Source organism: Antechinus flavipes, chromosome 3 (assembly GCF_016432865.1).
Source record: "Antechinus flavipes isolate AdamAnt ecotype Samford, QLD, Australia chromosome 3, AdamAnt_v2, whole genome shotgun sequence".
In the NCBI taxonomy this organism is placed as follows: domain Eukaryota; kingdom Metazoa; phylum Chordata; class Mammalia; order Dasyuromorphia; family Dasyuridae; genus Antechinus; species Antechinus flavipes.
In genome coordinates, this window is record NC_067400.1 from 62,101,505 (window position 1) to 62,173,593 (window position 72,089).

The following is a 72,089-nucleotide window of genomic DNA, read 5'->3' on the forward strand; positions in this document are numbered from 1 at the left end:
GTCAAGTAGCTTATTCGGCTATCCTGACCTTATTCTTGAATTACTCTTTACTATGAGGCATGCTTAGCTTCACCAGTCTTATTCTTGAAGTCTTTACTTTGAGCCCAATGGATCTTGCAGTGCCATTAATAACATAAGATACCCATCACTCATAGCAAAGAAGAGGTTCTTTATGAAGAAAATAAAGTGTAGAAATTCCATTTTATGTTCACATATTTATATAGTTTTGGTATCTCATTCAAAATTTCATGTCCCCTGCCACACTAGGGTTTACCAAATATACATACATATATACATATATTTATACACACACATGCACATATGGCTACAGGCAGTGTTTGGTATCAAGATACCCATATTCAAATCCTGGCTCTGCTTTTTATTAGCTTTGTAACCATCTTAAATTACTCACTGAAATTCTGCAAATATAACTTTTCTCATCTAAAAAAATGGGAATAATGAGGATTATAGAATTATAAGACTAAAACATACAATGGAAATCTATGTCAATCTTATAAATTCCCTGCCATCAAAAAGTTTATGCTTTTACTTTAGCTATCATAAAAATATAACTATCCTTAAAAAGGAATTCCATCAATTATTTTATTTTTAGAACAATGAAACCTTTCCTTCTGTTTTCAGTCATAATTTCTTTTCCTCTTCAATATTCCACTATCTCTTCATCGGGCTACAATGGACTCCCTATTTCACCTTCAGAGTGAGTATTTGGTCTAATTTTTGGTTTGATAAAACAAATTTAGTTTTTGGAATATTTTACTCAGTTTTACTCTTTAAAAGAGAAGCTATTCCACTACTCAGAAGGAATTCAGAGATCGCTTTAAAAATACTATGGCTTGAGTGTACCTGACAAAGGGCTTATTGCTGACATCATAAAATCAAAGAAGGTGAAAGCTGAAAGAGACTTTACAGATATAATTCAAGTCATCATTTTATGGTAAGGCAACAAATTCAGGTCAAAAGTGGCTTTCCCAATGCCCCATAGCTGGCAATTGACAGAACCAGCACATGATCTCAAATTTTTGATGCCAAATCTAGAGTACTTCCCACTCTCTATCAACAATGCAGACCAAACCTAGCTGTGAATTTATTGCTCCAAACATCTAAAGAACAGTTAAGCGAAAGGGGAAAACTAGAGCTATTCCCATTTCCATATCTCTATTTCTGGGCTTATTGCAAACTTTCAAAGAGAGAACTAAATATATTTTACAGCAGGGAGTAAGAAAATTTTTTTAATTCAAAAAAGAGCATTATCCAGAGAGAGGACTATGGAGACTGAATGTAGAGCATACGATAGTATTTTCCCTATTTTTTTCTTGTTATCTGCTTGCTTGTTTTTTTCTCATTTTTTCCTTTGGATCTGATTTTTCTTGGTTAATGTGATAAATATGAAAATAGGAGAACTGCATATATTTAACCTATATGGCATTAATTGCTGTCCAGCAGAGGGGCATGGAGGGAGGGAAGGAGAAAAATTTGGAATTCAAGGTTTTGCAAGACTGAATGTTGAATTGAGATGATTCAAAACAATTCCACTTGTGCAGTGATGAAAAGAGACATATACACTCAAAGAGAGAGCCATGGGAACAGAGTGTGGAACACAACATAGCATCCTCACTTTTTCTGTTGTTATTTGCTTTAATTTTGTTTTCTTTCTCAGTTTTTCTTTTTCTTCCTTCTTGATCTAATTTTTCTTGTGCAAGAAGATAATTGTATAAATATGTATACATATATTGGATTTAACATATATTTAATCATTTTTAGTGTGTATTGGACTACCTGCCAGCCAGGGGAATGGGTGGGGAGAAGAAGGGAAAAAAATTGAAACAAGAGGTTTTGCAAAGGTCAATGTTGGAAAAATTACCCATGCGTATGCTTTGTAAATAAAAAGCTTTAATAACAACAACAACAAAAAAAAATTCCTGCATAAAAAAGACTGAATGTTGAAGCATGACCAAGTAAATACAAGGCTGGTTCAATATTAGGAAAACTATTTTCCTATATTAATACTATATTAATAACCAAACTAACAGAAATCATATGATTATCTCAATAGATGCAGAAAAGGCATTTGACAAAATCCAACACCTATTCCTATTAAAAACTCAAGTATAGGAAAAATGAAGTTTTCTTTAAAATGATCAATAGCAGCTATTTAAAACCATCAGCAAGCATCATAAATAATGGAGAGAAACTAAAATAATTCTCAATAAAATCAGGGGTGAAACAATGTTGCCCATTTTAAGCATTACTATTCAATATTGTATTTAAAATGTTAGCTTTAGCAACAAGACAGGAAAAATTAAAGGAACTAATGTAGGTAATGAGGAAACCAAGTTATCACTCTTTGCAGAAGATATGATGCTAGAGAATCAACTAAAAAAACTATTAGAAATAATTCACAACTTTAGTATGTTGCAGGTTACAAAATAAATCCACATAAATCGTCAGAATTTCCATGTTATCAATAAAGTCCAGCAGCAAGAGATACAAAGAGAAATTCCATATAAAATAACTATAGATAATATAAAATATTTGGGAGTCTACCTACCAAAGCAAAGTCAGGAACTATGTAAATACAATTATAAAACACTTTCCACACAGATAAAGTCAGATTTAATCAATTGGAAGCTTACCAAATGCTGGTGGGTAGGCTTAGCTAACATAATAAAAATGACAATACCACCTAAATTAATCTACTTATTCAGTGCAATACCAATCAAAGTGACAAGAAATTATTATGGAGAGCTAGAAAAAAATAATAACAAAGCCCATATGGAAGAAAAAAAGGTCAAGAATTTCAAGAGAATTAATGAAAAAAAAATGTAAATGAAGATGGCCTAGGTATACTAGACCTCAAACTATATTACAAAGCAGCAGTCATCAAACCATTTGGTGCTAGATAAGAAATAGTGTAGTCAATCAATGGAATGGATTAGGTTCACAAGACAAAACAGTCAGTGACTATAGTAATCTAGGGTTTGATAAACCCAAAGACCTGAACTTCTGAGATGAAAATCTGCATTTACCAAAAATTGTTGGGAAAATTGAAAATTAGCATAGCAGAAACTGTCAGAATAGCTAAGATGATGATGATAAGATAATGATGAATGTTGGAGAGGATATGGGAAAACTGGAACACTAATACATTGTTGGTGGAATTATGAATGGATCCAACCATTCTAGAGAACTGTCCCCAAATATGGAACTGTCCCCAAAAGGTTATCAACCTATGCATATTCTTTGATCCAGTAGTGTCTCTACTAGGCCTGTATCACAAAGTGATCATAAAAAAGGGAAAATGACTTTTTTTATATTGACAAGGACCAAGAAACTGAGTGGATATCCATCAGTTGGAGTTTGGCTGAATAAATTATTGTATGCGAATGTTATGGAATATTGTTATTCTACAAGAAATAATCAGTAGGATGATTTCAGCAAGGCCTGGAGAGACTTGCATGAATTGACATTGAGTGATGTGAGTGGAACCAAGAGAAAATTGAACCCAGAAGCAATAAAATTAAGCAATAGTCAATTCTGATGGACATGGCTGTTTTCAACAGTGAGGTGTTTTAGATCAATTCCAATGGTCCCAAAGATGGGACTGTGGAGACCAAGCGTGGATCACAGCATAGTATTTTTCACTTTTTTGTTGCTGTTATAAGCTTGCATTTTGTTTTTTTTCTCTTTTTTTTTCTTTTTGATTTGTTTTTTTTCTTGTGCATATGATAACTGTAGAAATATGGATTATTTACTGCCTGGGGGAGGGAGTGGGGGAAAGGAAGAGAAAACATTTGGAATGCAATGTTTTACAAAGGATAAAATTTGGGAATTATCTATGCATGTGATTTGAAAATAAAAAAAAAAGCTTTTTTTTAAAGTGAGTGTTAAAAACTATCTTTGCATGTATTTGCAAAAATAAAAGCTATAATTATTAAAATAAAATATCAAAAAATAAAGAAAGAGCATTGGAGAGACCTTGTGGAATAGGCTCTCCCTCTGACTCACTCTTTTAATAAATCAATTTTCCTTTTTGGGATTGAGTTCTTCAATATCACAGAAATACTTTAATGACAGAAACTATTCAGTTTTTTTCTATGTATCTCCAGGGCCTGTCATAGCATCTTCAATTTAGCAGGCACTTAATAAATCTTTATTGAAATTGAATTGAGCAGATTGGATAAGATGCTAAGGACTCTTATGGCTCTCAAAAAGTCTTTTTTAAATTTATCCATAAATTTGCCTAAGACATGATGTTTCCTCTCCTGTGAAAACTTGCAGCATTGCTCCTGCAGTTCACTAAAATGAATCTACAGTTATAGCAAAGAAATGTTTACGGCTTCCTACTACCCATCATGTTATTGGTATATTAATATTGCTCTAAAGGAAAAAAAAATCCACTATTTCTTTGTTGAACTCAAAAGAGAATTTTTGTTCAACATGACTGTCTCCTCTAGTGAAGCTTCCCAGAAATAATCTTTCTAGTTCTTTCTGTTCAAATATTCTGTTTTCTATGTGCATGCTATTAGTTCAACAGTACAATTTAATAAACTTTTATTAAGCAACAGTTCCTAGTGAGGTATCATGGTCTTTGCTAGGTCTTGTAAATGAAGTAAAAATGAATCTGTCCTTGTCTTTAAGATGCCCACAAATTTTTGAGGATACAACTTGTATAAAAGATAAATGAATAGAATTATAATCCAATAAATGCAAAGTAATAAAAGCCAATGGTAGCATTAAAAACAGGAAAGGTCAAGAAAAGTCTCTGGTAATATATCACCTGAGCTAAGCCTTAAAGAAAACTAGGTATAGAGGAAGAACATTTTAAGCATCAGAATGGGAGTAACCCTGTGTAAAGATGTTGAGGCAGGGTTTCTTATGAAAAGGCCAATTAAATTTGGTATATAAGGAAGTAAGGAATAAGGAAAAATAAAGCTGACATAATAGGTAACTGGAGCTTGATTTTGAAAGACTTTAAATGCCAAGTGTAGCAATTTGTATTTTATCCTAGAGCTACAGGGAGCCACCAAAGATACTTGAGTAAAGGAATTTATGTGGTAAGCTGTCTGATTTATGATGATTTTATTTGCAGCTCTGTGCAGCATGCATCATTAGCCAGAAATGTCTCCCTTTCCTCATTCCCCCTCCCTTTTCCTTTCACAATTCCTTCTCTTGGCCCCTCCCTCTTTTATCTCCCTTTCCTTTTCCTTTTGCCTTCCATTCTTCACCCCAAGGCTCAAGAATACCATTGCTGTTACAGCCATTTCTCTAGAGCTATTTTCCCCTACATACATGATTATACACAATTTCCATGCTACTGAGCCTGAAGTCCCATATGTCACCTGATACCCATAATGAATGGAGATGCCAGAAATCACCAGACTTAGCATATCTTGGGGACCTTATCTCATGCTTTTTATTATCATCACCACCACCATCCTCACCCCCATCAATCCCTATATCTACATCAAATGATTGTTGCTAGGTATCATAATTCCTAGTTATAGCTCTGGGTTAAAAAAAATCTCCTAGGAGACAAACTAGTGTACATAAATTAGAGGAGATGAATCTCTGTATATTTCACAATTCTTTTGGCTTCAGCCTTAACCCATGAACATAGACCAGTAGGCATTTATTTAATGTCTTAACATTTGCAAAACCCTTTCTATACTTTATCTCATTCAATTTTCACAATCACCCTATGAAATTTGCATTGTACATATTATTATTTCCATGTTAAAATGAAGAGCCATTGAATTAGAAATTATGTGACTTGGACATGATCATGCAGCTCTTAAGTCAAAGACAGGATTTGACCTTTTCTCTCTCCTAACTTAAAATTCTGTGCTCTTCTAACAAACAACATTGCCTCTGATTTCATAAACTCTCAACTTCAAGCATATTGTGAGTTCATAAGACTCACAAACAACCTAGCCTATATTGGAAGCAGAATTCAAATGCTAGGTTTACTCAGTTCCATCATTGTCCATACTCCATACAGTCTGTCTCAGCTTTAAGCTTGAAGAAATGAAAGTATTACTAAAAATTTTCATCAGTTTGATAGATTAGGAAGAGGTAAGTGTAAGAAAATAACTTTAGGGGCAGCGTTTTTTTGGAGTACATGCTGCCAAGAAGAAAAATCACCCATCCTTTCATAGATAAAATTTAGCTCTATTGAGAAGGAAAGTGCATATAGCTTCAGAAATGTGATAAGAACAAAAATTGCCTTTTCTTAATAACCTACTGTTTAACCCAAGCTCCATTAACTATAACACAATCCTTCAATTTAAGAAATCATTTCAATGATTATTCCTAATGAGTACAAAGATATTTATATGAAAAGTAGGTGTGTGCCTCTGTTCCCCCTCCTTCACCCCCACAACTGGAATTCAAGAAGTCTAGCACACTTTAATTAGAATATCCTTCAAGAAGAAATTTCATGAATAATAATGTTACTGCTCTGCTGTTCATTAAGTAAATACAGTTTTGTCTGAGATTCTCACATTTTTTCCTTTCAGATCCTGATATAGTTTTTAATAAATATTATTTGTTAAAAACAAAACAAAACAAAACAAAACATGCACAACTAAGTGACTTGTTTACTTCGGATTATCACAAACATCACTTTTAACCTAATATCCCTTCCTCAATGAATAAAATATTTTATTCTCTGTAAATAAATAAAGTTCATCTCATTAAAAAGACATGCAACTCTAGCTACCCTAGAATAACACAAGTGGAAATAACCTAAAAGATGCAGATCCTTTGCGGATTTAAGACAAAGGAGTTGCTATTTGGTCATTTTTAGTCCTGTCCGATTGTTCATGACCCCAATTGGAGTTTTCTTGTCAAAGATACTGGAGTGGTTTGCCATTTCCTTTTCCATCTTATTTTACAGATGAGGAGACCGAGGTAAAAAGAGTTAAGTGATTTGCCCAGTCCCAAAGGTAGAAGTTGTTTAAGGACAGATTTGAACTCAGGGCTTTCTAACACCAGGCTGAGTATTCTATCCATCTCACTATCTATCTACCCCCTAAAGCAACGGAGAGCCCTATTCAAAACAGGCATCCTCCCCTCTCATTGTAAATATCTTGAGATTGCTTATATTTATTTTAAAACATTTCAAAAACTATCTCTCCCTTCATTTCAATTTTATTATTTTAAACCTCATTTTATCCAGAATGCTTGGAAATTTTTAAAATAAAATTAATTTCCCTCAGTTTCTGGCCATATTACATAGATGCTATGATACATTTTATTTTATTTTATGAGGAAGAAGGCATGGTATGGGAGGTGGCAGGAAAGCAGGTGGAGGAAAGAGTGAAATTGAAGTCACATATTAAGAAGCAAAAAAAAAGACCTCTTTTTTCCATAGGAAAATTATGAACAATGTTCAAGTCAGAATGTTGATCTCTATTGATATATGTATGTATATGTACATACATAAATAAATCATACATATTATACATGTATATAGATAGATGTTTTCCTCTGTACATGTGTGTATATCTATACACGCACACATCTATAATTATAAAATGGCCTAGACCCATGATTTCAATATTATAGGAAACTCCAAATATAGTTACTCCCTCTGATCCCAGCCATCAAAACCCAAACAGTGACCAAGTGAGACTTGGGCTGAAATATATTGTTGGCCAATCAATGAGAGCCAGGGCATTTGGATTTAAAGTATGATGGTTAAAAAAAAAAAAAACTAGCCCTAAACACCAAGATATTTTGTGAGGTTTCAGCAATCAAAATAGATATTTATATTCCTTTGAGCAGGGTATCCTCAGGTAAGGATACGATTCCCTATGTGTATCCAGAAGGTTCCAAAGGATAGAATGAAGCTGGTGACCTTGAACAGACCTACTTGACTTAAATCTAATTCACTTGTAAAATAGGACATCATCTTCTTTAAAAAAAAAAATGCTTTTTTAGTTTCAAAACACATGCATAGTTAATTATCAACATTCACCCTTGAAAATGTTATTCCAAAGTTTTTTTTTCCTCCCTTCCTTCCCCAACACCTTCTCTAGACAACAAGCAATCCAATATAGATTAAACATGAAATTCTTCTGCATATATTTCCACAATCATGCTGCACATGAAAAATCAGATCAGAAAGGAAAAGAAATGAGAAAGAAAACAAAATGCCAGCAAACAACAACAAAACAGTGAAAATACTATGTTGTGATCCATACTCTCTCTCCAGGTGCAGATGGCTCTCCATCACAAGACCATTGGAAGTGGCCTGTGTCATCTCATTGTTGAAAAGAGCCACGTCCATCAGAACTAATCATCATATAATCTTGCTGTTGCTATGTACAATGTTATCTTAGTTCTTTTCACTTCACTTAGTATCAGTTCATGTACGTTTCTCTGAAATCATCCTGCTAATTGTTTCTTATAGAAAGATAATGGACATTGCCTTCTTGACAATATTAACCTTCTTTGAGAATGAAGGACAATGGTATATGAATGTTATGGAATATTATTGTTCTGTAAGAAATGGCCAGCTCTGAATACAGAGAGGCTTGGAAAGGCTTACATGAACTGATGCTAAGTGAAATGAGCAGAACCAGGAGATCATTATATACCTCAATAACGATACTGTATGAGGATGTATTCTGATGGAAGGGGATCTCTTTGACAAAGAGATCTAACTCAGTTTCAATTGATCAAGGATGGACAGAAGCAACTACACCCAAAGAAAGAATACTGGGAAATTAATATAAACTGCTTGCGTTTTTGTTTTTCTTCCTGGGTTATTTATACCTTCTGAATCCAATTCTCCCTATGCAAAAAGAGAATTGTTTGGTTTTGCACACATATATTGTATCTAGGATATACTGTAACCTATTTAACATGTATAGGACTGCTTGCCTTCTGGGGGAGGGAGGGAAGGGAAAAATTGGAACAGAAGTGAGTACAAGGGATAATGTTGTAAAAAATTACCCTGGCATGGGTTCTGTCAATAAAAAGTTATTTAAATAAAAATAAATAAATAAATAAAATACAAAATAAATAATGTTTTAAAAAAGAGAGAGAGAAAGAGAATGAAGGACAAAAAACAATTTTTGAGTAATGGTAGCTGTTCCAATAGAGATCCCAATAGAGATTCTAATAGGGATCAGTTCCAGCTGGGTAGTGCTATTCCTTCCTCCCTACTTCATTTCCCTCCCTCCCTCCTTTTCTTCTGCTCCTCCCTCCTTCCTTCCTTCCTTTCTTCCTTCCTTCCTTCCTTCCTTCTATTCTTTCTTCCTTCTTTCCTTCTCGTAGTGTTCTGGTGTGCTTTCTGAAGGTCTTGGCACCAGTCTTCATTTCAGTAGAGTAATCACCATGAGAATAGTCAGGAATAAAGTCCAAAATCTTTGTTATCACCTTCACAGTCTGTCTCCTTCATCTGGGTCCCAGCTAGCTTCCTGGAGACCCTCCAGAATAGGTTTTAGTTTCAGTGCAGGAGGCAGGAGAGCCACCAGGATGGTCTCTATGTTGAAATCTCTCTCTGGCTGAGTTTGCCCCACTCTATTACAATTACATCATTACAGTATTGTAATATTCTTGTTTGGTTTTCTAGAGGTCTTAAAGTAGCCTTCTTTTCAGTAATCACCATGAGAACAGCCAGGTGTTAAAGTCCAAATCCTTTATTATCTCCTTCACATTCTATTTCTTTTTCTGGGGCTGGGCAGCTTTCTGGAGAGTCTTTCAGACAGGCTTCAGTTTCAGGGGGAGAAATGCAGGAGGCCAGCCATCAGGAACCTGACTGAAGATGGAATGCATCTGTCTCTCTTTGGCTGTGAGAGCTTGAGTTCCAGCCTCTAGTTCCCTTGTCTTCTCTGGCTCGGAGGCCCAGCTTATATGCTCTACACTGAGTATAAACCAATCATTATATTGCTAGGAAACCATTATTTATTGTAAGATTAAATCATCATACTGAATTTAGAGAACTATTAATCACCATGCTAAACTAGATTACCATTGTCTCATCAACTTCACTGAATTAGCAGCTTGTAAGAATTCTTGTTCCAGAGTTCTGGCCCATAACAAATTATACTGAGTATAAACCAACTAGGGAATATCACTAGGGAACTATTATTTGTTGTAAGATTAAATCAATCATACTGAACTGGAGAACTCACCTGCTAAACTAGATAGCCATTGACTTATCAATTCCACTTAATTAGCATCTTGTTGTAGATTTAAATCAATCATACTGAGTTCCTGCCCTTTACACTTCCTTCCTCCTTCCTTCCTTCCTTCCTACAAAGACTCATGTATGTTGATCTGAAAGGAATTCAATAGGTTACCTTCATTTGACAGATAACCAGAGACTAAAATGCTATTTTCTTTACTTAGCTTTCAAAATATTTTCTTTTAAACTATTGTACTACATATCTCATAGATACCTGAAATTTCTTTCTTCTTTTCCTCCTTCCTTCGATCCTTCCTTCCTTCCCTCCTGCCTTCCTTCCTTCTTTCTTTCCTCCCTTTATGTCTCCTCTCTCCTCTTCTTCCCTGTCTCCCTCCCTCCCTCTCCCATTCTCTTTCCCTGCCTCTTTCTCTCTCTTACCTTCCCTCCCTCCCTCTCCTTCTCTAACTAACAATGAAACTGAGGAAAATGGGGTAATTTTTTTTTTCAATATGGTCTAAAAGCATAAGAGACTGCTATAAAATAGTAAAATAAATAAATAAATTTGCAAGAAAATGCTTCTGGTGAAGAAGAAATCAATTTCATTCTCCAACCTGTAACATCGTCTAAATATTGTCTTTTGTAATAAAAGTACCTCATGAAAAGACATAAAATGTCAAAACAGGAGGAGTGTGACCTTTCTTTTTACTCCTTTTTTTATGATAGATGTGATAGTAAATCATTTGTTCCTTTTTTTTTTTTTTAGAAGACCCAATTCCCCTAATTCAGACTTCATGATGTTATTTAATTTAGAATTTTGCAATGTATAACACATGACTTTCCCAAGCCATAGAGAAAATTGTGTTCACTTTGGAGAAAATATATATTACTTTCTCATTTCCTTAATCTGATCTTGTAGGTGATCAAGTCCAATTGCTGAGTCTGGCCCAGGGAATTTGTTTAATTTAGAGTTAAAGGAAACAAGAGTATTGGTAAATTTGGGGTGACGAAGGAAATTCACTAAAAATGGTCAGTTTTTATAACTCATTGTTTCCAAAAATTAGGTAGGATAGTTGCATTGTTCTTTGAGAAAGACTAATAGCAATTAAGGATTTGTGTAGGGCAAAGAGAAGCATAGATCATTTCTCCAGAAACAAGGCACTAAAACCCATTAACATGTAATTTGGGAATAGAAGATGCTCAAGCAAATATGTTAATGCATCTGGTGTCAAATCTGAATTTTCCTTTTGGCATCATTGACTGTTTAGCTAGTTAAAATTCTGTAATGGTTGAAAATATCTCCTAGGTTTAAACTTACCCATCTAAGGCAGATGGGATAACTTTAATATGAAAGAGAAAGCAGAATAAAATTCATGGAGGGGGAGGGGAAGAATGAGAAATGAAAGGAAGCTTTTTTTTTTTTTTTTGTATCTTCTAAACTTGTTTTATCCAGCAAATACAAAAATTTTGCCCAGGTGGGTAGCATTACTTCAAATGAGAGTCTGTGATCTGCTTTACCCAATTTGGCTCAACTCGTTTCATAATAGACTTCTGAGTAAAAAGTCAGAATTAGCAGTCTATTGTGCCACGGGACATTTCAGTGTTCTGCTCATAATTGAAATGGTAGGCCCAATTCAAATGAGATTTAGAGTCAATAAGATACAAGTTCAAGTCTTGCTGTGCGACTAGGCAAACATTTTATCCTCTCTGTGAATCAGAGAAAAATGTGTAAAATCAGAGAAATGAACTTGATTGCTTGCTTCTAAGGTCACTTCCACCTATAAATATATAGTGCAATAATCCTGTGTTACTTTTAGTTCTCAATTTGACTGATTTTGTACAGATACTTCCTGACATTATGCATTTGGAGTAGATGGTAATACAAATAGATTACTTATGGAAAAGAACTGTTAAGATAATTGAAATTAAAAATTTACCTATTGGAGAAAAAAGTTAATTTCATTTTTTCTTCTTTTTTTCTTTTTTTTTTAATCTTCTTACACTCAACTTGACACCTTTATGAAGTGAAAACACTAGTCAAATTTGTGTGGCAGGGCATTTTATGAAGGAAATCATGAAGGGGGTAGATTTCATGTGTCTTAGCCTCTGTCTTTCTAGCTATAATCAGGTCTATAAAACTTTCTGTGTGTTTTGATTCAAGCAACATTAAATACCTATCTGGAAAAAAAAAAGCTCAGCCTGGTGATTTCATTTTTATTTCATTTACTTTAATTATAATCTCCAGACTTTTTATTTCAATGATTCTCTTCCTTTTTGATGCTTCAGCAAAGGAGACAAAAGGGCATGTTTGCCTTTCTAAAAATTATATTTTATTATTGAAAGGGCACCTATCAGTGACAAAAGCTTTGGGAAATATTGGGAATAATGCCAATAGGAGTTCATATTCTAAAGAAGGATCTATTTTCTGAATTGAGAATTCAATTCAACAAAGATCTGAAACACCTACTATGTGCAACGTGCCATGTAGAATCTGGGTGAGAGACCAAGATACAAATATGTTTTCTTTTCTTCCATTAACAACCAGAAGCTTCTGGATTGAAAAATTTGAACAAAGTGATCTCTGAATTTCCATTTAACTATACAATTTTGTGATTTGTATGATTATTAAATTTCCAAATAATTCTGAGAAACTCCTTCTTTCCCTGTGTGGGTGTCCACATGACATTTCCATGGGCATCCATGGGTAGGCTTTTATCTTTTGTGTAGGCAGATGCCCGATGTGTGGCAAGCACAGGATAAGATGTTCCTTGACATGAGTTCATCCTCTATTCCTGAAAATCTCACCTTATAACTTCATAGTTATTTTGGCAAATTGAAGAGTTTTCCATGAATTGAGTCTTCAGTGATCATTCAACTAACCATCTATTGTGTGCAAGAGAACCTAATAAATATTGGATTATATACCTGAGTTTTGCCAAAAAAAAAAAAATAGCTTACTCAATACAATTCAATTAGATTTGTATTCTTAGGAAGTAAAACTTGGTAGTAAGGGGACACATTATGTCACTACATAATTTATTGATAACTGTATTTTCATATTGGTCTAATTAACTCATACAGTGATTGACAGTAATTCTACCATATTACAAATCTGGCCTCAGATACTGTGTAATTCTGGGGAAATCATTTAATTTTGTTTGCTTCAGTTTCCCCATCTATAAAATGAACTAGCGAAGGAAATGAAAACTGCTCCAGTATCTTTGCCAAAAAACAAACAAACAAACAAACAAACAAAAAAAAAAAACCCATAAATGACAAAGAGTCAAACATGACTGAAAAACAACAAGAAAACATGACTAGCTAATGGAGACCACATCCTCTAAGTTGTAGATCAAAACCCAACCAAGCCTTCCAATTCAGTAAAGTCCTAGTTCATTATCTCACAGTGGGCAAACTCAGCACATATTCTTCCAGTCATAGTCTCAAGAGTGTTGCATAAGATACTGAGTGTTTTGTCCAAGATCACAGTAAACAGTTTGTGTTGGTGTGAGATTTGAATCTAGGAGTCCCTGATTATAAGGCCAGCATGCTAGCTACTATTTTATTCTTCTGTCAAATTATTATTTAAAACAAATACCTCAATCATAAAAAGTAACAATAAAAACACAAGTGGGATTTAAATAAATTCAAAATTATTAGGCACCTACCTTGTACAAAGCACTAGGAATCAAAAAGAGAAGGACAAATTGACATTTAAGTTGTGCACAGTGCTTTATGTCCATTATTATATTCAGGGATTTCCTAGAGTCCAGCCTCTACAAGTGTTTTAATTTTTTTCTGTGTTAGGATTTAAAGTTTTCTGTGTTCAAGGAAAAAAAAAAAAAGGAGGAGATAAGCTAGGTGGCACAGTGGATAGAGCACCAGCCCTGGAGTCAGGAGGATTTGAATGCAGATACTTACTAGCTGTGTGACTCTGGGCAAGTCACTTAACCCTAAGTGCCTTGAAAGAAAGTAAAAAGTAAAATTCAAAATTAGCAATACTACTATCCAAATTAATTTATTGCTTTGTAGATTGTCTAAAGAAAGTAAAGAAAATGTTAATAATACAATTCAAATTCCCCTCCCCCTGCCAGGAGACCCTATTGTTAAATATTTAACAATACACCTATGTTTATATCATGTAATCTTTAAAATATTCTCATGAAATCTGGATTCTTTATCATTCCCATTTCAGAATAGGAAACTGAGACACAGAGAGATTAAGTGATATATACATATACATATACATATATATATATATATATATATATATATATATATATATATATGTATCCTATATATATTCCTATATAAAAGCAAATTGAAACCTAATTCTTTTGGGTCCATATCCATCACTCATCACTACTTCTCATGGATTCTTTGATTTATTTGGTTAAACACAACCATAAACTATAATCAACATGACTTCAGTGTCTCCTGATTTCTGGGCCACATTAGATCTGTTCTGTGGTTAAATTATGTAAATTCAATTTTCTTAGAAAGGTGTCAAATATCTCCCACCTGTTAAATTCCTGCCCTTTTTACCCAACTAGCAAATCTAGGTTACAACTATTTGGTTCCCATTTCTTTCAAGTGATGGTGAACAATTCATTTTCGTATTGAACACAAACACAATCATCAGGTAATGGTTGTCTTTGTTAATGAATAGTTCCCTTGGACCCCTCACTGCCTGAACTAAATAAATGACTTCACAGGTCCACAAGCTCATTATTGACCTGATTTAGATGCAGCCCCAGGCATTCAGATCATTAAAGCATCTATCTCTCTTCTCTTAAGCATGAAGAAAAATCATATACCTTTTTAAAGCCTCTCTCTTTTTCTGTTCTTGGATTTTTCTTCTTCACCTATATGTTTTACTATGAGCACCCACATTAAATTAAGTCTCTCTCACCGGTGACCCCACATCTGAGGTTCACTAGTCAACATGTACACAGCTGGGGACCTGCCCTTTTTATTGTCTCACCAAACCCACCACAGAGGGTCACAACCTCATCAGGAATTTTCTTCTTTCAAGTCTTAAGCACCCACAAGCTCAACTTCAGTTTAATAAGGAAATGGAGAGCTGAGCTAGGATTTTTCAGAATGCCTTGAGGGGCTCATTTAATGTACTTCATATATCTGGCTCACACATATGTTAAGTGAATAAGTTTATTAGAAAGCACCAAAGAAAAAAGAAAAAACAACAAACTGAACCAAAACAAAACTTTGATTTGTATTGTAGCATATGTGAAGGCTAATGTCTATAAAATTATGTTATAGATATCATCTTTTATGTGTGATGAGCAATTCGAGCTTTAATAAAATAAATCTGTTATTGATGCTTTTTAGATGACAGTAACTTCTCAATCCCCCCAATCTAGCCCTAGTATATTCTCTTACAAAAAAAGAAAGCAGAGTAAAAAAGATAAGCAAAATAAACCCATATATTGATCAAAATGACAACTAATGCCTCTCTTGCCCATGACTTCTCTGCTAAGGGGAGAGAGGTTGACTTTTCCACCGGGCTTATGAAGTCAAGATTATTCACCATGAGCAGATATGTTATATCTTTTAGTATCATTTTCCTGCTATATTACTTATGTTTTTTATAAATTGTTCTCTGTTTGAGTTCTTAATATCCTAAAAACATATTTTTTTCAGAATTTTAATGGTAAAAAGAAATAATCAATAAAAATTCATTAAGGACCTACTATGTTCGTCACTGTTGTAGATGCTAAAAAAAATAGAAAAGTAGAAATTCTTTTGAAAATTTTCAAATAAGTTAACTAACCTTAGGATCCAAAAAAGAACAAAAAGATTTTGTTGTTTTCTGATTCATAAGCTAATGGCACAATGAAAAATAAAATCCCAAATTATGCCTAACCTCAAATATCAAATATTATCTGCAGATCACAAATATAAAACAAAGTTATCCATTTACTCCTATTTCCTGCTAAAAATAAAAACACCTTGTGTTAGAAAAAGGTAGAAAAAGATAATTTGTAGTGAAGTTAGGGAACAGAGAAAGCAGGTGTGAAATAAGAAGCCATTATGCATTTTTTCTCCTTTTTCTTCAATTTTTCTTCCAAAGCTGATTTATAATGAAGAAAAAAAATGCTTTTGATAAGTTGTTAGTAATTGATTACCTAATACAAAATGCCATCTTAAAGTACTGAAACTGAAAAAAATCAGCTTATAAAATAGTGAAATATATTGTAAATTTAATTCATAATTTAGAGATTTTTCTATTTTTTTTTTGGTGGAAATACTGAACTATGCCTGCCTTATCCAAGCTTCTTTTTGGCAGAGCTCAAACTTGCTTTACACAAGGAATCGTCTTCAAAATAAATACGTGTGTGTGTGTGTGTGTGTGTGTGTGTGTGTGTGTGTGTGTGTGTGTTTTTACTGAGTCTCATTCTAGTATAAGCTTTGAAATGATTCTTCCATCTTTCAATAAAATCACTGTCAAAAGAGATCATAGTTGATTAATAGAAATGTTGTACCAATATTATATATGCCAGTAGATTTTCCCTCCACATCATACCTCTATTATCTTCAATCAATAAATATTTGTTAAGCACCTACTACATGTAGTATTATGGTACAGTAGTACTATGATCATCATTGAGGATACAAAGACAAAAATAAAGCAATTTTTTATCTCAATGAACTTATACCTATACAAAAAGAGAGTCACATACAATAAGAGGTATATACAGAATACATCAACAAAAATTTTGATGCAGAGGATACAGTGCCAGGTGGGGTCAGGAAGACTCATCTACTGAATTCAAATCTGGCTTCAGACAGTTGTGCGATCCTGGGCAAGTCACTTAATCCTATTTGCCTTAGTTCCCTCAACTGTAAAAGTGAACTGGAGAAGAAAATGACAAACCACTTCAGTGTCTCTGCTAAGAAAACCCCAAATGGGATCACAATATATCAAACATGACTGAAAAATGACTAAACAACAAATGTGCCAGACCCTATTCTAAAAAAGACTAAAAATAGTATTTATCTTCAATAAAATCCCATTCTAATGGGGACACGATATGTAAATAAATAAATACATAGAAGGAAAAGATTTTTCAAGAGATTATGGTTGGAGCTGAGTCTCAAGGAAATCTAGGGAAACTTAAAGACAGAGGTGAAAAGATATAAATACAGATTGATGGATATATGTATACATATATATACAGCATGCTCAGAATTATTTTTACAAGCAAACATAAATATGGAAATCACTAACTTAAAGAATAGAATTCTGGACTGGCAGTCAGGAAGACATAAAAGTATTGTCCCTGACAAAAATTCACTGTGTTACTATTAGCAAGTCATTTAATCGTTTTGCACTCGCGAGTAATTTTTAAAATTCTAAGTTACAGAAGAAAGACTACTCTGCACTGCTGAAGAGAATTCAATGAAACATTAGCAGGTCTAAACTCAGACCTCACTTTCCCTCCTCCATTTCTCCTAAAAAATCTATAAGTTCTAAAGACTCTTTGTCCCTTTAAGCTCAGATAATAAAACAGTCTCCATGTGTCCATTCTGTCCATGAAGAATTTAAAATGATTTAAAAATAAATAAATAAACTGAATTAGGATGAAAAGTCAAATTCAAACAATATTGTGATGTCTTGAATGCCAGATTAAGGAATTAATTTTTCATTTGACAAGCAAATAGAAATCTTTGAAATGAAGTGCCATGATCATTCAGACCTATGTATCAAGATTATTCTGTGAGTGCTATGAAAGCTTGATTGGAAAGTGAAAAGCCTGGAAGCACATAGAGAGACCAGTTAGAAAGCTCTTATGCTGTCCAGAAACAAAGAAATTAGAACACAAATTGAGGTCATCATAATTCAAAGAAATACATTTCTTGAAGAAGAATTTTAGTCACTATAGTAGGCAGGTGGAGAATATTTTATCCAAAGTGGCTTTTAGAATTCCTCAAATAATTCTATGTAGGTAGTCACTTACTCTGTCTATGTATAAGGCTAGATTATGTTGAACTACAAATCTATTTTGTTTCATTAACATGCCAATTAACATGCCAATTCTATTTTCCAACCATCAGTGGCAAAATGGAATTTCCAAAGAAAATTGACTGTTAATAAGCTGGACAGGTCTATCTATCAGTTTGTAAAGGAAGCTACCAATTGGCTACTCTGAATAAAATTACTTGCTACCTACTAAAGAAGATTCCAACAATATCTACTATATTATGTATATGTTCTATGCAAAGTGATGTTAAAATATGAAAATGACAATGTTATAATAAGTGCTGAAATGTATGTCTTTAGCAACAGGTTTTAAATGTGTTGGAATCATCTCTATTTTCTCTCAAAATGAGTTTTGGTACCTTTTACCCTTCAGTGATTATTTTTCCCATGGAAAACAATTTCAAAACTATACAAAATTGAGCATTGTTTTACATTCCAATATATCCTTAGGATTATTAGTTGCTTGTATAGTTGAAATCTGGAAACTCAGCTACAAGTTGTAAACAAACTATTCTGTTAAATCTTCTTGGAATCAAGTTAGTCAGATTTTATTTTGGAAACTTTCATGTTTCAAATATTTCAATAATATGATCTATGTTTCTTCTTCTTTAATAGTTTTGGTAGATTTTTAACCTGAAATGATATCAGAAGTCCACTACTCCAATTATCTATTTATTGATGAAGTAAGATAGAGCAAGGCTAAATGGCTTGCTAAGATTATTATAATAGCAGAATTGGATTTTGAATCCTTTTAAGACTTTTTAAAGCAGGCTGCAACTAAGCTTAATCTTGAAGTACCCTAAAGATTCTATGAGTCAGGAGGGAAGAGGGAGTCCATTCGAGGAATTGAAGACCAACCTTTACAAAGGCACAGGAATGGAAAATGGAAAGTTCAAATAAGGGAAATTATAATTAGGAGTTTAGTTTGGGCAGCACATAGATTATATCAGGGAAGTAAAAGAAAATGACTCTGAAGAAGTATATGGGACCTGAATTTTTAAGAACTTTAAATACCAGCTTGAAGAAATTATTCTTTATCAATCATGGATTTTTGATTAGGGCTCTAGAGTGTTTGGATGCCCTATTTCCATTTTGATTTTCTTTCTTATCTCCTGCTCCTACTCTCTTATTCAGGAGTAAATATTTTAGTATGACTATTATTTCTATAAGAGTATGTCATAAATAAATATCCACACTAATTGATTAAGTTATTCTGTCAAATCTTGGTCACAAGTTCTAAACCACCAATTTTCTCTAGACTTAATGCCTTTCTTTGAATTGACACTTAAGATACTGCTGAGATTTAGCCTAGAAATGAGAAGACTCAGGGCACATGATAGAGATGTTCAAGTATTTAAAGGAGTGTCATGGAGGAGAAATTAGACTTGCTCAATTTGACTCCAAAGAATACAACCAAGAACAAAGGGCAAGAATTAGAAAAGAAATAAATTTAAATTTGACATCAAGAAAGGATTAGAGCAGTCCAAAAAGAAATCAACTGATGAGAAGAAGTAGATTCCTTCTCTCCTCATAGAAGGATTCAAATGGAAGACCACATACCAATTGATTTTTTTTTTTTTTTTTTAATGAGGGTTTCTTAGTATATGAATTAAATTAGTTGGCGGCTGAGAACTCTTCAGATTCTCAAATTTTGTGATTCTATTTAGGAGAAAGAACACTGAACTGGCCAAGAGATCTTGTTTTCAACTAGGTATATGAACTGTGGAAGTTACTTTTCTTTTCTTTTTGTCTTCTTTTAATAGTATGAAAGGGATGAACTAAGTACTATCTCTAATGATCTTTCCAACTACAAAATTGCATAAGTTGCTGCTTTTCCTAGCTGTTCTCATTCATAGAATCTTCTAATTATCTAGCATTAACTATTTACATTTTACATTTACATTGTATACATTTACATTGTATTCTTGATTATCTAATTTTTGGTTTTGTTATACTATACCTAGTACAATGATTGTACTAGAACATTTTTTGATTTAGAACATTTTTTCAGATGTGTTTAGAGAGCTTTCATTCTCTCATCTAAAAATTGCCTGTTCATATCCTTTGGCCATTTATGGAATCCTTTGTATCCTTACAAATTTGACTCAGTTCTCTATATATTTGAAAAAATGTGTCCTTTAACAGAGACACATGAAGTAAAGATTGTTTCCTTTTTTCCTGCTTTCCTTCTAATTTTATTGCATTGATTTTGTTTGTGCAAAATATTTTTTAATATAATCGAATTATTTATTTTTCATTTTATATTGCTATCTCTTGCTCATGAATTCTTTCCTTCCCTATAAATCTAACAGGAAGTCAATTTTTTTTTGCTTTTTCTAATTTGCACATTCACAGTTATGATTGCTATCTGTGTATTTTCTTCCATCATAGTCTTTGTGTTTGTCCTCTCTCTCTCACTTTCCTCTTACCTTTTTCTTCTCAACAGAGTTTTGTTTTGTCTACCACTTCTAGTCAGTCTCCATCACTCCTTTTTTACTTAATATCTTCTCTTCTAACTTCCCTGTCAAATAAGATAGTTATCTATATTCAATCAATATTCAACTGATAGTGCACATTACTCCCTCTTCAAGCCAGTGCTGAGGACAGTATGATTCAAGTGATGCTCATGACCTACCCTTTCATCTTGCATTCCATTGTAATAGGGTTTTCATGACTCTTCAAGTGAAACAATTTACTACATTCCACCCCATCCTTCCTTTTGCACTCAGGATACTTCTCTTTTTTATCCCTTATTTTTTTTATTGTATCATTCCTTCATATTTACCTTATACCTATACACTCTGTCTATGAATATTCCTTTTAGCTATACTATTAGTGATCCAAATTTTTAATAATTACAAGGAAATCTTTCTGTGTAGTGATGTAAACAGTTAAGCTTTTTTGAATCCCTTTTGCTTTCCTCTCCCTTTTTACTTGTTTAGAGTTCTCTTGGGTCCTGATATTAGACCTGATATTGGTTATCTAGGGGTTCTATATATTGGTGATCAGTTTTTTTTTTGTTGTTTTTTTTTTTTTTTTTTTTTTTTGGTTTGTTTGTTTGTTTAGTTCTGTTTTTCTCCTTTTGAAATCCTGAAATCCTTTTATTTCTTTGAATGATCATTCCCTCCCTTCCCCTAAAATATGCTTAATTTCACTGGGTAGGCAATTCCTGGATGTAGTCCTTGCTCTGTTACATTCCAGAATATTGTATTTCATGACTTTCAGTACTTTAATGCTGCAGCTGCCAAATCCTGTGTAAATCTGATTTGGACTCCTCGATATTTGAATTGTTTTGTGCTGGTCACTTGTATTATCTTTTCCTTAATCTGATAGATCTGAAATTTGGTTATAAGTCTTTTTGGAGTTTTTATTTTGGGATATTTTCCTAATGTATTTGGTGGATTCTTTCAATGCCTATTATGCCTCTGTTCCAAGACATCAGAGCAATTTTCCTTGACAATTTCTTGAAAAATGTTTTCCAGGGGCAGCTAGGTAGCTCAATAGATAGAGCACCAGCCCTGAAGTCAGGAGGATCTGAGTTCAAATATGGTCTCAGACACCTAACAGTTTCTAGCTGTGCAATACTAGAAAAGTCACTTAACCCCAATTGCCTCACATACACACACACACAAAAAAAAAAATCCAGATCCTCCTTCTGATTATGGTTTTTGGGTAGTTCAATGATTCTAATATTATCTCTCCTGGATCTATTTTCAGGTCAGTTTTTTTTTTCCAATGAGGAATTTTACATTTTCTTCAATTTTTTTTTTCATTCTTTTGAATTTGTTTTATTTACTGTTGATGTTGCATCAAGTCATTAGCTTCCATTTTCCCAATTCTGACTTTTAAAGGTATTGTTTTCCTGAATCAGCTTTTGTACTTTCTTTTCCTTTTGGACAATTGTATTCATTAAGGCACTGTTTTCTTCTGTGAAATTTTGTTTTTTTTTTTTCCTTTTCCTTTTGGCTAGTTCTCTTTGTAAGGATTTTTTCAAGTTGTGAATTCTTTTTTTATAATTTTCTTATATCATTCTAGTTTCCTTTCTCGATTTTTCTTCTACTTCTCATAAATGGTTTTTACACTCATCTTTGAGCTCTATTTTTCTTAGGGTTTTTAACCCACAAATGTTTTGATAGTATTGTATCTTCAGAGTTAGCGTCTTGGTCTTCCCTGTCACCATAATAAGTTTCTATTGTCTGATCCCCCTTACTATCTGTGGGTTAAGAGGTCTTGAAGCTGCCACTACTACTGCTATCACTGTCATACATGTCAGCTCTGGATAGGCTTCCATATAGGTATACACACAAACATCTTCTGCATTTCTACTAAGTTATCTTTGGATGGAAAAATGCCTCACCATAGCTTTTGCCTAGTTTTGCAACTCCAATATTTTAATTGAGGCATTATGTTAAAGTTGTTTAGATGTAAATATTGGGAGAGTTCAGTTGGGGGACTCTGCTTAATCTGACATGTTAGTTCTATTCCATTCCTTTTTTGAGTAGTTTAGGATATAGTTCATCTAGGCCAAGTATACTCTGTGTTATCTTCACAACAGTGGCTTTATCCAATTCCTGTTCTGTTTGGACACCTTTTTTCATGCCTTGTTAAAAATTCATCTCATTCTGCCTCCCTGTCAACAACTATCCTTGAGCTTGCATATTTTGGAGATTTTCTGTCAAGCAAACATGGAGATTGAAGTTATCACTACTGAAAAAAGTGTGTCAAGCTTGCTAATGGCCCATGTGTTTGCTTTTCCTGTTGATTTATGCCATGTGCATTTATTAGAGGAGAATATCTTCCTTTCTGACAAACCTCATTCTTCTGTTATTTACTGATTTATTCAATAAAGTTTCTATGGAATCACCTTCCAAGCAAGTCTAAAGTAAACCCTGTTTTCCTTAAGTTTGGGGAGAGAGGAATTGTCTTTGTCTTTTAGATCATTTATATATTTGTTTTAGGAGCCCATTATAATTATAGGATAATCTTATCAGTGGTCTGCACCACCTTCTGGGACTGACCTTTTCCAGAATGTATAATTTAATCAGGGCTTCCTTAAAACCTAATCCCCAGTTCCACCCCCTGCTCTCTATTGATGAGTAGGCCTTATCACACCACTGATTCCTCAGTTTGGTCTTCTTTCAAAGGTTATCACCATGCTGCCTCTATCAAGGATGCTGAAGGTCTAGTTCAATTGACTGGATCTAATGTTTACAGGATAATCACTGATAGCAAGCCTAATAATTTGTCTTTATAAATCCCGGAGATGGGGATGAAGGGATTGAAAAAGAGATGGGGTCAAGGCAGGAGAGAAAGGTAAAGGACCAAATAGGACAATTCTTCAAAGTAGAACATTTTTTTCTCCAGCCAAAAACATAGAAAGACTGGAGATTCTTCCGATAGTGTTTTACCATGCATGATGTGAGTCCTAAAAAATAGTAGAATTCATTACCAGTTTTTACAAATAAGAAAGGTAAAAAGAGAGAGACTGCCCTATCTCTTACCTTGCAGAATTCCTTCCTCATCATCTTTTAAAAATTCATACTTGAGAGAATATCACTAAAAATTTCCCCAAGAATCCCAGTGAAGAAAGTGATAAGCAATTTAACCATAATTTAGTTGAATGAGTATTGTCTTGAATAAGAAAGCTCTAACTGAAATCCCAAGCAATGTGTTTAGAAGATGAAGAGCTAATGCTGTATTCAGGAAGGTCTCATTTTCTACCCTGTGTGCTACCTGACTTGAGGACTGTGGGGAAGACAGTTGATCTCTATATACCCCTAAAGACAACTCTTTAGGTCCATAACACTTCAAAAAAAATTAAACATCTATGTAGTTATCCCTTCTACATCATTTAATTCTCCATCACAGTTTCAATATATCATAAGTTGGTATAAAAAATTAAATGGGAATTTGGAGGGAGTTTTGCATGAAACACACATGACAAGTGAAAGCCAGATAAATGATATAGGAAATTTAGAAACTCAGAAAAAAATATATATATATGTATATGTACATGTATATGCATATATACACATATTTATGTATATGTGTGTATATATATTATTGTATAATATCAACATATTTTATCTTTTAATATAATAACAATTCAGACTTTTTCTCTGATACAAAAAAGGATCAAAAAATAGTATGTAGATTTTCTAAGCTGTGGAGCCACCATGCCCTGCAATGTAGAAGGGATAGCTATAAATAAAATTCTACCACTACCACCAATGAAATCACAGGCCTGGGACAAAAAAAGAAAATTAAAATAATATCCTGTGTATGGCATCATAGATGCATAGTTGGAAGGAGACTTGAAGGTTATCAAATATGATTCTCTTATTTTCAGATAAGAAAATTGGCCCTAAGAGTCTAATTGGCTTGCCCAAGCTCACATAAGTACTACATGGCATAGTGGAAAATTGAAATCAGGTCCTTTAACAATGAGCTTAGTGTACCAAATTCAGTACCTCCTTTCTATGTGCTTCTCATCCATTCATTGTTGTTCTTCAATTGTAACCCCACTGTGACTATTCACTGTGACCCAACCCCCTATTTTTTTCCCATAGATACTGGAATGGTGGTTTCCCATTTCCTTCTCCAACTCATTTTGCAGGTAAGAAAACTGAGGTAAATAGGGTTGTGACTTGTGTAGAGTCACAAAGATAGTAAATGTCTAAGGTCAGATTTAAATTCAGGAAGATGAGTTTTCCTGCTTCCAGACCCAACACTCTATCCACTGAGCCACATAGATGGCCCCATTCATTATGACCAGTTCTAAGGTGGTTATTTTCCTTCATTCTCAAAGAAATCAAAATGACATCACTATGTTAGAAGAGAATTACAATGTGTATGGCAGTGGATGATTAGGGTATATGAACTCAGAATGCTCTGCCACAGGTTGGACACAAAAACTCTCTATGAACATCTGGGTTTAACACTGTAACTTTGCACACCTTGCATTTCTAAAATTCTGCTTTGCTCATAGACACAGCACCTTCTTTGATGTGGTCCTATACTAGTGTCTCCCTTGTCATAAATCTATTCTAAAGTTCTTAAGTGAGATCTTGAGAGTTTCTTGTATTGCTTTTTCTGACCACCTCATGAGTCTCCATTAAATAATATTTTTGGGAAGTATACATTTGGCATTCAAACAATGTGACTGGCCCGACAGAGTTGTGCACTCTGCAGTAGAGTTGTGTTTAGTTCAAAAATGTATCTTTGTGTCTGATGAATGATACCTTATCCTGCCAGGTGATCTTCAGAATCTTCCTAAGACAATTTATATATAAGTGATTTGGTTTCCTGACATGGGGCTGGTATAATGTCCAGATTTCTTATGCACACAACAATGAGGTAAGCTTTTTTTTTTTATTTTATTTAATAATAACTTTATATTGACAGAATCCATGCCAGGGTAATTTTTTTAAACAACATTATCCCTTGCACTCGTTTCTGTTTTGATTTTTCTCCTCCCTTCCTCCACCCCCTTCCCTAGATGGCAAGCAGTCCTATAGATGTTGGATATGTTGCAGTATATCCTAGATACAATATATGTTTGCAGAACTGAACAGTTCTCTTGTTGCACAGGGAGAATTGGATTCAGAAGGTAAAACTAACCCAGGAAGAAAAACAAAGATGCAGATAGTTCACATTCGTTTCCCAGTGTTCTTTCTTTGGGTGTAGCTGCTTCTGTCCATCATTTATCAATTGAAACTCAGTTAGGTCTCTTTGTCAAAGAAGTCCACTTCCATCAGAATACATCCTCATACAATATCGTTGTCGAAGTGTATATTGATCTCCTGCTTCTGCTCATTTCACTTAGCATCAGTTCATGTAAGTCTTGCCAAGCCTCTCTGTATTCATCCTGCTGGTCATTTCTTACAGAATAATAATATTCCATAACATTCATATACTACAATTTACCCAGCCATTCTCCAATTGATGGGCATCCATTCAATTTCCAGTTTCTAGCCACTACAAACAGGGCTGCCACAAACATTTTGGCACATACAGGTCCCTTTCCCTTCTTTAGTATTTCTTTGGGATATAAGCCCAATAGAAACACTGCTGGATCAAAGGGTATGCACAATTTGATAACTTTTGGGGCATAATTCCAGATTGCTCTGCAGAATGGTTGGATTCATTCACAACTTCACCAACAATGCATCAGTGTCCCAGTTTTCCCTCATCCCCTCCAACATTCATCATTATTTTTTCCTGTCATCTTAGTCAATCTGACAGGTGTGTAGTGGTATCTCAGAGTTGTCTTAATTTGCATTTCTCTGATCAAAAATGATTTGGAACACTCTTTCATATGAGTGGTAATGGTTTCAATTTCATCATCTGAAAATTGTCTGTTCATATCCTTTGACCATTTATCAATTGGAAAATGTCTTGATTTCTTATAAATTAGAGTCAGTTCTCTATATATTTTGGAAATGAGGCCTTTATCTGAACCTTTAACTGTGAAGATGTTTTCCCAGTTTGTTGCTTCCCTTCTAATCTTGTTTGCATTAGTTTTGTTTGTACAAAGGCTTTTTAATTTGATATAATCAAAATTTTCTATTTTGTGATCAGTAATGGTCTCTAGTTCATCTTTGGTCACAAATTTCTTTCTCCTTCACAAGTCTGAGAGATAAACTATACTATGTTCCTCTAATTTATTTATAGTCTCATTCTTTATGCCTAGGTCATGGACCCATTTTGATCTTATCTTGGTATATGGTGTTAAGTGTGGGTCCATGCCTAATTTCTGCCATACTAATTTCCAGTTATCCCAGCAGTTTTTATCAAATAATGAATTCTTATCCCAAAAGTTAGGATCTTTGGGTTTGTCAAACACTAGATTGCTATAGTTGACTATTCTGTCTTGTGAACCTAACCTTTTCCACTGATCAACTAATCTATTTCTTAGCCAATACCAAATGGTTTTGGTGACTGCTGCTTTATAATATAATTTTAGATCAGGTACAGCTAGGCCGCCTTCATTTGATTTTTTTCATTAATTCCCTTGAGATTCTTGACTTTTTATTGTTCCATATGAATTTTGTTGTTATTTTTTCTAGATCATTAAAATATTTTCTTGGAAGTCTGATCGGTATAGCACTAAATAAATAGATTAGTTTAGGGAGTATTGTCATCTTTATTATGTTTGCTCGGCCGATCCAAGAGCACTTAATATTTTTCCAATTATTTAAGTCTGACTTTATTTGTGTGGAAACTTTTTTTTGTAATTTTGCTCATATAATTCCTGACTTTCCTTTGGTAGATAGATTCCCAAATATTTTGTGCTATCAACAGTTATTCTGAATGGAATTTCTCTTTGTATCTCTTGCTGTTGGATTTTGTTGGAGATGTATAAATAAAAATGCTGAGGATTTATGGGGATTTATTTTGTAGCCAGCTACTTTGCTAAAATTATGAATTATTTCTAATAGCTTTTTAGTAGAATCTCTGGGGTTCTCTAGGTATACCATCATATCATCTGCAAAGAGTGATAGTTTGGTTTTCCTCATTGCCTACTCTAATTCCTTTAATATCTTTCTTGACTCTTATTGCAGAGGCTAGTGTTTCTAATACGATATTGAATAATAATGGTGATAGTGGGCAACCTTGCTTCACTCCAGATCTTACTGGGAAAGGTTCCAGTTTTCCCCCAACAATGAGGTAAGCATAATGGCTTTGTCTGATAGTCATTCAAATATCTTTGTACTCAATGCAGCATATGAAGTTGAGATACAACAAAGTATGGATTAATTTTCTGCTGCTTGTGTTAATTTTGGCCTAACACTTAACACAGTTCCTCCAGCCAGGACCATATCATTCATAAGTGAACATCTGAGGTTGAATTTAACTCAGATATTCCTACCTCCAATTCCCATGCTCTGTCTACTAAGTCATCTGTCTACCTCCACATTATATCTATATGTCATATATGTGTTCCATATTCTATATATACTATATCATGGAATTACATTATCTCATTATGTATACTAGATTGAAATTAATGTTATATAATGTTCCTGTTAATTAACTTCTTATGTATATGTGTTTTAATATTCATAATTTAATAGCATGTCAATATATTATGCAATGAGTTATATGATATATAACATATATCTATATCTATATATATTTATATTAATTTCTTTTATCAATTTTCATATTTTCCTTTTGATGTTCATTACATATGTCCCTTAGTGGCATTTTATACTCCAAGGGAATCTGTACATAGCGAGGTGCTACTTTATAATACTTTGTCCTTGGAAGGACCAAGAAATGCTTCTACAAAGGAACAAGTTCATGATTTTCCTTCTTTTCTTTAGGGGAAATTTAATGCAAGGAGCAATTGCTTTTTATTGAAGGTGAGGATCTTCACAAACTTCAGTTATATCCAGCCCCAGAGCATAGAAGATTTTGTTTGGTCATATCCAAATCAATGATAGTGATATAAATATAAATCAACCATGAGCAAAAAACATAGTAGAAAAAATCATATTGCCCAAGCTATGAAGGTAATGATCTATGGCCAGAGAAGCAAATCCTGGAGTACATCCATCATTATGTATAACTTGTATAGAAATTATTAGTGTACAATGAGAAGCATAGATTAGGCTGGTTTCCATTTGGGAAGCTCGAATGTATTCTGTGATCCCAATCTCTTCACTGATGCAGAAGCCCATTTCCTTAACAATGATATTCTCTCAGTAATGCTAAAGACAGCTTGGTGGTACAGAGTGCCAGGCCTGAAGTCAGAATATTTTGAATTTAGATTAGGATTGAGATACTTATCAGTTGTGTTATCCCTGGCAAGTCTCTTAACTCTGGCTGCCTCAATTTCCTCATCTGTAAAATGAGCTGGTGAAGAAAATGGCAAACCATTCCAATATCATTGACCAGAAAACCCATGGTTCCTCCTTAATTTTAATTCCTTTCCTCAGAAATCATCTCCTGTTTATCCCATATATATCAAGTATGTTCACTGTGGATTTTATGTTGTTTCCCCCACTAAAATGTGGGCTCCAAAACAGTGCCAGGATTTTTTTTTCATTTTTTTGATATCCCCATTATCTAGTATGGCTCCCAGCATATAGTAAGCACTTAATAAATTCCTGTTGTCTTGACTTAACTAATAAAATCACAGATCTACTAAAGTAGTAAATATCTCCCTAATCTAAATGTATTTCAGACAATCTTTAAAATCTGACATTCACAAACTGGTTTATTCTCTATTCCATGAATAACCACTGCCATCTCTGTGTCCTTTCTCTGTTACTTTTTTCTTCCTGTAATGCTCTTACATTTAACTCATCAAAATTCTGCCTGTCTTTCAAGACCAATTCAAACACCACTTCCTCCTTGATGTCAACACCTGGATTTGCTTCTCATCCCTGTTCAGTCTTACAAAACCCATTAGCTATTTCTTTGGACACAACCTATAATTCCTCTTGCATTTGAATAATTTCTCTATTTAACTCTCCCTTCTCTCCCCGATCTAAATGGCTTATAGGAACTCTATTTCTTAGGTGAAAGGATACTTTCCTTTTTCTCCTATCCTGTAGAGCTACACAGCTCACAGCAATTGCTAATGGAAGCTATAGTCTTTTTCTTTTTCTTCTTGTCTACTGGCTTCTGACTGGAGGAAAGAGAGGTGATGTGTTTGTTCAGAAGGGATCACCATAATTATTATGAAGATAGATGCTACAGTGGTGAGTGGTCTTATTTCTTCAGATCTCAGTTTCTTCATTTGTAAATTGAGGAAGTTGGAATAAATCATCTCTCAGGTCCCTCTGTTTTACGTTCCTCTCTCTAGAAGAGGCATTCTTAATCTTTTCCTTCATGTCATGGATTCCTTTGTCATTCTTATAAACCTATGGATTCCTCATAATAATATTTTAAAACAAATACAATACAATGCATAGTAAACTTTTTGAGCATAATTATTAAAGATATTTTTCAAAATTCATGGACCAGCCAAACTCTATCTACAGATCTCTTAGATGTGGAGAGAGGGGACATCAAACTTCAGGTTAAGAATCTGGGTTTTAGAATGTGAAGCTCCCAAGTGTTACTGTTTTATGGATCAGTCCATCACACTTTATCCTTTTAATTTGAGAGTGAGCCAGAAACATGCCTTTGATTGCAATTGCTCAGTTACTATTTGAAGACACTATTCCTGTTGCCTAGCTTCAAGGAATTGTCAGCAAGACTGGTCTTCATATATTGGGGAGAGTTGAAGAGAATAGACTTCAATTGTTTTTTTCTCCTTCTTCTTTTCAAACCATTAATTCTATTCCCCAGCCTCTGAACCCAGGTCAAGTGACACCTTGTACATAAAGCCTTTCCTGATTCCTGTAGCTTAGGTACTAATGCCCTCTCTCCTCCATTTACCTTGATTTTTTATTGTATACTTACATGATGTCTCCTTCTACTCTTCCCTTCCCTTCCCTCCCCGTTTACCATGAGCTTTGTGAAGGCAAGTCATCTCTTTTAATTTTTTTTTTCTGACTCAAGAACACACATTTATTTAAGACTTCCATTAACTACAGATATGGCTGCCACTATATTTACAGTTAGGGACAGGAGCAGTGAATCTACATATGGAGCCTCATCATCCAGTCTTGGGACACAGATGTGCTCTTAGATAAGGGCATGGGGTAATTGCTTATATTTGCTATTGTATTCTTGTCACATGATAAGTATTTAATTAGGGTTCATTGACTGATAGATCTGATTCAGTCCCCTTGTTTTATAGATAAGGAAACAGTCACAGAGAAATTAGATGGACTTCCCAACATCAATGGAAATGAATGAGAATTTAATCCAGGCCCAGTGATACTCATCCTAAACCTGTTTCTCTGTATCAGACTGTGGCCTGGTCTGTTTCTTATTAGGGTCCTATTTGGGCTGGCTGCAGAAATGTTTTATTTTTTGGTGAGAACCTGCCTCTGATGGTACAGGAAGCGGGTCACCTTTCATTTGTTATCGTAGCCATCACTCTTTGTCTTACTCATTATTTGTGATGGGAATGTCTAGAAACTGGGTCTACTCCAGCTGCTGTCTGCCTTGATTTTCTCATTGTTTGTTCATGGGATTGTTCTGCATGTCTTAACTGAAAGACAAAATGTGCTTTTCAGAGTATCTTTAGGCTAAGATAAAGGGTAGTTTCAAACACAAAAAATGTTAATTAGATAACCTCTCAGGAAGCAGGCAGGGATTGAACATAAATCCTGGACATTTTCACGCTGGTTAAGAGATCGCGGGAGCTTTTGTTTAGTAACCTACATCATCTTAAAACTTCATTTTTGTCCACCTCATGATTCTTTTAGCCATTAGTGGCTGTCAGATTATTGGACTTACTTGACATTACGACTTGTCTTGATATTTTCATTGATTTCTTTTTTCAAAGAAACCATCAACTCTTTCCACATTTTCATCACAATAGGACCAGAAGAATGGAGGCATATCAATATTTATATGGTCTTGGGATGGAAGATTGTCTTTTCAGTTTCTCAGTTCTGCAGACAGAAATAGGAAGCTGATTTTAGTAATAAAAGTAATGTAGACTCCCTATGTATATGTATTTAAACTGTTAATCAAATAATAGGTAAAGGTATCTCAGGAAGGAAATTTACTAATAAGTAATTTTTAGATGGGCAGGTTCTAAAGGAGTAAAGGTATACTGAAACTTCCCATGTGCAAATTCCATAAGTGAAATGAAGGAAAGTCACTGTATGATGTTAATTTTGAAAGCTGTGTCTATTATTTTCAATCAAGAATACAGATCAAAACAAAGCACACCTTAGCTTCAAGCTCATCCGCTCTGAGTTGAATATATATTTAATTAAGTGAAAAAAAAGGAAATTTCAAGGGTAATTTTAAAGGAAAATGAAACCATAAAAAGGGAGTCTGGGTATAAAGAAGGGGATAAAGCTGGTAGCCTCGTTTTTCTGTGGGGTAGACATTTTCTTTAATTTAACTTTAAATTTCATGAGGACAGGCACCATATCATATCATAAATTCTCTTCTTCCCATGGTACTCAGCATATGTAGTACCAACCATTTAGCCATAGTAGTAGGAATGAATATCTGTTGACGTTAAATTGAGTTGAACTTTATAAGAGGGTGGAGGCTTAAGTAGTTTGTGTATATCTATCTATCTATCTATCTATCTATCTATTTATCTATCTATAATATCTATTATCCATCTATCTGTCCATCTATGTATCCATCCATCCATCCATCCATCTGTCCAACTAGCTATCTATCATCTATCTCTGTCTCCACACAAATTTATATGTAGAAAATTATAGGTGTTAATTTATGTAATGAAAAAGTAACAGTACAATTTTGAGCTATTATATTTCACACAGCTAGGAAGTGTTAAGTGTCTGAAGTCAGATTTTAACATAGGTCCTCCTAAGTTCAGGGCTGGTGTTGTATCCACTGCACCACCTAGTTGCCCCTAATGTTTATTTTTAAATGACAGTTAAAAAAAAATTCTTGAGAACCATTATTTCCTCATATATAAGCAAACATGACTTAAAAGAGATCATAATGCTCTAGGCTACAAAACTGAAATAAAATGAATGTGAGTAATAATGTAAGAGATAGTATAGTTTAAGCAAGGTGAGTGAGTAGGTAGAATGCTGAAGCCTCACCACTTAACTATGTCATTTCATCACTCATCTGTAAAAGGAGAGACTGGATACAGCTTGTGACTCCTGCTCACTTTAAATCTAGGCTCCTAAGATCCCATGCTTAACCAAATGGGCATTTATTTCAGAGTTAAAAGACAAATGAAGATTCTGTCCCTACAATTGGTTGGCCATGTGCCCATGTTACCCTCTGTTTAACAACCTTCCTGGTCTTCATGTTGCTTCCAGGTTCCAGTCAAACTGATTTTTCTTCCCTATCTTCTGATAATATGATTTTACAAAGAGTTTCCCTTATGCTTGGAGTGTCCTCTTCTCCATTAAGCCATTAAGAAGCCTTAACTTTCTTAGAACTCTTTTCTTGGCTCAGTTACCAGGCCCTCTGGGAAGCTTTTTTAAATCTATCTAGCTGTCTCTACTCTCTCCCTTCTCCTGCAATTTTTGTGTGCATATGCATATGTGTGGGTGTTTTTATATATATATATATATATATATATATATATATATATATATATATATGACATATAATCTGTATACATTATAATCATATATATATACACAACATATATATATACATATATATATACACACACACACATATAGACATGTATAAATATGTATAAGCACACATGGATTTATTTTATTTTATTTTTAGTACTTTGCTACATTAGCTTTAATTGGATTGGGTTGATAGGGATCAAACTGACACAAATTCTAAACCTTAGTATCCTCACCTACAAAATGAATATTATACAGTTTATGCCATTTTTCCAATAGGATTGATGCAAGGAAAGGATTAACTCAATATACAATACTATTATTGTAGATTTCTATCATCTCTTGGATAGAATGTAACCAGTGGTGTTAAATTAAAATAGACATAGAGGCCGCTAATCCACACATAAGGATCCCTGTGGGTCTTATATTGACTTGGCATTTCAAATGTAATGTTATATATGTGTTATGTATTTTCATTTATTCTGCTAAATATTTCTCAATTACATTTTAATCTGATTCCTGCTGCATTAACCACTCTTCTAGAGCAGCAGGTTGTTAAACTTTTTAATTTTTGCCTCATGGACACAGCTTTTAATGACAGAGCATTAAAAGAATGCTTAGAAATTAGAAATAATTTGAAGAACATTAATTACAATGAAATACAGAATACCAAAAAAATAAATAAAGCAAAATTAATTCACAGGGCCCACATACAGATTATCTCTTCTAGAAGGCAAAGACTCTACATTTCTACTAAATGCTGGATTTGAACCTAATAGACTGTGGGTAGAATTATTTCCATATCCTATTTGGACTCCATATTATTATAAAAAGAGCAGGAGGGGTTTTATATATATATATATACATATACATATACATATTTATATATACATATATATAATATATGTATATATATATTATATATAGATATTTATATATACATATATATATCTATATATAATATTTAACAGAGTCAAATCACTCAACTTTCAACTTTTCAGGTCTCATATTTCTCACCTTGAAAGTAGAGATATGTAATACTCTCTTCATGACATTACATGAAAAAATATTTTTTAAATACTTTTACAAAAATTGCACATATTATAATAGTGGCGTTTTGCCCTGCATCTGGAAGTAGAAAAAGTCTTTGGATCACCTACTGAAATTCTCTGATTGAGTTCAAAGTCACATATCTAGTCAAAAGTAAAACTGAGATTCCAACAAGAGCCCAGTGATTACATATCCATTATTTCATGTTGCTCTTCTGGATACACAGAAATATGTCCTGGCCAGGAAAGGATGCCTGCCATAAATCTACCAAATGGTTATTTTACTACATGGTTCCAAACCTGAATGTTTTTGCCTTACTGTGGACATATATAGTCTAGATAAGATTATTAGCATGATTGCTGTCAACTCCCTGCTCACTTCCACTCCAGATAAGCATAGAGCTCACCAGAGGCAATAATGTATCCCAGGGCATGAGAGCATAAAGGAGCAAGTCAGGCTAGGTGAATTTATCCCTATTCTTTGCTCAGGAAAGTGCAGTGATGTTACCAGAATACAAATGGGGAGACAATAAAAAAAAAAAAAAAAAAAAAAAGGAAGAGAAAGATGAAAAGGAAGAACAAAAGAAGAAAAGCAATATCTCTGAAAAGAGTGACTTTTACTGTTTATAAGTTACCTAAAGAAATGCAATATTTTTAGTCTCTCCCATTAAAAAACCACAGATGTGTGTACATCTGCCTGGGATAACATAGGGGATTCATTTAGAGAAGCCATTTGCTCCCCCTCTTAAAAAGTCTATAGCAATTCTGCATTGTGTCTGAAAATCTCATTGCCTATTGATTTCAAAAGTAGCTTCTGGGGAAGCCCTCTCTGTTATTTTAGGACTGATGAAGAATCCATATGTCATGATAGTTCCAACTCTCAAGGAGAGGGAGGCACACAAAAAGAGAAAGACTGACAGACAGACAGAGAGAGACAGAGACAGAGACAGACACACACAGAGAGACACAGAGAGAGAAACAGAGACAGACAGAGATAGACAGAGGGAGAAAAAAGGGAGGGAAGAACAGAGGGAGAAGGAGAGGGAATGAAAAAGGGAAAGGAAGAGAGGGATAGACAGAGCAAGAATGAGAGAGAGTGTGAGAAGAGACACAGAGAAAAAGTGTGAGGAGAGACACACAGAGAGAGGCAGAGAGACAAGACAAACATAAGAAAGACAGAAGAGTCATAGGGAGGGAGACAGATACAGAGTGAGAGACAGAAAGCTAGAGAGAGAGAGGAAGGGAGAGACAAAAAGAGACAGAGAGAGATGGAGAGAAACAGAGTCACAGAGATACACAATCTGTAATCCTTTCTCTTCTCTAATTATAGCTAAGTTTACTGCTAGCACAGCATATCAGATGATATAATTTGTAAACTCGTTGAGTTATGGTCCCAGTCTTCAGCCATAGGGTCACCACTAGTTTGCATTACCAGTCGACATTTCTAAATCCTTTAGAATCTAGTGTCTGATTGCCCTGTAAGAATAAAAAAAAAATTATAAACCGTTTGGAATTCATCGATTGGCAGCCTTGAGATAAACACACATCTCTCTGAAAGACACAGGATACTCTGTTTATTCAAAGGCACTCTATCCTTTCCACTCCAGAAAATCAAAAAAACATGTGTTGGCATTTAAAGGCAGCATAGTGCACTGAGGCATTACATTCAATCCTTAGGAGCACTTTAGGGTCCATGTAGCTTGAGCCTTTCATCTGTGGGGGCAAAGAAAGCTGGCAAAGACATAAAGAGAGATGTGCTTGCCGTCTTTCATAGGTTTATTCAATTTTAGGAAATGTGTCTCATTTCTTTACACTTTATATTTTATAGAAGTCACTTAGAGACTGAGCCCATCCTAGCCATATTGCAATAAAAAGGGGTGGAGTGGAGGGGCTTTTGGCATGTAGAAGTCAGTACTTTGTTTCATGGAATTGAATCGATAAAGAAAGTCATAGCCAGAAGGCAGCATTAAGGAGATTATGTGGGGTTCTTTAGAAAGAGCCCAGGACTTGGAGTTAGAAGAAACATGGTCTGAGTAGTGATTGCCACTTTAAGTAAACATTTCATATTAACTTCTCTAAACCTCAGTTTACTCATCTATAAAGTGGTGGTGGTGGGTGATATTATTTGTTACCTATTTCACAGGAATATGGGAAATTTAGTTTGAGAGCCTTTAATGTGCTGTAGTAATTTGATTTTCTATTATTTGTTTGTTACACTTTGTGAGATTGAGATTGATTTGAGGCTTCCCTGGATTTCCTTACCCACTCATATTCTTTCTCTTGTGTATGTACACACACACACACACACACACACACACAGATTCACAATACATACATAAAAATACAAACCACACATGTACATGTGTATTTATATATGCATATAACATGGTTTTAGCTGCATAGTTTAGCTATTTTTTTTAATAGTAGAAAAGAATGGGGGGAAACCCTTCATGTTATTAATCATGCAAACCAAACATATATACATACACACATACACACACACTTGCAGTGTGCATATCCATGAATGCTAAATTCTATTTAAAGAATAACTCGAAAAGAATTAAAATTATACTCCTTCCCTTGCATACAAAAGTAGAGGCTCATGGGTCTAGATCAAAGGTTCTTACTCATTTATATGTAATAGAATGACTCCTTGAGGGCAGCATATGCTTTATTTTTTTTTTTTTGTCTTTGTAGCCTCAGCACCTGACACCATGCCTTCTGCACACATTAGGTTCTTAATAAATTGTGTCATTATTGTTGTGTCCCTTCTGGCTTTAAAGTCTATAATTAATACACATCATTGATTTTTGTAGCACCTGTGACTTCACAAACATGGCACCTTGTCCAGGTAGTGCTACAAGCACATGACAGGAACAGAGGCAACAGCCTCTGTTCACATCCTTCCAGATGAGATTCAAAAAAGCAAACAGAGCTAAGCTCTATTAACTAAACTTTCTGGAAGAAGAAAAAAAAATGTATATATGTATGTGTATGTGTGTGTGCATGCACACATGCACACACATTTATACACACATGCCATATTGTATATAAAACACCAATGTTCACATCCTCTTAATAATTCAAGAGCATTGCAGGATCTAAGATATGTTTTCCTCACAATGCCTATATGAGGGAGATTATACTAATATTTTATCCTTGTTTCATGTTAATTGTTTCCTAGCAAGCAAATACAAATAAAAAAAGATGAGAAAGAGGTCAAAAGGACAGATATCCTGTCCAGGGAAGGGGGCAGCTGAAGACCAGAGATATTTTTTTGAAAGATAGCAGAAACAGAAAGGGTAAAAGGTTCCCCTAAAATGAGTTTGGGAGATGTCAGCCTACTTTGAAATTTCCCCTAAAAGCTTCAATATCTTTAGGAGGTTATTGAATGGAGGTTATTTGTTTTCAGATTTTTAAGTAATTTTTGACTCATGGTTATATAGGACTTTTCCTGAAGGACAAACTCTTCTGTATTGAAGTTAAACTTTTAAATTCCATCATTATTGCAAAACATATTTTAGATATATTGCATGGGAATTTAGCAGCAACATATAGCAGATGTCACAAAAATTATAATTTTATTTTTAAACATTTTTTGATTAAACCCCAATTTTTAGGGTTTTTTTTTAAATTTTGAAAAGTTTTAAATTTTTTAAGAAACCCAATTCCTAGCAAAGTCTCCCTTTCTCTAAGAAATGCAAGACTTTACTGGAAAAAAAAATTAACATTGTAGGATGAAAAACAGGCCAAAAAAATGGCAACTTTATTATGTTGGTTATCATTATTTCCCCCAAAAAAAAATTAGTAGAAAGAATTCTGTATTTAGAAAGGAGGAAGGATTGAGTTTGAATTGAGTTTCATAGTTCTTTCTAGCCATTTATTATAGAGGCAGTGAGAGAGCACAATATATGGAGCCCTGAACTTATTTTTTTTCTTTTTTTAATAACATTTTATTGATAGAACCCATGCCAGGGTAATTTTTTACAGCATTATCCCTTGCATTCACTTCTGTTCCGATTTTTTCCCGCCCTCCCTCCACCCCCTCCCCTAGATGGCAAGCAGTCCTTTACATGTTGAATAGGTTACAGTATATCCTAGATACAATATTTGTGTGTAGAACCAAACAGTTTTCTTGTTGCACAGGGAGAATTGGATTCAGAAGGTATAAATACCCCGGGAAGAAAAACAAAAATGCAAGTAGTTTATATTCATTTCCCAGTGTTCTTTCTTTGGGTGTAGCTGCTTCTGTCCATCTTTGATCAATTAAAGCTCTCTTTATCGAAGAGATCCACTTCCATCAGAATACATCCTCAAACAGTATCGTTGTTAAGGTATATAATGATCTCCTGGTTCTGCTCGTTTCACTTAGCATCAGATCATGTAAGTCTCGCCAGTCCTCCCTGTATTCATCCTGCTGGTCATTCCTTACAGAACAATAATATTCCATAACATTCATATACCACAATTTACTCAACCATTCTCCAACTGATGGGCATCCTTTCATTTTCCAGCTTCTAGCCACTACAAACAGGGCTGCCACAAACATTTTGGCACATACAGGTCCCTTTACTTTCTTTAGTATCTCTTTGGGGTATAAGCCCAGTAGAAACACTGCTGGATCAAAGGGTATGCACAGTTTGGTAACTTTTTGAGCATAGTTCCAAATTGTGGAGCCCTGAACTTAGACTCAGACTCAACATAACCTGAATTCAAATCCTCTTCCACATTCTTCCTGATTCTGTGACTCTGAGAAAGTCATTTATTCTTTCTCCACTCAGTTTCATTATCTATAAACTGACAATAATGATAATACCTACCTCTTAGGGTTTTACTTACAATCAAATGAGAAACTTTATAGAAGTGCAACTTATGACTGCTAAAATTGGTGCCAACAAGAGATATTATTTCACTGCCAGGATCCCATGTGCTCACTAAAATCCAAGTAGCACTACAGTAAATATCTTTTATTCTGTTTAACAAATGATAGGAGTAGAAGAAAAAAAAAATAAAGCTGCATTTGAACTCCTCTTTATGTAATTGGCAGACTAGATTAATGACTGATAATTCTGGAAATAGAATCATCTATTTCTATAGAACTAACTATATATGATAGTTAGATAGATAGTTAAGATAGATAGATGGCTAGATGGATGAAGGGAAGCATGGATGAATGACCATTGTCTTACTAGGGACAGACAACCTTATGAGGGCTAGAGATATAATTGATAAGGAGGGTCTTGTGAATGCCACAAATAATACCAAGGGGACTTTTAAAAATATTTATTTTATTATATCTTTTTATTGCCAAACCATATGCATGGCTAATTTTTCAACATTGATCCTTGCAAAACGTTCTGTTCCAAATTTTCCCCTCTTCCCCCATCCCCTCCCCTAGGTAGCAGGTAGGCCAAGACATGTTTTAAAATATATATTAAATCCAATATATGTATACATATTTATACAGTTATCTTGCTACATAAGAAAAATCGGATCTAGAAAGGAAAAAACCTGGGAAGGAAAACAAAAATGCAAACAAACAATAACAGAATGAAAATGCTATGTTGTGGTCCACACTCAGTTCCCATAGTCTTCTTTCTGTGTGTAGGTGGCTCTCTTCATTGCTGAACAATTTGCTTTCAATCATCTCACTGCTGAAGAGAGCCACGTCCATCAGAATTGATTATCATACAATCTTCTTGTTGTCATGTACAATGATCTCCTGGTTCTGCTCATGTCACTTTGCATCAATTCATGCAAGTCTCTCCAGGCCTTTCTGAAATTATCCTTTTGGTCATTTCTTACAGAACAATAATATTCTATAACATTCATATACCATAATTTATTCAGCCACTCTCCAATTGTTGGAGCTGGTGGGAATAGAGCATCAATTCAATTTCCAGTTTCTAGCCACTACAAAAAGGGCCACAAGGGAACTTTTAAACTTTATATTTTAGACATAATTTTACTCAAGAGTTCAAGGAGCAATTGTGATTGTAAGGTTATCTAATCTAATCCTTTACTTACTAACCATTCACCCTAATTGTAGATGGCATCATCATCTGGTCTTAAAGATCCACAGTAAGTCCCATATATATATATATATATATATATATATATTTTTTTTTTTTTTTGCAGGGCCTCTTTATTCCATTTTAAAATCATCTAATTGTTGGTCATCCTGCCATCTGGGGGAGAGGATGGGGAGAAGGAGGGGAAAAATTGGATCAAGAGGTTTGGAGATTGTCAATGCTGTAAAGTTGCCCATACATATAATCTGTAAATAAAAGACTATTAAAATTTAAAAAATAAAAATTAAAAAATCATCTAATTATTTAAAAAAAGGTTTCTTTTTCCCCTTACACAATGATCCTAAAACTAAGTATCTGATAATTGTATCTGGTGATCCCAGTTTTGTCTTCTAGGACTAAGAAGAATCTTACTCTTCCTTTTCATTCTCTTGCTTCTCCTCTCCTCCTCCTCATCATCCTTATCATGAATAATGATGATAATTAACAATTATTGTCATTAGCATTTATATAGTTTTTTAAAGTCTGCAAAGTTCTTTTCAGTTATTTAATTTGATCTTCTCAATGATCCTGAGAGTTATTATTATTTCTATAAATGGGGAGGCTGAAATAGACAGAAGGGAAATGATTTTCTTAAGGTCATATGTATAGAAAACATTTGAGGTCATATTTGAACACAGTTCTTCTCTCTATATAAACTATTCCTCCTAATAATAGAATAAATCTAATTCCTTTTGCATGGGATAATTTTTTTTGAAATATTTTAACACAATCATTATGCTCTCCCTAGTTTATCATATAATGGAATATTTTATTGGTTATAATGTGATTTTGATAAGAATTTCAATAAATGTTTTTTTTAATATTTTTACTATCCTAGAAAGGTTTTCTGTGAGAAAGCCATAATGAATTAAGATATGAATTATGTATGCATATATGTATATACAAATATATAAATATTATACAATATATATTACATAGTGCATATATAATACATAGCACCTGATAAATTTTATAAATAAATATAATTAAGCCTAAATACATTTTAAGTCTGACAAATTATGAAAAATTTCATAAATATTCTAATAAATGTTTATGGATAAGTGTTCAAGATCACCAACTTAATAAAATTTCTAATAAAATAGATTTTTTTCCCCAAATTTGATTAGAAAAAAACAATTTTAACTTTTCCTGAAAGGATATAAAATCAGGTCACTAACATAAACTGGTCAAGGAAATAGTGCAACAATACTATAGATCACAACACACTATGAAAGCATCAAAAAGGCAAGTGCAATTCTAAACACAACAATTTATTAGAAAAAAAGTTTATATTTTTATCTAAATCCTTCAGAAACCTATCTGGAATATAGATATAAATACCCAATGAAGAATAATGTCACAGAACCCTTGGGTTTTGAAGAGACCTAAATTACCACCTAGTTCAACTCATAATTGAAATAGTATATGTTTTCCAACATATGTGACAGTTGATAATTCATCCTTGGAAAGAAATAAATGTGAAAGCAGGTGGTTTAAGGAAATACATTGGAGAGTCATAAATATACTCATTTTGGGAGTACTGAAAACTGAGACCTCTTTGGACCAAGGAAAACTGAAAGTAGAGGAAGACTCCATATGAGTACAGATGTTCATGTCTCAATGTTGGTCAGTATGGAGCTACTATGCATGGTTATTTGGATTTGTGTAGTCTTTATTATATTATCTATTAGATCCCTCATTGAGTTCCAGAACAGTAAGTTCAAAGCTATAGGTGTAATCCATGAATGGTTCATTTAATTTCATTATTCCGTATTTACTTTCTGTGATAATGCTATCTCTTCAAAAATTTTATTGCAAAAGCATGGAGAGGATAAGAGTACAAACAGTGAATCTTAAAACTATTATCACTGAGTAGAAAATGAATCACCCAAGAGTAGTATGTATCATGACACTAACTTCAACATTAAAAGACATATGTTCAATTGCAGCTTCTGACAATTACTCCCTGTGAGACATGAATCTCTCTGTGCCTCAGTTTCAATATGCATAAAATGAAGTGTTTGGAATAAGTGGACCCTGAGGTCCTTTCCAGATTTATGTCTATAAAGATATGATTTTTTTCCACCAAAAGTTAGATTGGGGCAAGAAAAATCACAAGATATTTCAAAAGTGACAGCCTCAGCCTATTTTTGGTAGAGCCCATTTTAGTTGTATATGTGTTAACTTCTCAAAGGAGGCAGCTAAATGGCACAATGGACAGAGCACTGAATTTTGAGTCAAGAAAATCAAGATCAAGATTCATGATCTCAAATTCAGCTTCAGGCACTTACTACATGTGTGATCCTGGACAAGTCATTTAAAGCTCTTTAACTCAGTTTTACCTTCTGTAAAATGAGCTGGAGAAGGAAATGACAGGAAAAAACCTGCCAAAAAAAACAAAAATGAGATTACAAAGACTCAAACGACTCTTAAACAATGCAACAAAAATTTGCCAAAGGCTCACCAAGTAGAACTATATAATCATCACAATAAAAGGTACATTTTATGCCACACAAGCATCTCCATTAAGTAGTAGCATGAGTAACATAGAATGGAAATGATAAGGGGATGAATTGAAACTAGATTGTATGGGCCATAATTGTATCCAATGTAAAACAAATAGGTGATATTATTTATGTCTAACTTTAATTTTGTAAGCCCTTGAGAACAAAGAAATCTCAAAAGATTGATTCATGCCTATGGCTTATAAGAACCATGCTATATTTTAATCAATTTTTGATCACCAAGTGTTCACTGATACCACATTGTGTTATACATATGAGAAAAAAAAATATCTCTGCCCTCAAGAAACTGGCAATAATGGACTCTAGATACTATATCAATAATGATTAAAATATATGATAGAAGACAGAAGTGCTCAATTAAAAGAAGAATTAATTAATAGATCATTTGGCTAGATCATATCTTGCACTAAAGAGAGTAGTATAAAATAAGCCTAGAATTGTGAGGAGGCATTGTTTCTTTCTTTTTTCTTTTTTAACTTGTTTCCTTAGTCATTAGAATGATATGACACAAAACAGACATTTTGCATCTGCTGCTCTTTCAACTTTCAAGAAACAAAATGCTACTTTCAGAATAAGCTCATAACTTTAAATTTCATTACCATGGTTCTAACTCAAACCTTGAATGATGCTTCGCCCAACCTTTCTTATAGAGGGAAGACATTAAACTCAGCTCATTCCACTTTGTATCTGCTGCTTTACCTATTCTTCACTCTATGGAGCAAGATGTCCTTGCACAGAGTCCTCCTGGTTTTCCATCTTTCCCTCCCCCTTATTCCTGACTCCTGATATGTGTTTTCTTCCTCCCCCATTGAATGTAACTCCTTGAGGGTAGGCACTGAGTTTAATTTTATTAATTGTATTACTAATACTTACCAGTGCCTGGCACATACATATAATTCATAAATGTTTATTGGATTGGAAAATGTTTATTGGATTAGATTTTATAAATACGTTCTAATTGATTATGTCACAAAGAATGTCAAATGTCAGAATAAAAATTTTATATTTTACCAAAGGTATGATAGAAGACAATCAAAGATTCTTGATCAGGAGAGTGACAGGGCCAGAGCTGTACCTTTTAAACATTATTAGGCAATTGAATGATGGAAAGTTTGGAGAAAGGAGAGATAAAGTAAGGAGAACAATTAGAAGATTGCTGTAGAAGTCTGAGCAAAAGATGACTATGGTAAAAACTGCTGTGAATACAAAGATGAGAATGGATACAAGAAATATACAATTCATAAGATTGGAAATTTATTTAATTTGGATGAAGAAGAAGGAAAATGAAGTCTCTAAGATGGGGATTAAGAAACATTTCATAAAGGTCATTGCATTGTCTGCAAATGGGGAATATATTGGAAAAATGAAAACTAAACATGGATTCCTTGACCATCTGTACTTTTTTCAGATCTAGTAGATGTAGCTAAACATAGTATCCTATGAGAAGTATAGGAAGCACTTTTATAATGCTCATTATTGTTAAGTACTCTCACTTCAGATTGAAAGGGCAAGTCCTTAGGGACTCAGTCAAGAAGTACAGTTTAAATCTATGTGTATGGGCTACTGATTCAGGTTCTTTGAAGAAATTCCCAGAAGATCTCTGTATAAGGGCTCCTTCTTAGTTTAGTTTAGCATTTTATTTTCTCTGATCTATACACTGTGCAGAAATACATGATGGGAGCCAACAGTGACTAATTCTACCCTTCAATTTACCTTACCATCATCTTCCTTCATCTCCCCCTCCCCCTCCCAGTTTTAGATAATAAAAAGGTTATTTTTTGTTACCATCTCTTATATTATTGTCCTTGATTTAATTCTACTTCCTCTAGGAATTTGCATCTTTGGTCATACTTCTCCCTAATTTTCAACTCCCTAATCTCTCCTTATCTATTGCCACCATCCTTACTATCTATAAGAAGGGAAGAGTTCTTAGTCCTTTTGGGCATGAATCCTTTTGGTTGTCTGGTGAATCCTATGAACTCTTAACATATTTTTGTCTATACACACAGTGACAGGAAATGGTAAATTTCAGTTAAAAGTTATTGAAAATAAAGATATGATTTATTTTCCATCCAAACTCAATGTCATATTGAAATCTACCCAATGACCTTGAATCATAGGTTAAGAATCTTATTCTATGTTAATTTTCTAGATAAGATAAATTCTCAAGTTTGCTGTAGAGTTGACAGTGGGATTAGAGAGCAAGCCTGTACACTTAGTAGTTAGTGATCTACATAATTATCTTTCACCTAGCTTAAGTTAGATTCAGTAGTGAGCTTGGAGTTAGAAAGACCTTCCTACCTGTGTGACATTAGGCAAGTCTGACTCAGTTTTCTTAACTGTAATGGGAATAATAGTTGCAGCTATCTCACAAGATTGCTGGGTGGATCAAATGTCTGTAAAAAGCACTTAACATCATTCCTAGAACACTGTAGGCATTTACTATAAACACTTGCTTCCTTCCTTTCATGAATAAGAATAATCTTGACATTCCTGTTTTCATATTATCTCTTACATTTCACCTTTATTCTATCCACACAACTACCACCCTCAAAAAAAAAATCTCTATTCTATAAATATGCTCAGAAATCTCTCATTAATAAAAACCTTCATTTAACATCATCCCATTCAGATAATATCATATATCTCTCCTCCCTCGCATCCCAGTAATCTGAAAAAGCTGACTACTTTTTCAGTTCATTGAAATCTAACTTCTGTCACTACCACTTGATTCAAACTATACTTCGAATAATCTTTTAAAATTTTTTCACTTTTGCTTCTGTTTTATTGCCCCTGTTAAAAGTTTTCATTATCATTGTTAAGTATATTATTTATTTTTTAACACTTTTTAAAATTTCAAGTTCTAAATCCTCTCTCTGGTTTTCTCCCTCTCTCTGGTCCCCCAATTCTCCAATTGAGAATACAAGAAATATAATAATCATTATCATGTGAAATCATGAAAAACACATTTTCATGTAACCATGTCATAAAATAATAAGAAAATAAATGAAATTTTAGATTTGCACTAAGAATTCATCAATTTTCTTTCTGGTGGTAAATAGCAATTTTCACCATGAGTTCTTCCAAATTATCTTGAATCTGTGTAATGATCAGAATAGCTAAATCTTTCACAGTTTATCATCATTATAATAATGATATTACTGTGTACAATAATCTCCTGAATCTGTTCACTTCACTTTATAAAGTTCATATAATTTTTTTCAGATTTTTCTGAAACCATCCTGCTTCTTATGTATTATAGCTGAAAAGTATATCACTTATTCCTCCATTACTCAATTGATAGCTATCCTCTCCATTTTCAATTCTTGCCATTGCAGAAAGATCTGCTATAAATATTTTTGTACATATAAGTTCTTTTTCTTTGATCACTTAGAGATAAAGCCTTAGTAGTGGTATTCCTGGATCAAAGGGTAAATAGTTTTATAGACCTTTGGGCATGTTACCAAATTGTTCTCCAGAATGGTTGGATCAACAGGTCATTAGTGTACCTATTTTTTCACATCCTTTCTAGCATTTACTACTTCTTGTAGTTGTGAGATGATACGCAGAGTTTTTTCATTTAAATTTCTCTAATAAACAGTGATTTGGAGCAATTTTTTTTCCTGTGACTGATGATAACTTTGATTTTTTCTTCTGAAAAACTGTCTGATAATATCTTTTAATCACTGATCTCTAATACTTTTTTTAAAAAAAACTGAATGTAATGGTCTTTTTTAGTCCCTTATCTTTTTTGACTTCTCCCCAGAGCCCAAAGCTTCTTTCTAAATAGTTTCTTTTGAATTTTGCTGCATTAATATAATATGTTTCTCTTCTCAATTGTCAAACAAATATTTTGCTGTTACATTGACTTTGCTTGTTGAGATCCCAAAGCTATGCCCTATTCTCTTGGTTACCATATTAGTTATCAATTACCATCTTCATTCAGATGACTCCCAAATCTATCTGTGTAGTATCATTTTTTTTTTCTCTTGAATAGAAGTCCCATATGTTGAACTGCCTGCTTGACAATTCTACAGGATCTCCCAAAGATATAAAAGATGTATAAAACCTATTTTATCTTTCTTCTTTAAAATTCCTTTCCTGCTAACTTCTCTATTTCTGTCAAGGTCACCACAATTCTAATCATCCTGGTTTGCAGGTTACAAGGAGTTTTCCTCGATTCTTCACTTGCCCTCACACATCCAATCCAATCATTTACCAAGATTTGTTGATTCTACATCCTCAGCATGAATCCTCTACCCTCTACTCACACAAAAATCCTCAAAGTCCAGGCCTTTATAATTTTCCTCCTTAGCACTTGCAACAGTCTCTTGGTTAGTCTTACTGAATCTAGTCTCCCTACCTCCAAATAATCCTTCATATAACCTAAAGCCCAGGTTTAAGTCAGCTGCTTTCCTTCTCAAGTAGCTTCAGTAATTCTCTATTACCTTTGGAATAAAACAAACAAACAAAAATTCTTTTGTTTGACATTTTAAATACTTCCCAAACTAAATTTCTTTCTAAGTTGGTTATATATTATTTTCTTTCATGCATTCTACATTTCTGTCAAACTGGATTATTTGCTCTACCCCATAAATGTATTCCATTTCCTGTCTTTATTCCCTTTCATGTCTTGTCTCCCACTCTTCCTCTATTCACTTTTATTTCATGGAATCCTCAGCAACTTTCAAGGCTCAGATGCTTCAAATGCTGTTACCTTCAAGAGGGTTTTCCTTTTATTCTAGTTTTTCATTACCGCTACCTTCAAATCATTGTATATTTAATATGTTTATGTTCTATATGTTCAAAATATACTTATTTTGAAAATGTACTATTCCTCTAATGGCTCCCTAACCCCTTTGAAAACAAGAACTATCTCATCTTTAATTTTAACTAAATGTCTGCAACTATAAAGATGTTTTTAATAAACATTTGTTGGTGGGTGCATTGATTAATTGACTAGCTCTTCAGGAAACTAATTATAGTGGACACAAATAGCTAGGTAGGCCAGTAGAGTGTTGACGTTGGAGTAAGGGAAAGCTAAGTCTAAATCCAGCATGAGCTACTTATTAACTGTGTGATCCTGGTCAAGACATTTAATCTCACTAAGCCTGAGTTTCCTATCTCTAAAATGGATATAACAATAACATTTTTTCCACAGGGTTGTGGTGAGAACCAAATGAGATAATATATGTAAAGAAGTATGTATCCCTTAAAGTGTTATATAATACTAACTAGATAGCTACGTCAATGGGAGTTGTTGGGCAATTGAATTCCTATGAAGTCATGTGGCTCAAGCTTGTGGTCCCCTTGAGTACTGGCCATTTACCACTGTGACAGACTATGTATGCTTTCAGCTCATGTATGTTTTCTCATCTGGTGGGTAGGATCAGAGAAAAAGTAGCTCATAAAATTTAAGCATCAGCTCAAAAATCACAGAAATGCCCATATCAGTTGGCTAGACAAATCTGTTGAGTTGATTATCCTTCATCACAGAGGGTAGATATATGGCTGTTGGGTTTCAGCTGCATATCTATCATTTCTCTAGTATTATCCTCAAATGATACTTGAATTACTACTCACTTGTTTCAGCTTTTGCTGTGATTACGCTAAACAACAGTTCATTTTTCTGAACCCTAAAAAAAAAAGACTTTTGATATAGTTGATTTCAGTTAATCAGTCAATAGGCATTTATTAAACACTTAATATGTGCCAGACACTGTGCTAAGTACTAATAATACAAAGAAAGGGAAAAATATATTCTCAACTCTCAAGGAGATAATAATCAAGTGAAGTAGACTATGCAAATAGCTATATACCAACAAGACACTAATTGGAGACATTGGGGCAAGTATCAGAGAAAATACACTAAAGATAAGGAAGTCTAGGAAGATTTCTTGCAGAAGGTTGGTCTTTAGCTGAGGTTTGAAAGATACCAGGGAAGCTAGGAAACAGAAATGAGAATAGGAAGTATTTCAGAAATGGAAGAAATTCAATGAAAAAGGAGTGTCCTGTGCATAAATAACAGTAAGAAAGTCGTGTCACTAGACTGTAATCTAAATGTAATCTAACAAAATGTAATGTTTTGGTTAGCTTTTTGGAGGTCTCAGGACCAGCCTTGTTTTCAGCAGAGTAATTACCACAAGAATAGCCAGGGAGAAAGTCCAAAAGTCTTTATTGTCTCTTTCACAGTCTGTGTCCTTGCCTGGGGCCTAGCTAGCTTTCTGGAGGGCCTTTAGATGGACCTTGGTTTCTATGGAGGAAGCAAAAGAGACACCAGTATGGTCTTTATCTTGAAGTGGAGGATAGCAAAGTATAAAATGATTGGAAAGGTAGGAGTGGGGCAGATGACTAGGGATTTTCAAAACTAAACCAAATATCAAATATTTGATGTTAGAGACAAGAGGAAACAACAGAGTTTATTGAATAGGAAGGTGATAAATCCCTAAGCTCTAGGAAAATCACATTATCTTCTGGAAATATAAAGAAAGGGAGTGGAGATGGAAGAAAAGGGAAAAGGAAACTTGGAAGCAGACACTCTGATTATGGACTTTCTCCTGCCCACTATATGAATTTATATTTTAAAGACAGAAAAGGGAAGGCAAAAGAAAGCATGATTTCTCCTTTGCAATCAAGGAGACCCACTATAAGCACCTCATCTTATTGCAGGGAAGAATTAAGCAGTATATTATATAAGAAACATGAATTCTTGTTAACTAATTGAAACATTCCAAACTGACTTTCACTCAAATGAAAAACCCTGCTGAATCATTTGAAAGCATGATATCAAATTCTTATGAAGAATTACAAGAGGAAAATTAAATTGCTATTTAGTTGTCTTGTGATTAAATAAAAAATAAGCTTTTTTAATCAAAGGAATACATAATTCAGTTTTAGTGAAGAAATGATGAAGATGTTTAACTTGTTTGATTTTTATACATAGATAAATGAGTCAGCTTTATAAGATCCTCAACCCCAACTCCACAGTCATCTCTCCATATCTGCTTAAAGTTGTCCAAATCCTTAAAGTGTCACTGATCAAATTCAATGGATTCTATTAGCAGACTTATATAAACAAGGGAGAAATTGATATGTCTTAATTAACAGACATTATTTTTATTCAAGACAAAGAGAGTCAAGATTGAATTTGGTTTTCAGCCAAATAAATTGGCCAATTCAATTGATTTTCAACCCTACCTATTTGTTTTGTTATTTATCAATGAAGCCTAATTATTAAATTTTGTGAGAATTCTTACCAAATGTCAATTTTCTATAAATAATTGTTCCAAAAAAGAAAACAAACAAACAACAACAACAACAACAACCAAAAAAAAAAAATGTCTTAAACTGGAGACAACAGGCATAGACCAAAGAGCTAGAACTTGTTCTACAAAGAATTTACTCTCTGACTTTGGAGAAGATACTTCATATATCTCAACCTCCATCCTTCTCCATCAGTAAAATGAGATCATTAAGACAGCTACTCCATTTCAGTTTAAGGGTAATGCAATGTATGATCTAATGATGAAAAGAGCTTCAAGATTCCTATAGTCCAATATCTTAATTTTACAAATGAGGTATGAAACTAAGACCCCCATAGGTATCAAGATCAGACTGTCAGTTAGCAGGACAGGTAATAGAATCTAGGAACTCTTCTAAAATCTAGCTTGTAACAGAACCTGCATATCAAGTGTTCTTATTGCTCAGTCATTTCAGTCATGTTTGATTCTCCATAATCTTATGTGATATTTTCTTGTCATGGTTTCTCATTTCATTCTCCATCCATTGCTGTAGGTGACTATAGTGTGCTAACTACCAGTTCATATCAGGAATACACTAGTGGTTCAATATCAGGAAAACTCTGAACAGAGGAAGTCATATTAATAACAATTTCAATAAATTCTGGAAAATTATTGACAAAGTCTAATATTATTTTCTTTTCCTATTTTATTCTATTTCTATTATATTTTGTTTCTTTACTGACAAATATAGAAATAAATAGATTTATCATTAATATAGTTAATATATCTAAACCAAGTATTAGAAGTATATGGAACAGAGAAAGCATAAAAGACTTTCCAATGAACTCAGGAGTATAACAAGGATTCTATTAACTCTATAAAAGTTTTGATATAGTGTTAGTAATACTTGCCATAGCAAAGAGATGAAAAAAAGAAAATCAAATGAAAAGAGAAAAGGAAACTATCTGTGCTCACAAATGTTTGGATGACCTATTTAGGTGATCTTTTAGGAGCCAATTAAAATGAATTGAAACAATAGTGTCAGTACAATTGACATGTATAATATAAAGTCCTGTAAGTCAGCAATTGTGATGCAACATTTATGCATATTGCCAATAAAATACATTGCAAAAAATCAGGCAGAAATAGAAAGACAAATTCAATTTTAAAAAGCTACAGATTTTATAAAATATTTGGCAATCTTCCTATCAACACACAGAGAAACTATAAGTATGCACTATAAAACATTCTTTTTTATTTGAAATTTATCTATTTATCTATTTATTGTGTACACTGCTTTATAAATCATGATGGGAGAGAAAAATCAGAAAAAAAGGGAAAAACATGGGAGAGGGGGGAAAAAAAGGAGTGAACATAGCATGTTTTGGTTTACAATCAGTCTCTTCATAGTTCTTTTTCTGGATGCAGATAGCATTTTCTATTCAAAGTCTATTGGGATTGCTTTGGATCATTGAACCACTGAGAAGAACCAAATCTTTCACAGTTGATTATTACACATTATTGCCATTATTCTGTATAATGTATTCCTGGTTCTGCTTGTTTTGCTCAGTATTAGTTCATGTAAGTCTTTCCAGGCCCTTCTAAAATCAGCTTGTTCATCATTTTTATAGAACAATAATATTCCATCATATTCATATACCACAATTTATTCAGCCATTTCTCAATTGATGGGTATCTACTCCTTTTCCAATTATTTGCTACCACAAAAAGAGCTGCAACAAACATTTTGGCACATATGGGTCCTTTTCCTTCCTTTATGATTTGCTTGGGATACAGATCTAAAAGGGACACTGGTAGGTCAAAGGATATGCACAATTTGATAGTCCTTTGGGCATAGCTCCAAATTGCTTTCCAGAATGGTTGAATCATTTCACAATTCCACCAACAATGCATTAGCATCCCAGTTTTCCCACATTCCCAACTATATTTATCATTATCTTTTCCCATCATCACACATAGCCAATCTGAGAAGGGTGAGGTAGTATCTTAGAGCCATTTTAATTTGCATTTCTCTAATCAATAGTGATATAGAGAATTTTCCCATATGACTATAGGTGATTTTAATTTTGTCATCTGAAAACTACAAAACATTTTTTTTCAATAAATAAAGGCATATTTAAATAACTGGAGAAATATCCACCATCATGAAGTCATTCAAAATAAGGACTTAATTGTATTTGCATCAGAAGAATTTGGTGATTTTTTTTTTTAATTTTGTTTTCCAAATTGCTCTTGTGATATTACAATTAGTTTTCCTTTAAATATTTGATAGAATTCACATGTAAATCATATGTGCATGCAAACATAATAATACTTTTAGTAATTATGCTACCTAAGTTACTTCTTTGATGACACCACTATCAAAATATCAAATAATTGCTCTATAGAGCTAGAAACAAAGCACTAATGGAATGAATCTAGAAGAACAACAGGTTAAAACAAAATTCAAAGAAAATAATTTTAATTGAAGGAGACTGACCATACTAGATAAACTGTAACAAAAATATATCAAAATTATTAAATCAACCAGTGAAACAGAGAATAAAACAAAAATAAGAGCACCACTATTAAACCCAAAGACCTCAGCTACTGGAGCAAGAAACAAATGTTTCAAAAGTTGCTGGAAGATAATGTGGCAGAAACTGAGTTTTGAACAGTAACTCACTCCACATATAAAGATATTCTCCAAACAAAAACATGGCAGATTCAAAAGATTACATTATAAACTAATCAGAAAAGTAAGAAAGGAAATACCTTTCTTAAATATTGGTAGAGGATAAGTTTGTGACTAAACATTTTTATTACATAGGTTAAAAGGGGGTTGTACAAATAAAAGCAATAAAATTAAATTTTAAAGGGAAATATATAATTGTAAGAAAGTATTACCAAAAAAAAAAAAAAAAACCCAAAACTTTAGTAAAGATCTAATAACCAAGATATATATGAGACTGATAACAAATGAATAGGAAATAGATATTTAAAAAAATCAAAAAATATTGTGAGCCATATTACTATTAAAAAGGTGAACAACATAACATAAAAAGCTATAAATACTTTCTACATATAGTTTTCTTTGAAAGAGAATAATCTTCATGAATATCCTTTGTTAATTTACTTATAAGATATATAGAGATATGGGTCAAATCTATAAGAATAAAAGCCAGTGCTTATTTAATAAATGTTCAAAGGCAAATAATAGGCAGTTTTAAGAGAAAGAAATCCAACCTATAAATAACCATTTTAAAAATGCTTTAAATAACTAATTATTGGAGAAATGTTAATTCAAACAACTATGAAAACTATCTCACACACATAAGGCTTCTAAAATTGGCCAGAACAAAAAGTAAAATGAATAATTCTGAAGGGGCTGTTGAAAACTAGATACATTAATACACTTTGGGTAGGACTATGAACTTTTCCAGATTTTTGGAAGGCATTTTGGATCTGTGCCCCCAATTTTATTAAACTATAGATTCTTTTTGATCCATGTTATTAATTCTATACTACTTCTTTCCCTCTCCCTTCTTTCTTTCCCTTCTTGCCTCACTTTTTTCTTTTCCTCCCTCTTTCCATCCTTCCCTTCTTTCCCTCCCTTCTTTCTTTATTGTCCTCCTTCCTTTCTTCCTTCCCTTTTATTCCTTCCTTTCTTCCTTTCAAACTAAATCAGTTTTCACCCTTAAAAAATTTGACAGAAAAGTTATTTCAATTTTATTAATCTCTCCTTTTATTTTTAGAATTTCAAGTTTGGTATATGATTGGGGTTTTTTAATTTGCTTTTTCTAGCTTTTTTAGTTTCAAGCCCAATTCATTTATTTTTTGTTTCCCATTTTATGCAAGTAAGCCTCTAGAGATATAAAATTTCTCCTTATTGCCACTTTGGCTGCATCCCACAAATTTTGGTATGTTGTCTCATTATTGTCAGTCTCTTGGTTGAAATTATCAATTGTGTCTATAATTTGCTGTTTCACCCATTCATTCTTAGGATGAGATTATTTAATTTCTAATTACTTTTTGGTCTATTTTCTCCTGGCCTTATATTGCATGTGATTTTTATTGCATCATGATCTGAAAAAAAAATGCATTTTCTATTTCTGCCTTTCTGCATTTGATTTTGAGGTTTTTATGCACTAACACATGGTCAATTTTTGTATAAATTCCATGAACCAGTGGAAAAAAAAAAGTAAACTCCTTTCTGTCTTCATTGAATTTTCTCCAAAGATCTATCATAGCTATCTTCTCTAACATTTTGTTTACCTTAACTTTTTTCTTATTTATTTTGTGGTTCAATTTATCTAATTCTGAGAAAGCAAGGTTGAGATCCCCCACTAGTATAGTTTTGCTGTCTATTTCTTCTTGCATCTCACTTAACTTAGGAATTTCCATGCTATACCACTTGGTGCATATAAATTTAATATTTATATTGCTTCATTATCTCTGTAACCTTTAGTTTCCTTCCTTCTCTCTTTTAATTAGATCTATCTTTGTTATTACTTGATCTGTAATCAGGATTGCTATCCCTGAAGCATAACATATTCTGCTTTAGCCCTTTACCTTCATAATGTATCATTATGCTTTAAATATGTTTTTTGAAAACAACATATTGTAGGATTCTGGCTTTTAATCCCATCTGCTATCTGCTTCCATTTTATGGGAGAGTTCATCCCATTCATATTCAAAGTTAAAACAACTAATTCTGTATTTCCTGCAATCTTATTTACCTTAAGTTATGCTTTTCTCTTCCCTTTTCTCCTTCTCTCCTTCCCAAAATTTTGCTTTTGATGACCATCTGCCTCAAACTATCCTCCTCTTTTAGAGCCCCTCCCTCTTTTTATACCTTTTCCCTAATTCTTTTGTTTTACCTTCTATTAGTCTTTTCTTTTCTTTTCCCTTTCCCCTCCTACTTTCCCGTAATTATAATAGGTTTTCTTTGCCTCTTCATGAGATGTAATTTTTTACATCTCCTTTTATTTTTTTTATCTCCTTTTTCCTCTATTTTCAGTACAATCCCCTTTCCATGTCTAGTTCCATTTTAATATTATCTTAATAAAATAAAATTATATCCACATTCTCTAAGTATACCCATAACAGAAATGTTGTTCTCAAGAGTATTTTTTCTTTTTACCTTTTTATGCTTCTCTTGAGTTATGTGTTTGAAGATTAATTTTTTTTGTTCAATTCTGATCTTTTCATTAGGAATAGGTGAAATTCACCTATATCACTGAATGTCCATCTTCTTCCCTGAAAGATATTGCTCATTTTAGCTGGATAGCTTATTCTTGCCTGTAATACCAGTTCTTTTACTTTTCGTAATATCAAATTTCAGGCCCTTTGATCTTTAAGGTGGAACTACTGAGTCCTGGGTCATCCTAATTGTGGCTCCTCAATTTAAATTGTTTCTTCCTGGATGCCTGAAAGATTTTTTTTTTTTGGTATGATAGTTCTGAAATTTAGCCATGATATTCCTTGGGGATTTAATTTGGAGTCTCTTTCAGGAAGTGATCGGTAGATTCTTTTGACGCTATTTTACCTTCTGATTTTAAAATACAGGGTAGTTTTCTTTTATGATTTCCTGTAAGATAATGTCTAGGTTCTTTTTTTTTTTTTTCATCATGATTTTCAGGAATTCCAATAATCCTTAGATTGTCTTTCCTAGATCTATTTTCCAGGTCAGTTGTTTTTCCTAGGAGATATTTCATATTTTTTTCTATTTTTTCCAGTTTGTTTTTTCTTTTAGTTTGACTGATTCTTGAAGTGTTATTGAGTCATTCATTTCCACTTGTTCAATTCTAATTTTTAGTATTATTTTCTTCAGTTATTTTTTTTTTTGAATTGAATTTTTTATCCATTGCATTCTTTTTCCATTTCACAATTTTTGTTTTTCAGTGAATTGGTTTCTTTTTTATATCTCTTTTGTAGGGCATTATATGATTTTCCATCCCTTTTTGCAATGATCTCATTTCATTTTCCCATTTATCTTCTAACTCTCTTTTAAGCTCCTTTATGCAATCTTTGAAGAAAGCCTTGTGAAATGGAGACCATATCATGTCTCTCTTTGGGGTTTCATCTGGAGTTGCTTTGCCTTTAGGAACCTCAGGATTTGAGGTCTGTTCTAGCTATCTATGGTGAGGGCTCTTTTTTGTTTTTGTTTTTTTATTCATTTTTTAAGGACTGAGGTCTGTTCAATGTAAAGGAGTGATAGCAGCTTTAATTTGCCCGGACTTTTATAAAAGGCAAATCTGCCAAACCACCTATTTGCAACCTAGACAGATTGGTCTAAGAGGCTAGCTGAAGACTCCCAGGTTCATGAAAGATGTTCTGATTCTCCACTCTAGCTTCTTGCCTAAGTCTCTCTGTGCTTCATTTTGGGTTTGGCAGACTTTCCCCTGCCAGAGTGAAACAGACATGTTCTGAAGTTCTTCCAAGGTAACTTCTTCTAGAAATATGTTGTACTCCAGATATTTGTGGATTCTTCAACTCCAAAACCAGTTTAGAGGCTAAATCTGCTGTTGGTTTGAGAAAAGGTCAGAGAAGATCACAGAGAGTCCTGTTTGCTCTCTACCATCATGGCTCTACCCCCATTGGAAAAGTATAAAGAAAAAGGAAACCACTGTGCTTTTTGTTTGTTTTATTTCATTCTTTCTGTTATGAATTCATCAAGTAAAGATATTGAAGAAAAATCAAAGGGCATGTTATAAAAATCATTGGTCTTCTTATAAATTTAAGAGGAAGAAAGGAAGACACTTGGCATAGGAGACTTATGAAATGATAGGTATAAGTCAAAAAGGATGAGCAGGCATGAGTAGATTACAATATGCATTGTTGGAAAATAAAGCAAAAGTACTGAGATCATGGAAATATTCAAGTATTTTAATTGGGTTCTGTTAAGGGGGAAAGAGAGGCTATTTTTTAATTGTAATTGGTATAGGGATCATCTGAAGAGAAAACATCTTTTGCCAATGTAATTCAGCTGGATTTCTATAATTTGGAGTCTTAGAGAACTACTTAGCAAACCAAATTACTAAAAATAATTTGTCAGAATTCAATCAAAATTGAATAAGAATTTTCAAATGTCCAGGATTATCCTCTATCTACTGCATCATGTTTATTCACATTTGAATGTGTATAGATATAGTAGAATATAAACTCTTTTAGGGAAGGGACAAGCTCACCATTGTTTTTATTTCCAAGTGCTAACACAGTTGTTTAAGCAATACTGTGCATTTAGTAAGTACTTTTTGAATGTACAGAGGCTGAATGAGTTTCACATGTTTTTATAATTATCTGGAAAGAAGCCTGGCTTTTCAGATTTCCTAAAGAACCTATAAAAGTATTTTGATCTATTGTATAATGTTTTCCAAATCTTGTTCTGACTACTATCCAATAAATAACTACTATTGTTCAAGAGCTCAAACAAGAAAAGGAAAAAAAAGCATTGAAGGAGGAAATTATCTTTTAAATTATCCCTTATTAAGGAAACTTTTTTTTTCATATAAAACAGAGAAGGAAGAGGTTATCTGTTAGCAATCCAATGGCAGAATGATTACATTTGTGGTTTCAAAGCCCATGGAATTGGAGAACTAATAAACTATTTCCTACAGTTTTTTGCTGAGGTTTTTAAAAGAACTTTTTTTCACTAAATAAGGCAATATGACAGGAATAATGCTAGATTTGGAGTCAGGGTAAACTAAGACTTAATACTGCATTAGACATATAATAACTGTATTTGAGTCCCCTGTATAACCAGTTTCAAATCAGCAATGCTTAAATAAATTAATCCATTACTCATTGAAAAATCAAATAGTAAAGATGAAGATTAAATACTTTGGTCACATAATGAGAAGAAGAGACTCATTGGAAAAGACTTTGCTTATGGGAAATATTGAAGACAAATGGAGAAAGGCTTGGCAGAGGATGAGATGGATAGTGTCATGAAAATCTTAATAAGACTTTGGATGAACTTTGGGAGATAGTGGAGAATAGAAGGGCTTGGCATCCTATAGACCATGCAGTCTCAAAGAGTCAAATATGACTGAATGACTAAACAATAGCTATGTAACCATATCTATGTCATTTTTAGATCATTTTTTAAGATCATGTTTTTTTTTTTCATTTGTAAAGTGAACATGATAACATTTAATGATAGATAACATTTACAAAGCATTTTAAGCTTTGAAAAGCACTTTATAAATATCTAATTTTATCCTAGGTACTACATATCTAGAGGTTAAGTGCTATTTCAATTTTACAAGGAAGGAAACAAAGGCAGAGATTAAGTGGATTGTTCTGCGGCACAGTGAGAACTAATATCAGATTTCAATTCAGCTCTTCCTGACTCTCAATCCAAAAGTCCATAAACCACACAAATTAACAACCTAACTTTCTCAAAAAAAAAAAAAAAAATGGTGGTAGGAGAAGGCTTTATAAACCTTGAAATGCAAATAATACATCATTAAACTGTACACATAAATATTTCAAGAAATTATGTGCCATGTCAACCACAGTGATATTTTGAGGTTTCACATGCATTCATGGCTTATTTCTGTCAACAAAATCTTTGAATGCAGTCCAGATGGGACCAGTCTCTAACCTGGCAATGGCTCAAGCTGAGCAGAATAGGTCAGAGGCAGGTGTTTCAGGACACAAAATAGTGATATAATTTCTTTCAAAGTAAGGAAAACAACTTGCATGCAATAGAGTCCTCCACCATCCAACCAGGAGGAGAGCTTAACACACTGGGGTAAGACAGTTCTTCTATGCATGTTTGTTGGACTATGGCATAATCATTCTTAGGTCTTGAGACGGCAATCTCATGCATGGTCAATGTAAGTATTTTTGGGTCCCACTGAAACAATCATTGTTTCATGTCTTGGAAGTCATGATTGTTCTGAAGAACACAAAACTAAAGGTCTATGTTAGGGACAAAAATGCAGTATTTTGTAGGAAAAAGGGTTGTGAACATGTACAGTTGGCTGTGGGAAAAGAGGAGTGTTATCCTTAGTGAACACCTAGTGCGGGATCAAGCAATATACTTTGCCAGAAGGTGAGATCATCCAGAGTGCAAAGGATTATTGTTATACCAAGTTTAGGACACAGGATGCTTGCTGGACCTTAACTCTGGAAAACAGCATATCTCCAAAATATTTTGACTTTTCAGAATTTTAAGTATCCGTAGTTTCATTGGTTTAGGCATTCCCTCCATCATCATAGGACAAACTGCTTTTATGACTTATAGGAAGTTTTTAAAGAGTTTAGGTAGCTACAAAATGTTGCCAGCCTAGCTGTTCCTTGAATAGATGTTATCCATTGCCAAAACTCTACCTGAAGGCTTTTCTACTTAGTTGAGAAGATGGGAGGGAGTAGATTCAATGGGTAAATGTGTGCTCATTAATAGAGTCTAGATCTAAAGATCTAAAAAAGATCTCTGAGGCTATGCAATATAAATACTTAATTTTATCAGAATCTGAACCTGAGAAAAAGGACAATAACCTGTTTTCAAGGTCAAAGGAGGCAATACATGTTAGAGACAGGGTTTAAGCTCACTCTTCTGTCTCCAGAGTTATTTTCTTTCTGCTCTAAATTGCCTCCTTGGGTAATTATTTAAGTAACACTCCAAGTAATTCTGATTTCATCATTGTGGATACTCCACACATGAAAGCAAATTACAGACCTTTTGTGCTTTAATAGCTAGTTTTTTTTTAATTCTTATGATTGAAAAAGATCATCATTTTCAAGTTGACTTTCAAGTATTTCCAAATCTACTTACACCATAGACAACTAGAAATTGGACAAAGTTTCTGCTACCAAGTTCATGATCAAATCATATTCTACTTTAATTTAACTTTTACAAAATGAGGTTTCAGAATAGGACTTACATGGAAATCCAACAATTATGACCCAGGCATAAAAAGATTGAGAAGAAGTGAGAGTCATATCATGGCATAATATTGATATTCTTTTCCCATGTTACTAAAATAGAATTTAATGAGACTTTGCCCTCCCCACATCATTTATAAATGTCATGCACTTGTGCTTGGTGCTCTACCTGTTATTCAGAACTAAAAATTAAAACAGCATGATCATGGACTCTGATTTCTTAATTTTCACCTAATCCTACACTACTTTCTGGCTATCTTCATGCAATACTGCCATGATAATAACTCCATTTCACTCTTTTCTCCAACCTAGCTTTAAAAAAAGCAATCAAATCAACATTACCATTCTTCGAAAGGATATGGCAATTGAGGAATGAATCCAGACACTAGACCCTGACCTCTACCTCTATTAGAATATAGGGCCCTTGAAGGCAAGAAGTGTTTTGTTTTTCTTTGAGTTTTGTAGACCAACCAACTAGAACATTGCCTGGTGTATAACAAGCTTAATAATGTTTTTCATTCATTCATTCATTCGTTTATCTATACATACATTTATTCTCTTTGAAGAAAACAAAGAACTACATTTAAAACCTAGAGACAAAGTAACTCTCATTAAGAAAATCAATGCTACATTGTTATGCCAGTGAATGTTCCTGGTGAACAAATTCACACTCCATAGATTCTTGGATCTATGGAATTACATGAGTGTCAGAATTTGGGTACAGCAAACTATATTCCTGAAGAGAGAGTTCGCATTCCTTGAAAAACTGTTATAGTTTAGAATCCACAAGGCAAACTTTCCACCCAAGGCTGGGGTGATATTTTGATTCTGTGGGAAGCAATTAAGTGCTCTTGTGGTCGAGAATTTTATTTCATTTTTATCTCTTTTGTCCTTTCCCCCGAAACCAAAAAATGTTTAAGATTGAAGCCAGTTCTCAGGAGCTGGAACTTTAGGAGCCAGATTCAAAGTCATCAAAAAGATTTGTAAATGCATTAATTTGACTCAGTCAAAGGAAAACATTTCAAAAGGGGTTGGAATGTAAAAAGTCTACCAAAGAGAACACAATTGAATTTAGTTTTGGACTGTGGATGGAAAACATTCACTCTTTGAAGGCAAACACATAGCAGTCAGTGTTGGATTGGGATCTGAAAAGGTCATTTGGTCAATTTCATTGCCTTCAGGTAAAATCACAAGAAACCATCTCAGGAAGAGATGTTTGCTCCATGTTTGACATTTGTTTCTGATCATGTTTCACTTACTGAGACAGAGTGGGTCAAAATCAAAGTTCAGGCCTCTACTGCTGGGCAAAATAGGAAAGATTTGTCAACTTGACTTCCAAGATTATTAGAATGACTAAATGCTAACTAAATGATTGGATCTGCAACATTTATTACATTTCTCACATCCTTCTTCATTCTCACCACCTCAGCCCTACCTAGTGATATTTCTAATACTGAAAAGCTTTTTAACAGGAATACCTGTTTTTGATCTCTCTCCCACATCTTTGTCAAATAGATATTTCTAGAACACAATTTCAACCATTTTATCCCTTACTCAAAGATCTTGAATTGCCATCAAGATCACACACAAAATGTTCATCCTGATATTTAAATAGGGCAGTTGGGTGGCACAATGGCTAGAATGCTGGGACTGAAGTAGGAAGATTTGTCTTCTTGAGTTCAAATCTGGCCTTAGATATTTATTAGCCATTTGATCCTAGATAAATCATTTAATCTGGTTTGCTTCAATTTCTCCATAAGTAAAGGAATCTAGAGAAGGAAATGGCAAACCATTCTTGTATCACTGCCAAGACAACTTCATACAGGGTCATGAAGAGCTGGACACAACTGAACAGAATTCACAGTTTACAATCACAATCAAGTCCTTATTTGCTTTCCTAGTCCTTTTCATTTCGCTTATCCTTTTGATTCTAGGAAAACATCTGCTGAATGATATCCATGCTTGAAAGTCTTTCTCCAATCTCTAGTTGCATAAAGAGTGTCCTAGTTACCATGATCTCCTTCTTTATCTCTATCTTATAAAATCCTTAGCTTCTTTGAGAGTTACTCAGATGTTATTGCTTTTCTGATCTCTACAGTTATTAAGATTCTTCATTTTTATTATTTATTATTAAATGTCTTGGCATATGATTTTATGTTATATTTTGTGCAAATTTTGTCTCACCTCAATAGAATTCATTTTCTCCTTGAAAGCAGGAATTGTCTCTGGTTTTGTCTTTGCACATGTGCCATATACATGTATGTGTGTGTGTATAAGTGTGTAGAGGTGTGTATGTATATATTAGTCACTCAATACATATTTGTTAAATTGCTCTGAATCTAATTGTATTTTCATATAATAGTTGCCAATTGGCATGAAAAGAGCTGAAATAATATTTCCTGGTCCAATTATTTTTGCTGAACAAATTGGATCAATGTGCAGAGATCCAACCAGTTGCTTATGGATTGACTTAAAAATGGTTTATCTGGTGAGCAGTGTAGTCATAACAACCTTTAGTCTTACATAAGATGCCCCTGTAGCCAAAGGCATGATAGCTAGTTAGGTTTTTTCTCTAGCCAAAATATGCTTTGGTGGCTTGGACAAAGAACAAGTATTTGGCTGATTTTCCTTAAATTTATTTTATCTCTTCTGTTAAAAATGAAGGAATTTCTCCTAATAGGAAAACTTTAAAAATACTTCTTTCACTATTATTATTATTATTATCATTTTAAGAACAAAAAGCCTGACATTAAGTCACACAAAAGATGTATCTTTACATCAAGTGATATGGATATGCCTATTTAATCCTAAATTGGTTGGTTTTTTCCGGCTTCTGGTGTGTTGCTATTATGATGGTTGCCATGTCATAATTGTTCAGTTATGTCTGACTCTCCATGACCCCATATGGGGTTTCTTGGCAAAGAGGCTGGAAGGATTTGTCATTTCCTTCTTCACTCATTTTGTAGATGAGGAAACTGAGGCAAATAGAGTTAAATGACTCACCCAGGGTCATACAGCCAGCAAATATCTGAGGCCATATTTGAACTCAGGAAGATGAGTCTTTCTAACTCCAGGCCAGAACTTTATCTATTATGTGAAAAAGACCACTTTATATTGCTGCCTCCAAACCTTTCCAACTTTCCTGTTTAAATGTTATTGAAAAAGTTTTTTTTTTTTTTTTTTTTTCTGTCTGGTTCATGAGTTCCTTTAGAAATCAGTTCTGAAGAATCCAATTGCCATAGCAGTCTCAATTAAAATAATTTTGTAGAAATAGCTTATCGCTAAGGGTAACCTCAATTACTAAGAGGGCTAATCTTAGTTATTGTTCTTTACTTGTTTGAGTTATATATAGCCCTTCATGAGTCCATTTAGAGTTGTTTTGACAAAGATTTTGGAGTGGTTAGTCACTTCTTTCTCTAGTTCATTTTTACAGATAAGGAACCTGAGGCAAACAGGATTATATGATTTATCCAAAGTCACACAACTGGTAAATATGAGATGCCAGATTAGAACTCATGAATATAAATTTTCCTGATTCAAGTCCAGAGTTTTATCCACTGCATCACCTAATGTCTCAAGGGGACAAACCTAGAAGAGTTGAAATACAATTTAAATCATATATTTGAATAATTCTAAGTTCAGAAGGTAAGAGGGTGTCAGTGAACAAAAATGGTTCTCTCTTTTAAAGAGAGAGTTGAAGATTGTTCCATTTTGATCAAATAAGATGAAAGGACTCATGAAAACATAGATGAATGGACAAAAAGACATTTACTATGTGTTAATCACCTTAATATGCATTGAAGAAACAGACATAAAAATAAAGACTGTCCTTCTTCTCAAAGAGCCAATATTCTAATAAGAAGACAGACATTAGGGAGTGATGGTCAGAAAGTAGTAATTTAATCTAGAATGTTTCAGAAATGATAAAGGAGTACAAGAATGAGTAGATGACAATCTCCTTCTGGAAACAATGACAGAGGTGATTTGATTCTGTTTCCAGAACTGGAAAGTATGAAGGTGGTAGTGTGTGTGTGTGTGTGTGTGTGTGTGTGTGTGTGTGTGTGTGTTTGTGTGAAGTGATGGAAAGTTAAAAACAAATCAACAACATAATTAATGAGGCTGCTGAGAAAATGACCAAGGTGTAGAGTAGAGAGTGTAGTGAAGTACAGCCGGGATTTTCCTGAAGTAGTATATTAAAAGAAGCAGCCATCAATCAGAAGAGCAAACTCCAGTGCACAACTTCTATGAATTAAAGAGTTAAAACTTTCAGGGTATGGTCTCTAATGTAGCTGGCAAAACTGAAGAGATGAGATGGGAGAGTATATACACAACATTTGTCTAATACAAAGAACTTCATAGTACTTAGAAAAGTGTTTAGGATGCAGTAGATGCTTAATATATACTATTTATTATCAAACCTGTGAAAAGAGTCATGAAAGTCCCAGAAAAATGACACAGGACATCTTAGTCTGATTAAAGATCCCTCTTTCATTGGTATTGTACCAGTAGAAATGGTGAGTCATGTTAGACATGAAAATTGAGCTGGTTCTTGAAAGATGGATGATTTTGCTAAGTTAGAAGGAAGAATGAGATGAATCACATAAAGATGATGATGATGACGGTGATGATGATGCGTTACAGTTTGCAAAGCCCTTTACACATAGTATCTCATTTGAGTAACAGTTTGCAGTGGGGAATATACATTATTTATGTGTGGATGTTCAAGAGACAGCTGGATAAACTCATGACAATGTGTAGTATGGAGAAAAAATGTAGTAGGAAATAAATTTTAAAGGGTAGTATTATGAGAGTATCCATCAAATTCCCTGAGCAGACTTGTGAAATCTAAACTTACAGTTCATTCAGAAGGGCAAAAGAAACCATTGAGCTTTTTTGTGTGTATATGTATGTATGTGTGAAACCAAAATTTTTTTTAGCAAATATTATTCTGGCTCTGACAAAGAACACATAAACAATTTTGTTTCCTTCATCCAGAGAAGAGTTGTTAAACTTTTGAACTTGAGTCAGGGGTATTAAAAATGGAAAAGAATAGATATGAGAAAGAAGACGAACATCACTTTTTGACTGAATATGGGGATTGGACAAGGAATGTGATTCACAAATGACTCCATGGTTCTAATTATCAAAGACATGGGGTATGATAGAGACAAAGAAGTCTGACAGAGAATGGATTTAGAGAAAGATGATGACTTCTATTTTAGGCTTATTGAATCTGAGTTTAAAGTAGGATCTTCCCAGTAGAAATGTCTAGGATCAAGTTGGAAGCAAGAGAATTGAATCTATATGGAACAAAAGAACTGGGGATGGAGACTTGGTATTCTCTACTCAGAAGCAATGAATGATTGAAACTACAATTAAAATACCACCACGGTGTTTTAATGATGGTTTTCTATCTCAGAATGTTTGAAAAAAAACATTGGACTTGGCATTAGATAACCTGAGGTGGAGTTCCAACTTAGACAAATTTTACTGTATTGCACAGCTCATTTACCTTTTTTGTGCCTCATTTTCCTCATCTATGCATTTGAAGAGATTAGACTAGATGAACACTATAGTTTCTTGTAGCTTTGAATGTTGTGATACTATCCAACAACTGTGGGACCCCATTCTTTAGTCTTTCATAAATGTTGATATCTGTGCTTTTATCATTAAACATTCAAACTCATTCTTTTGTAATTCTTAAGTAGACACCATTGAAACATAATAATGAATGAAAATCTCGATAATACACATCACCTCCATGATTATGCTTAAGTCATTAAAACTTCCACAATTATTTTCTTTGAGTTTATCAAAAACACTGCAGAAATGCTTCTGCAGATACAGAGACCAGGAAATAAAAGAACTTTCATTTTGCCAAAAAAAAAATGGCAAAACCAGTCATTTTTTCTTTGCTATAGTGTTTATGGAAGAATTTAAATGTGGCATATTTTAATATGTCACTAATTTATTTTATCTCTTTGGGGATATTGTTCCAGTCTAAATCCAAGGTTTTTTTAGCTAATGAAAATTTTAGTGCTTTTTTTTTCTTAGCTTGAGCTAAATTTTGAAAATCATGGAAGAGTAGCCCACCAATTGTTAGTCTCATGCAAAGTCCACTAGACCTGAAGTAATACTTGGATTGCTACTTGCTAGCAAAATGACTTTAGCCATGGTAGTTCACTAGGATTTCCATGACTACATTGGCATTGTGGGACTAGATGGTCTAGTAGAACTGAATTATGTCAGTCTTGGGCTTATGAGTGTTGTTGCTTGTCCTAAGTTTTTGAAGAGGACCCTGACACCAGGGAGGTGATACAATGAAATGCAAGTGAATTGGATTAACTGAGGCAAAGTCACTTTTTTCACATTTCCCTCCAGAGTTATGTATGTCCAGTAGAAAGATATAGATCAAGAGAACTGGAGATGGCCTTGGATAAAATGGGAGACCTTGCCCCCTTTTAAGCTAAGGTCTTCAATAGGTCACAATTTGACTGAGGCTACAGTCTTGGGACTATGAAGTACTGAAGAAAATAAGCAGTCTCTCGAGCGGCTTAGTTGTCAAACTCAAGCACATCATTTGATGGCATCAACATCAAGGGTGTTTGAGTGTACAGATGTATGGGTATGTGCCTGTGGGTGGGTGTGGCTACCCTTTTAAACCTTTTAACGGTTTTATTCTTTGACCAAAATGTCAAGAAACATCCATATTTGCTTTGAGTATTCATCTGTCCTAAATTGAAAATGCCAGTGTCCTGAATAATTCAGAACATAATTCAGAAGCTGCATATAATATCTAATAGTTTTCACTTTTTTTTTCCTTTTGAGGCTTTGCTCTTAGAAACTTCCTATAGATATTTTACATCCAGTCATTAGGAATAAATCAAGCCTCAAACCCCCTATTTTCTCATTCTTTGTGAAGAACAAATATATATATATATAATTAAAATGATTCATAATGCTCAACTTTCTTGGTACTCTTTTGCCAACCAATCCCATTTGTGGTGATAATGTGGTTGTATGCAGCAGTTTGCATGACCCTCTTCTGTACCACAGAGTGATTTTCTTGAACCTTTCTAGAGAAAAGTAATGAATGACTCTTGGCACTCACTCAGAAGGCCAGCCAAAGCACCTTTATAATTTATTTCTAGCTAAATTACACTGATTTGAGGCAGGATGCTGAAGTGTACTGAAGTCTCATAAAAGTGGCTTAGTTTGATGAATGTTTCCTCTCCTGATACTGATCTAGGAAATCAGATTAAACTAATATCGATAAAAAAGTCTCTCTTTTCCCCCAACCTTTTTCTCTCTTTTGAGTTTGTTGGTGGGAGTCATCTTTTTCTGTCTCTTTACTCTCTATCTCACTGTGTCCATCGATCTTTTTTGTTGTTGTTGTTCTTATGAATGTTCCAATTATGCCAATGACATTATTATGAATATTAATTAAATATTGGATTAAGGAGAAATGAAATGATATCATTGATTCAAAATGTGAATCAATGCTAATCAAATGTTTAATATTTGAAAAAAAAATGGTTTAAATGTTGTACTTATATATGTGTGTGTGTGTATATGTGTTGTATATGCATGCATATCTACATAATAATGATATTAGCAACAAGGACTGATATTCAAATAATACTTCAAGATATACAGATATATATGTGTGTATGTCTACTTACTTTTTTGTTCAATAATCCCTTCAATATAGGTATATCATCCAGCATATATATGTTTATAGACATGCACATATACATACAGATAGCTAGATATATATCTATATCTACATGTATGCACACATCATACATACAGAGACATATGTGTGTATGTGTCTATTTATTGCTTTTTTGTTTAATAATCCTTCTAAATTTTTTCCTTTATTAATTGATTTTTTTTCTGATAAGGCACATATATTAATTTTTTTTTTTTTTTACCACACATATCTATGAATCATGTTGGGAAAAAAAAAATCAGAACAGAAAGGAAATACCATGGGAGAGAAGAAGAAAGAGAAAAAGAAATGAGCATAGCATTTGGTGATTGATGTTCAATCATCATAGTTCTATTTCTGTATGCACATGGCATTTTCTACCCAAAGTTTATTGGGATTGCCTTGGATCACTAAATCATTGAGAAGAATCAAATCTTTCATAGTTGATCATTATACATTATTATAGTTTTTTTATTTACAAGACATATGCATGCATAATTTTTCAACATTGACCCTTGCAAAATCTTCTCTTCCAAATTTTCCCCTCCTTCTCCCCATCCCCTCCCCTAATTGGCAGGTAGTTAAATACGTTAAAATATATGTTAAATCAAATATATGTGTATATACATACATACATACATATATATATATAGTTATCTTGCTGCAAAAGAAAATTCAATAAGGAAAAAAAAAAAACCTAAGAAAGAAAACAAAAATGCAAGCAAAAAAACAACAGAAAGAATAAAAATGCTATATTTTAGTCCACTCAGTTCCCACAGTCCTCTCTCTGGGTTTAGATAGCTTTCTTCATCACTGAACAACTGGAATTAGTTTGAATCATCTCATTATTGAAGAGAGCTACGTCCATCAGAATTGATTATCATATAGTCTTCTTGTTGCTGTGTGTGATCATTGCACAATCTTGCTGTTACTATGTACAATATATTCTTCCACATCAATTCATGTAAATCACTCCAGGCCTCTCTAAAATCAGCTTGTTCTTCATTTTAATAGAACAATAATATTCCATTATCTTCATATACCACAACTTATTCAAGCATTCCCCGATTGATGGGCATCTACTCATTTTCCAATTCTTTACTACTACAAAAGAGCTACTACAAATATTTTTGCACATGTGGGGCCTTTTCCTTCCTTTATGATTTCCTTGGGATACAGACACAGTAGCAGCACTGCTAGATGAAAGGGCATGCACAGTTTTATAGCCCTTTGGACATAATTTCAAATTACTCTCCAGAATGGCTGGATCATTTCACAATTCCACCAACAATGTATTAGTGTTTTAATTTTCCCACATCTCCTTTGATATTTATCATTACTTTTCCCTCTCATCTTAGCCAAACTGAGAAATATGAGGTGAAACAATCCTTTCAATATGGGTATTTCATCCAGCAGCACACTCATAACTTCTAATCCCAGTTGACTAATGCCTATGTCCCCCTGCAATGCTTTCATAAGTTTCCCATTCAATATACTAATGCTAAGAATCTTTTTTCAATTTCTTCACATCATATAGACAGTAATGCAGCACAGCATCTCTGTAGTTGGATCCTTTGCTTATATTCTATGTTCAAATCACCTAATTTTCCTTTACCCTACTGAATTCTTGCAATTATCTTTGGATTACTTGTTCTGTTTCAAATTTTTCCCTATTCTAGTCCTTCTTCCATTCAATTTCCAATGATTTTATAATGTTTTTAAATCAATTTTCTAAAGTGTTTTTCATAATTCTCATTTCTGACCATAGCGAACTTCATTATAATACTATAATGACTATAAGACAGTAAACTCTAACAAATCCATCTTTCAGCCCAGGATTAAATATAACATCCTCTGTATTATAATGTATTTTAATACCCTTCACCACCTAACTCTTTCCTAATTGTCCAGTCTTCATCTACATTTTTTAACTTTCTATATTCTCTTTAAACTGGCCAATTTGCTGCTTTGTACACCAGACACTCCATATCTCAAATCTATACACTTGTACTTTCTGTCCCCTGTACTTGGAATGTTCTCCTTCCTTACCTATGTTCACTGGCTCTGTTGGGTTCAAGCTTATGCTCAAATTTCACTTTCTCTAAGATGCCTTTCTGAGTCTCTCCACCTTCTAAGCACTGAGTCATTCTTTTGAGTTTACTTTTCAATTTCCCTGTATATATCTTGTGTGTTCAAGACTATTTGGATGTTGTCTCTCTTATTAGTTTGTGAATTCCTTGAGAATATTATTCTATGCTTTGCAACCATGAAAAAGGGATCTGTGCACACATTAATGACATCCTTGATGAAGTTTCACTGAGGAACAGAGAAGATTTTGTGAACTGTTGAACATCAATCAGATATTTGTAATCACAATATAAGTAAATGTGCACAGATGACAGAAACTCGTTGTTTATTGTTTGTTTACTATTATAAAGTAATAGCAATAAGAACAAGGATATTAGGTCATAGTGTCAAAATGTTTTGCTTTTTGTTTTGCTTTTCAGGAAAGCAAAGGTTGGCATATCTCTTGAAAGAAAGAAAGACAGAAAGAAAAAAAAAAGAAAGAAAGAAGAAAGAACCATAATCTTAAAAGTTATATTGGTATACATGTGTGTGAATGTATATAGGTGCATATAAATATATGTGTGTATATATGAGTACATGTATATATCATCTATATGCATTCACACACATATATAGCCATGGATATGCATATACATATAAAATATATGTTATAAGAGAAGAAAATGATTAGTTAGCACTAGAAGTGAAGGGAAACAAGTCACTAAAGGTTGCAATGCTTTTTATCTACCTGTTGTCAAACTTTGATTTGATACATTTCTTTTTGCTGAACTGATCACTTACTTTGTTGCTAAGTCACCTTTCTGCATGTTCTCAGGGCTGGGTTTAGACAGAGGTGAGTACAATAAGTGCAGGGAGCCCCCAGAGTCAGAAAGACCAGGGGTTCCAACCCAAACTCATTTCTTAGAAGGCTGACTTTGGACAAGTCACCTAATCTCTGCTTGAAATTCTTCATTTCTAAAGAACAGTGATGATAGCAGATATTGCCAGACATTGTCATGAGAACTAAGTGAAATAATAAATGTCAAATGCAAACTTGAAAGGGCTGGATAAAATCCAATTTTTATTATATAGGTGTGCATGTATATAGCTATCCCTACCTCTTTCTCTTTCACAAATATATGTGTATATATGAAAATCAAATGAAATAATATAATTTTATATTATTTATATATATGTATATATACATATATAATGCATGATATGTATGATATGATAGATAGATCACACAGGGAGAGTGAGGAGGAGAGAGAGAGAGAGGAGAGAGAGAAAAAGTTGTGGCCATGTATGTATTTTTAAATTTGGCAAAGCATTCTCTCCCATCCCTCACTGTTTCTGTCTCTCTGTCTCTCTTTCTCTGTCCCCCTCTCTGTCTCTCTGTCTCTATTTCCCTCCTCTCTCTTCCTGTATATGTATATGTATATGTATATGTATATGTATATGTATATGTATATATGCATATATATATATATATTACACACAGATATAAATAATATACATGAAGTTCCTTGCAAGCCTTAAAGTGATATTTATGCACACACATATGTTTCTGGTATATGTATGTCTATATTTGTATGTAATATATACTTTTATTATTGGTGGGTGAACTGATAAAATTCATTAGCAACTGGGAACATGGATTTGGCAGACATTGAATCAATCTCCCTATCTTTCAATAAATGAAGTCTTTGTTTCTGTGAATGTTGATAGGCAGAGATGCATATAACTAAGAATTGTTGACAGAAGTACAAATTAAGCCCTGGGATTATGGATTAGATTCTTTCTCTTCATCTTCCTTTGTTGAATGGAAAATATACTGAGGGTCTTAAATAAAAGATTAGGCTATAGAATTTTCTGCAGTAATGGTGAGAAACAGAAACACAGGTAATTAAGAAATCATTTTTATGCAGCATCAGAATGCAATTTTTCTACTTACCTTTGAATAGGAATGCCTTTGCTGTCCTTGGAATTCATTTCAAATAAAATAAGTCACACAGAGGAAGCACGAACTAGGAAATTCCTCTCACCTTGTCAGTTCTTTCCTTGTTTCCAGCTCTCTGTTGTGGATGGAGAATGTTGCTTCTCAGACTGATGGGAAGCAGATTTGAACTCTCACAAACTTTCCCTAGACCTGGGCTATTGGTTCAGTGTTTAGATTTCAAAGGGCTTCCCAAGGGCAAAATGAAAGATAGCCAAACTTTCA